The sequence below is a fragment of the Mytilus edulis genome, chromosome 5, assembly GCF_963676685.1.
Source record: "Mytilus edulis chromosome 5, xbMytEdul2.2, whole genome shotgun sequence".
NCBI lineage: Eukaryota > Metazoa > Mollusca > Bivalvia > Mytilida > Mytilidae > Mytilus > Mytilus edulis.
In genome coordinates, this window is record NC_092348.1 from 3,116,290 (window position 1) to 3,188,378 (window position 72,089).

The 72,089-nt window shown below is 31.4% G+C and overlaps 2 protein-coding genes across 10 annotated transcripts in view; one reads left to right on the plus strand and one right to left on the minus strand.

The window, feature by feature from the left end:
- The window catches only part of LOC139522769 (sodium- and chloride-dependent betaine transporter-like), a 22,664-nt gene extending 8,320 nt beyond the window's left edge, over positions 1–14,344 (minus strand). The window contains exons 1-12 of one of the 3 annotated variants that reach the window (XM_071316273.1): positions 10,144–10,266; positions 9,313–9,556; positions 8,894–9,025; positions 8,300–8,478; positions 7,143–7,255; positions 6,217–6,349; positions 5,643–5,761; positions 4,980–4,995; positions 4,102–4,205; positions 1,840–1,964; positions 1,327–1,439; positions 634–765 (exon numbers count right to left, since the gene is read on the minus strand). In XM_071316273.1, coding sequence (XP_071172374.1) covers positions 634–765; positions 1,327–1,439; positions 1,840–1,964; positions 4,102–4,205; positions 4,980–4,995; positions 5,643–5,761; positions 6,217–6,349; positions 7,143–7,255; positions 8,300–8,478; positions 8,894–9,025; positions 9,313–9,556; positions 10,144–10,242 — 1,509 coding nt within the window. In that variant the 5' untranslated portion in view covers positions 10,243–10,266. Of the gene's footprint in view, positions 1–633; positions 766–1,326; positions 1,440–1,839; positions 1,965–4,101; positions 4,206–4,979; positions 4,996–5,626; positions 5,762–6,216; positions 6,350–7,142; positions 7,256–8,299; positions 8,479–8,893; positions 9,026–9,312; positions 9,557–10,143; positions 10,267–14,251 lie in introns of those variants that run through there. The other 2 variants (XM_071316274.1, XM_071316272.1) reach the window with 2 other exon arrangements.
- A 7,338-nt stretch (positions 14,345–21,682) lies between these two features.
- LOC139522770 (WD repeat-containing protein 97-like) lies at positions 21,683–53,817 on the plus strand. 7 transcript variants are annotated; one of them, XM_071316276.1, is made up of 31 exons: positions 21,683–21,802; positions 23,654–23,959; positions 24,910–25,074; positions 25,240–25,356; positions 25,605–25,775; positions 26,892–27,015; positions 27,582–27,747; positions 28,283–28,411; positions 29,255–29,430; positions 30,411–30,512; positions 32,249–32,505; positions 32,848–32,920; positions 33,394–33,579; positions 34,303–34,353; positions 36,204–36,230; positions 37,741–37,879; positions 38,248–38,354; positions 38,804–38,951; positions 39,563–39,791; positions 40,194–40,263; positions 40,864–40,878; positions 42,359–42,633; positions 43,014–43,289; positions 46,134–46,487; positions 46,945–47,273; positions 48,500–48,649; positions 49,204–49,312; positions 49,816–49,864; positions 50,457–50,649; positions 51,119–51,195; positions 52,458–53,817. In XM_071316276.1, exons 2-31 carry the CDS (start codon positions 23,675–23,677, stop codon positions 52,706–52,708), a joined length of 4,800 nt encoding a protein of 1,599 aa, XP_071172377.1. In that variant the 5' UTR covers positions 21,683–21,802; positions 23,654–23,674; the 3' UTR covers positions 52,709–53,817. The 7 variants fall into 7 exon arrangements, with proteins under 7 accessions (XP_071172377.1, XP_071172378.1, XP_071172379.1 ...); XM_071316277.1 differs by lacking the exon at positions 40,864–40,878; XM_071316278.1 differs by lacking the exon at positions 36,204–36,230.
- Positions 53,818–72,089: the final 18,272 nt, after the last annotated feature.

Sequence of the window (72,089 nt, forward strand, 5' to 3'; positions counted from 1 at the left end):
ATTTTTAGCCATGGTAGCCATCTTGGTTGGTTGGCCGGGTCACCGGACACATTTTTTAAACTAGATACCCCAATGATGATTGTGGCCAAGTTTGGTTAACTTTGACCACGTTGTTTCAGAGGAAAAGATTTTTGTAAAAGTTAACTGACGACGACGACAATGGACGACGGACACAAAGTGATGAGAAAAGCTCACTTGGCCCTTCGGGCCAGGTGAGCTAAAAACTTAAACCTGAAACGAGAGAGACAGACAGATGGACGGACAGACAAATGAACAAGCGGACGGACGAACATAAATGGGCATAATAAATGGGGCATACAAACATGAAAAACATAGAGTAAATACAATAAATGATTGATCTTCTGTTGGTGACAGTAAAGAAATATCTGACATATAATACACTTACATTCATTGTAAAAGGTAGTCCTAAGAGAAACAGGAGACATGACAGACAGGCAGTCAGTAGTATCCTTCACACTTACGTTCATTGTAAAGGCAGGCCTAAGAGAAACAGGAGACATGACAGACAGGCAGTCAGTAGTATCCTTCACACTTACGTTCATTGTAAAAGGCAGGCCTAAGAGAAACAGGAGACATGACAGACAGGCAGTCAGTAGTATCCTTCACACTTACGTTCATTGTAAAAGGCAGGCCTAAGAGAAACAGGAGACATGACAGACAGGCAGTTAGTAGTATCCTTCTCTTGCCTAACTTCTGTGGGAATGCATCTACTAGTCCACTGCACACCGTCTCAAATGTGCCAAACTGAAATTATAATTGTCAATTCACAACAGTTAGATACAGCCACAAACTGAGTAGAAGTTGTAAACCATAATTTAAAAATTATCTAGATTAATGTTTTATGATGAAACATATCATGTTATCACACGCAGATGTATATATAACAGTCAATGATGGTTATTAGTATCATTTTAAGGTATTTTTGTTTCTAATACACCTATTACACGGTCTAAGTAGTTCAACTACTTTATCACTAGCCTGTCAATCCTGCATGTGGCAGGTGTATTCAACTCTAATCTTTATTAACTTGGATTGTCAGTTTTCCAACTGAGATTCAGTTGTTCTCTCCCAGTACGCAAGCTTCCTCCATCAATAAAAATTGAGCACAACAAAACAGCTAATAGAGCTCAAAGTGGTGTTAAACAAAAATCAATCAATTAATCTTTATTTGAAATTATTATTTTAAAATGTGTTTAATCATGAAATCAATTTCTTTACAATATAGGACTTTGATAAATGAAAATTCTAACACAAAACTTTGGATAAGTTGAATGTTCTGTTTGTGACTTTTAATCTTATACTGACCTGACTGTCAATACCAAGAAATAACAGCATCAGGAAAAATATCACTGCCCAAACTTGTGGCATAGGTAACTTGTTAATAGCTTCAGGATAGGCCACCAAACCTAATCCAGGACCTATAAATAATAATCAATTATTATACCACGGAACTTATAGTACCTTTTTTTTTGTTAACTTGTTTTAAATTATTCATTTATAGCATACAAATTAATACATGGCCTTTTCCATATAGGCCTGGATATCATCTTCAGCTGGATGATAACAGCAAAATGTTTTGATTAACTGTACTTTGGTAATTGTCCAGTGATGAATATTTCATGCAGACTAGGGTCTTTTTATAGATTACTTTGCCGAATGGGTTTTGCACATTGTTAAAGATATTTGGTCTCTATTTATAGCTAGTGCGGGTTGTCACATTGGCAATACACCACATCTTAGTTTTTACTGGAAAATATGTTTGACATCTCTTATTCAGTTATGCTAATTAATCAATAATAACATTAGTGTTTGTCCCACCTGATGTAGCGACTTCAGTTATTGGTAGGTTAGCCTCGTACGACATGGCTCCCAGGATGGCAAAAATAACAAATCCTCCATAGAAACTTGTCAAGGTGTCTGCTAATGTTCCTATTATAGCATCCCTAGAAAAACAAAATAGAAACTTATCTAGGTGTCTGCTAACGTTCCTATTATAGCATCCCTAGAAAAACAAAATAGAAACTGGTCAAGGTGTCTGCTAACGTTCCTATTATAGCATCCCTAGAAAAACAAAATAGAAACTTGTCAAGGTGTCAGCTAACGTTCCTATTATAGCATCCCTAGAAAAACAAAATAGAAACTTGTCCAGGTGTCTGCTAACGTTCCTATTATAGCATCCCTAGAAAAACAAAATAGAAACTGGTCAAGGTGTCTACTAACGTTCCTATTATAGCATCTCTAGACAAACAAAATAGAAACTTGTCAAGGTGTCTGCTAACGTTCCTATTATAGCATCCCTAGAAAAACAAAATAGAAACTGTTCAAGGTGTCTGCTAACGTTCCTATTATAGCATCTCTAGACAAACAAAATAGAAACTTGTCAAGGTGTCTGCTAACGTTCCTATTATAGCATCCCTAGACAAACAAAATAGAAACTTGTCAAGGTGTAAGAATACAGTAATAGTATTTAACTGAGTAAGCTTACAATTTACTACTCTTTTATTATGTCTAACTTTAGTTATTGCCCTTTGACTTGGCATTTCTGTGGGGAACAAAATACCAGGAAAATAGAAAAAATACAAGAAAGAGCGCTTTGATTTATTAATGAAGACCATCAGAACTCATACAAAACACTCCTGCAGATTTCGAACCTTCCATCGTTAAAAACTCGTAGAATGCACTCAATTGCCTTGGAGACCTTTAAAATAATTAATAAAAAATGTCCTTTATTTATTCAAGATTTAGTTCATATAATTTCAGGTATGTAAACACTGCTGAGGTACCTAGACCTAGAACCTCCAGTTATGATAAAAGATCCTTTAGATTTGAGGCAGCACAAGTATGGAACTCACTTCCTAATGAGGCTAGACTCGTGACTTCTTTTGACCAGTTTAGGAATAATATAAATTCCTGGTGTGGGGGTCAAAAATGTTACTGCAGTTCATGTCGTTTCCACCCAGTGCTGTCTCAAAGCTGAAATTTCTTTCTTTCTTTTTATAATGGCCTTTTGCTCTGCTTTTTATGCATTTTTTTATGCATTTTTTTTAATATATCTGCCATTAAATGCTAGTGCTTATATTTATTTATTTATTGTTTTTATGCTTTTAGTCTGTTATATTTTATGATCCCAAGTGATTTGCTGATTCCCCCGTTTCAATGCACATAGAGGCACTTGCCACATGAACTTTGACTCTGGAGGCTCACAAATCAAATAGATTTGCTTTCATTATATTGCATGTTTTTTTAGTTTTATTTGGTAGTATTTGCATGATGCTGCATGTTTTTTATGTGATAGTCGGTTAAAGAGCTCACCAGAGCTCATGTTTTCTCTGTTATTATGTATATATATGCCGACTCTAAATAAAATTTACTTACTTACTTACTTACTTACTTACTATTTTGATTTTGATGTCAGAGATCACAAACTACTCTTTTTATTTTGATGTCAGAGATCACAAACTACTCTTTTTATTTTGATGTCAGAGATCACAAACTACTCTTTATATTTTGATGTCAGAGATCACAAACTACTCTTTTTATTTTGATGTCAGAGATCACAAACTACTCTTTTTATTTTGATGTCAGAGATCACAAACTACTCTTTTTATTTTGATGTCAGAGATCACAAACTACTCTTTATATTTTGATGTCAGAGATCACAAACTACTCTTTTTATTTTGATGTCAGAGATCACAAACTACTCTTTATATTTTGATGTCAGAGATCACAAACTACTCTTTTTATTTTGATGTCAGAGATCACAAACTACTCTTTATATTTTGATGTCAGAGATCACAAACTACTCTTTATATTTTGATGTCAGAGATCACAAACTACTCTTTTTATTGTGATGCCAGAGATCACAAACTACTCTTTTTATTTAGCCTTATCTCAATTTAAAACATAAATAGAAATCTTGATTGAAAATTTCAATAAAATGATGCACTCTGTCATTTGACTTAGAAACTAACTTGCACTATAAACAGAATAGAAGTGGCCATCTTGGTATTTTAGTTTTATCTACAAAATTTGAAAAATGTAAAAAGTGTCTTGAAGCAAAGTGTTTAGAAATAAATGTACCTTAGACAATTGTTATCAAACTTGTTATAACTAGACATGGTTATCAATCCTCCCCAAGCTGGACCTAGTGAGTAGAAAACCTGTAGTCCTGCCTCTAACCATACCTACAAGATAGTCAAGAAAACTGTCAGGAAATCACATTTGTTCATGTGAGTGTTATCAAAATAATTGTTTTTATTGCATTGTGTTTTATTAAAATATTCGTTATAGTAGGAGTCAATATTCTTCATATCTTGCAAGAAAAGTTTATTTTAAGTTTGCTTGTTGAGAATTTTTTTGATTTCTACAACATAGGCAGCAGTTTAAAGAAAAAACCCCAAGTATTCCATTTTTCATTTTTTCTGTTATATATAAATGTAGTCTTGCAAAATTCCTGAAAAATAACCGTTAAACACAAATTTCTCATCAAGTTTTACAGCAACCAAAAATATATAGTCATTTCTTACCTGAATATCCAACAACCTGGTAAAGTCAGGTTTTAGGTAGAATATGATACCATCCAGAGATCCGGGCATCATTAGTCCTCTTACAGTCAAACCTAAATCATTTCTTACCTGAATATCTAATAACCTGCTGAAGTCAGGTTTTAGGTAGAATATGATGCCATCCAGAGATCCGGGCATCATTAGTCCTCTTACAGTCAAACCTAAATCATTTCTTACCTGAATATCTAATAACCTGCTGAAGTCAGGTTTTAGGTAGAATATGATGCCATCCAGAGATCCTGGCATCATTAGTCCTCTTACAGTCAAACCTAAATCATTTCTTACCTGAATATCTAATAACCTACTGAAGTCAGGTTTTAGGTAGAATATGATACCATCTAGAGATCCTGGCATCATTAGTCCTCTTACAGTCAAACCTAAATCATTTCTTACCTGAATATCTAATAACCTGCTGAAGTCAGGTTTTAGGTAGAATATGATACCATCCAGAGATCCAGGCATCATTAGTCCTCTAACAGTCAAACCTAAATCATTTCTTACCTGAATATCTAATAACCTGCTGAAGTCAGGTTTTAGGTAGAATATGATACCATCTAGAGATCCAGGCATCATTAGTCCTCTAACAGTCAAACCTAAATCATTTCTTACCTGAATATCTAATAACCTGCTGAAGTCAGGTTTTAGGTAGAATATGATACCATCCAGAGATCCAGGCATCATTAGTTCTCTAACAGTCAAACCTAAATCATTTCTTACCTGAATATCTAATAACCTGCTGAAGTCAGGTTTTAGGTAGAATATGATACCATCCAGAAATCCGGGCATCATTAGTCCTCTTACAGTCAAACCTAAATCATTTCTTACCTGAATATCTAATAACCTGCTGAAGTCAGGTTTTAGGTAGAATATGATACCATTCAGAGATCCAGGCATCATTAGTCCTCTTACAGTCAAACCTAAATCATTTCTTACCTGAATATCCAACAACCTGCTGAAGTCAGGTTTTAGGTAGAATATGATACCATCCAGAGATCTGGCATCATTAGTCCTCTTACAGTCAAACCTAAATCATTTCTTACCTGAATATCCAACAACCTGCTGAAGTCAGGTTTTAGGTAGAATATGATACCATCCAGAGATCCAGGCATCATAAGTCCTCTAACAAATACTATAGTCAATAGTACATAAGGTAATATAGCTGTCAAATACACAACCTATAAAAAAAAAAGTAGAAAAATTATTAAAACTAAAAGTTTTTTCATAAGACCAACTCTATTATAGAATGGATCATGAATAAGGGCATAATAATATATATACAACAAATGATTTAAATATTCAGAAGAATTGGTAACATTCTTGTTTGATTGAACCTCATAAACATTGAAGACAAATAGTACACTGTTTAACTATAGGTCTTTTAATTGAAAGTCATGTTGCAATGATAAAAAATTGCATAAATTAAAACATTTTTGTAAAACATGGACATATGTGTGCCTCCGGCAGTAAAAGTTTTAATAGACATTTGTTTTACTAAGCATTTAGCCATTTGAAACCGTACATATTATTATATTTTATTATATAAATGTCATTTATTAAGATTAACTTAATCCAGAATGGGATCACTGATAGCCAGCACAGAAAAAGTATGATGAATAAAAACAAATCTCACCTTCCCTACTGACTTAATTCCCTTCATTAAACAAAGAAACACAAGTATCCAGGCAACCAATAAACAAATAACTAAATGCCATTGCACATTGCCAGATTCTTCTATACCACTGGATATATGTAGCACATTATTTCTGTAAAACAACAAAACACATATAAACAGAATATCTACTGGTATTTAAAATATTTTTATATGAATCAAACAGGATTTTTTTTTTAATATCGCAAAAATTCAAATTACATTTAAGTCTAAAATGACATTATTGCAATAATAAATACATGCAATGATTTCTGAATTTACGGTATTAGATTTATGTGGAATAAACATTATTTTTTGTTTAACCTTCAAATGTGGTAATTTTTACAAAATCAATTACTGTCAATATAAGTATTTGTTTCAGATATATTATACATTTTACATCATTTCAATAATACTGTCATATTGAAAAATATGTTTACACAATTATAAAAATAAAAGCTTTTAACCTCATATTCCAGTGTTTCAAACGTTAATAGATCTTACAGTAGACAAACTTTGATGTCAATTGAAGAAGTGTCCAAAATTAATAGTATACTGCTTTGGTACAGTTTTTTAAATAAATATTCATAAGCAAAGCAAATGCATAAAACAAACTAACTGAACATTCTATATATTACTACTACTAGGGGGGAAATACCTAAAACAACTTAACCTTACTGAACATTCTATATATACTACTAGGGGATGTTTAACAACCTCTCATAATTTTTATTAACTTTGAAATAAAACATTTTTGTTCTCAATGTTAAACTTACTGTTTCTCTAACACTTGTCAGTTTTAAAAATATGTTAAACTATAAAAACAAAAATGCCAAGGACATGCAAATCAAACCAGTTTAAAATAATTCCAGAATAATCTCCCTTGAAAAAAACAATATAATACTTACTGCCAGAACTGTTTAGGAGCTGTCTGTAATTCAATATTTGATACATTACAAGTGTATGATCCATTCTCTTGTATATAGTTATGTCCCATGAAAACTTCAGAACAATTCACCATCTGAAAATTATACAAAATTCTAAGTTTCAAAGTTACCATGGTTCCCAATAGTTCCTTCCAAGTATTTATAAAATATTGAAGATGGATTATGCTTTCATAACCTTTTAATATAAGTATAAATAATGTATTTATTGTCGATTATCATGATTATATGAGCAAAGCATGAATAAGGCAGAATAAAACAAGTGAAAGTGTGAGCTACTGCTCACTGATGATACCCTGCCCAAATATTTTGGTAAAATGGAAATTGTTAAGTCATGAATCTGAAAACGCATCACACCATATAGCTGACTTATATAAACCCTGAAACCAAATTGCAGAAATCTTTGTATTGTAGTTCTTGAGAAAAATGCAATGAAAATTTTCAACTGGGCTATCATGTGTAAAATGATACAAGTGTTCGGCAAACAGAAAGTTGTTGAGTTATGAATCTAAAAACTTATTACACAGTATAGCTAACTTATATAAACCCTGTAACTAAATTTCAGAAATCATTGTATTGTAGTTCCTGAAAAAATGCTACGAAAAATATTCCTGGGACGGAAGGAGAGATGGATGGTCAGAGAGTAAAACAGTATACCCCTAATTTTTTTTTTAAAGAGGGGGTATAATGATCTTGTGTAATTTACAACAAAACTTTTTAATTATAATTAAAATGCAGAATATAAAATTAATGAAAAATTTTAAGGTCAGTTATTGGATTCTGATGATCTTTTCTCTTCATGCTCTTAGGAAATTCAAATTTTGCTCTACAGTTATTAACAGACTTTAAGACTGAATTTACCAGGACAAAGTTTCAAAACTTAATTTCTTTTATTCAGACTTTTTAACTATTTTATATTAGCGTCGTGGATGAATCTTTTGTAGACCAAATGTACATCTAGCTAATAGTTTTAAGCCTAGTATCTACAATGAGTTTATTTTTAAAGACCTCTTTTTTAATATTATTTATTGTTGCTGTGTAATATAATATATGTTATAAAGCAAAGCATATTTTATTTTTTTATGGATTTTAAAGTCAGTACATTTATGACATAGACTTACTGTTGTATTTGTTGAAAGTCTACTCAGAATACAGCCAGCCTCATTCCAGCTCTGATCACACAGTGACCATGGTAACGGATTTTTAAAAGAGTTGATGAAATAATATATGATCCAGCATAACATAGTTATATAATACCAACTCATCAAAGCTGAGACTGTTACCATTAAATATCCCAGACCTGGTCAAAAAAACAAAATTACTTAAAAGTAAATAGAAATAATAATCGTGTTAACAACTCATTAAAGACATGGTGCTGAAACAAAATAACATGCTTAAGGTCAAGGTACAGGAAATGGGATATGTCACATATTTTTTCTAATTTTGCATACAATTTTGGCTCACTGAACATGCTGAACTATAACTGATAACTGATATCAAACACAAATTTAGTTATCAGTAATAAATTAAATTTAAGAAAAATCTATAGATTTCAAATTAGAAATTTCACGACTCCAAAACAAAGAAGAGAAAATTTTCTGCCATTTTTAAGCTTTCTAGATAAAAATGTTCACCTCAATTAAAATTGCAGGTCAGTGCACGTACCTATTGATAGTTAATAAAAATAAATATTTTAAAACTTACTATAGACTTACCTTTGAACAAGGGACACATATTCCAAACAAAAAGGGAACTAACTCCAGAGAACTGTCCAAGACATATTTCCAGATAAAACAATGGAAGCCCACAAAATATGATGAAGAAGAAAAACGGTATCAGGAAAGCACCTACAAAGAAACATAAATGCATGCATTAACATTGTTCTAATATACATAAACATGATTTATATAATAACCAAGATTTTCTTTAAAAAAAAAATGTCTGAATAAGCAAAGTTGTTCCAATAAAAAGAAATCTGAACATCGTTTTATACACAGAAGTCTGCATTAACTTTATTACTTGTCATTTTGGTGTGGTCAGTTTTACTGTCTAAAATCATTAATATTTTCATTCATATTAAAATAAAAATGATCCATTTTATGTATACTTTATTGATAAAAGGGTTCAGACTTACCACCCCCGTTACGGACACACAAGTAAGGAAATCTAAGGATGTTAGAAACTCCTACAGAATAGCCTACAATTGATAAGATGAAATCAGCTTTTCTACTCCATGTCTCTCTCTTGTAACTACTCTCTGATGAGTCTGTTTTTGAGTCTGTTTTAGAGTTTTCATAATCAAGCTCAGATTTATCTGATCTTAGTTCCATGATCTCCTCGTCATCTATGTCACACTCACAGTTCCATTTCTTGTTGAGCTGTAATTATAATGTACAACAATGTTTGTTAACAAAGGCAAGTTGATTTAACTTCTTTAGTTTTTCATTTTATCATTGGAACATCATGAACATGCAATGTATTTACGCTTTTTTTTTTAAACAAAGAAAATGGTAAAACAATTGCAATTAAGGGGAGCTGGAGTCTTGAGTCTCAACATAAACCTTTTCGCTATTTGTCCCCCATTACTAGACATCACAAAGGTTCCCGAAAAGTTTTGATGTCATAATGCAAAATATGTGACGCCAAAATGGAAAAATGATTGTTGTATGACGTCAAAATCTAAAGCGGGGCAGACTCTCAAGTAAACCGGAATGGCAGATTTCCAATTTCAAATAGTGATAAGGTGTATTTAACAACCGTTTTGAAAAGGGGGCCCTGGTAATACTAATACTTTTAAAAGTCAAGTCATTTATCACATATGAAGCTCCATAACTGGGGAGGGGATGATCGCCCATAAATCCAACTCTATGTCGTTGTAAGATTACTTTATTTATAATCAGGCCGGCACGATTTGAGGATAGAGATGAAAACTTTGTGTTTTTTTGTACTCAGCAAAATTTTTTACCTCTGCTGCAGACTTTCTTTTATTTTTTCTATCACGGACACCAGTGGCAGAGATGAAAAATGACTTGGTATTCACGTTTTGAAATTTAAAGCCACCCATGTTCGTTTGTTTATTATTTAATAATGTGTTATCTCCCCTTCTGAAACTATCTACACGAAAACCGACGAAAAGCAAAGCACCATTACAATCAACAATAATGATATTTTGTTTGGCTCCATGTCGTTTTACATTTTAAACACTATAGGTTATTCTACTGGACATTCCTTGTAATATTACTATAAGTTATATTAATATAAGGGAATTTTCCCTTATATTTAAAAAGGTAAAAAAAAGGCACTGGCTACGGTTACATGGAAATGTAACAATAATAAAAATATTATTGTTACATTGGAGACTAATTGCCGGAATGCAAAGTTGGGTGAGGAACCGATTAATTACAAATGTAACAATAATTACTGAGGCTACGGTTACATTACGTTATTGTTACATGAAAAACAGCAATGTACGCTAGATTGATTAAACTTAAATCTTCTATAGTTGTATTGCTTCATTCTTTCATATGTACTAAACAATACTTGTAATTTAATACTGATAAATAATCAAATATTATTGTTCAACAAATGGTGTACAACTTGAATAGTTTTACTACGTATTAATGGTTTTGATGTTCTTAAAGATACTACTCAAGATTAGGAGTGTGACTGTCAAAGGCGAAAAATATATAGTTCAATGGTTTCACTTTTTTAAAGTATTTAACTGCAAACCTACTCTTATTACTGTCATTATACTTTGGACCAATTTTGTTTATGGTGAAAAAAATCAAACTTGTGATGCGTTTTAAACGAAACTGAAACAATATCAAGACGTAACATTTCATACAGCTTTATAACTTGACGCAAATTGATAATCAAAAGCAAAGTTTGCTAACTGTATCTTAAATACTAAATACTATGTACACGTATCCGTGGAGGACGTAATTTCGTTCATAAAAAAAAAACGGACTTTAAAAACAACTTACTGGAATTGTAGAAATTGTCATTGTAAATAAAAAATTACAGCAAATAAATTGTATGTTATGAATGTAAGTAATAAATGTCCTCAACATTTATTATTTAGTACATATTACTAGTCCCATCGTATTCGTACATTGCTTTTTTTCATGTAACAATAACGCAATGTAACCGTAGACTCAATAAGTATTGTTACATTCGTAATTAAACAGGTCCTTACCCAACCATGCATTCCGGCATTTAGTCTCCAATGTAACAATAATATTTTTATTATTGTTACATTTCCATGTAACCGTAGCCAGTGCCTAAAAAAAAATGTAATGACAAAACCACAAAAGAAAAAAAATCGTCTTTTCTTCTGGCAATAGGCTACTAAACCTGGGACTATTGTGACTAGGGGTACAGGCTCCAAAGTTGTGTTTCTCACCTGATATTTTTGTTTACATTTAATTTATGAAATAATGCAAGTTAATTATGCAACCATTTTACTTTTGCTTTAGTTTTATAAGCCAAAAACTGCACTTTACCCCTATGTTCTATTTTAGCCATGTTAGCCATGTTGGTTGGAAGGAGGGATCATCGGACACATTTTTATACGCCCGTCGTCTTTAAGACGGGATGTATTATGGTATACCGTTGTCCGTCCGTCCGTCGTCCACATTTCGGACAATAACTCAAAAACACTTTCATCAATTTCCATGAAACTTAAGTGAATTGTTTATATCTATTGACGTAAGCTCCCTTTCGTTTTTTTTTTAATTTCAGATTTTAAGTTTTGGATTTATGGGGCTTTATTCATAAAAAAAAAGGGGGATTTTCAACACTTCGGACAATAACTCAAAAAGGCTTTCACCAATGTCCATGAAACTTTAGTGAATTGATTATATCTATTGATGTAAGCTCCCTTTCAATTTTTATAAATTTCAGATTTTACATTTCCGTGTTAACTTATGAATTTTTATGCTTAAAAAAGGGGGGATTTTCCAATTTTGGGACAATAACTAACACTTTCACAAAATTTTATGCATTTTTGATAAATTGTTTATATCTATTGACATAAGCTTCCTTTCCATTTTTATAAATTTTAGATTTTACGTTTTCTTAAGTAATGAATTTTTATACTTAAAAAAAGGGGATTTTATGAAACTTTGGTGAATATATTAATGTAACATCCCTTTTGATTTGTATATATATTTCTAGTTGATCATATACATTCATTTAAAGCATAAAATACAAGTTAAAAGAGCAACGGGCGTATCATGCGCTAAAGCGCAGCCATTTATTTGATAGCTACACTAACAATATATGTGGCGAAGTTTGATTGAATTCATCTTCGTAGTTGCAGGGGAGAAATTTTTGGTAAAAGATTACAAAAATTTACTATAAAGGGCAATAACTCCTTGACTACTTTAGTCAGGTTTACATTTTTGCTGTTACAGTTTATCTCTAGTTATAATGATATTCAAGCTAATAACCAAAAAACTGCACAAAATTTCATTAAAATGACTATTTCAGGGGCAACAACCCAACAATGGGTTTTAAATTTCAGGGCAGATAGATCTAAACCTGATGAACATTTTACCCCCCATGTCAGATTTACTCAAAATGTTTTAGTTTCAGAGATATAAGCCAAAAAAAGTATGTTACTCGATCCTATGTTCTATGTTTAGCCATAGCGGCCATGTTGGTTTGTAGGCGGGGTCGTCGGACACAATATTTTAAAAATGAATACCCAAATGATGATTGTGGCCAATATTGGTTAAATTGGCCCAGTAGTTTCAGAGGACTCGGAAGAATTTTGCAATAGTTAACGTACGACGGACGACGGACAAGTGATGAAAACAACTCATTTGGCCTATTGGTCCATTATCGTTATTAAACAAAAAATCACATATTTTTTTCGCTTACATAGAATGACTTACATAATTTGGTTTCATGTCTCAATATTTGTATATTTCATAAATCGAAGCACTGGCTACTGAACTTATAAAATCCTCGGAGACTATTATTCCATCAGCAATGAACTGTATCGACCCAATTTGAAATAGTACTAGCACTAAAGAAACCGTATAGCCGAGAAACCGGCGAAAACTGAACAGATCAAAAATGAGTGTTATACTGAAAAGAATATACAACAAAAAGGGTACTACAAAAACACATTATTTTCTAATCATATTTATTACATTGTATAATAAAAAAAACCACTGCATCCGCCCCTGTGCATTGACACAAATTCTTAAACATTTGATGGATATAATAGACGAAATGATACAATGAAAAGTTACATACTATTATTAACTATTCTTGAAATTTAAAATACTTAACATAAACTGAGACTACTATAACACAATATTAAAACGGTTTCTTTAGTGCTAGTGCTATTAGAAATTGGGTCGATACAGTTCATTGCTGATGGAATAATAGTCTCCGAGGATTTTATAAGTTCATTTATGAAATATACAAATATAACACATGTGTTATAGTAGTCTCAGACATAAAAAAAATATATCTATCTATACCTTATTATTCGTATGTTTGAAAACAGAACGTGAAACTTATTGAATTTGAAAATTATAAGACTATTTGTGGCTTTGGAATATATTTGTACACACCAATACATAAACCCCTTGTCAATGCTCGCTCTTATTGTTTTTAATCCAAAACGTTGATGAGATATGTCACTATGGAATGTATATATATTCCTAAATAATTTAAATGGGCACATTTTGTGTTTTGTGCTTTTTAAAATTTTATAAATAGTTTGATATTTGTCTATCTCGGTGTTTGCATATTCGATAAAAATGGTATTCACTCATGACTATATTTGGTATACACGCATCTAGTTACATACGTGGGAAAATTGTAAGAAAAGGAAGCGGAAGTTCTTAGAATGGAATTTAAATCTGAATTTGGATTGAAATCTCTAAGGAACCGACAGAAAAAACATAAAACAATAAAAACAAAGTAACCCTCTGGCACAGCGATGGTGAAATAAGAGGTTTTCAAAGAAACGTTTAAACATTTCAACCGAAAATGCTCTGATCACAAAACGTCTTGTGTTACCCTAACCCAAAGAAAGCACCATTGAATTAACTAACCTTTTACAGAATTTACTCCTTAATACCAATTCGTTGAGAACATACGTTTGACTTACCAAAGTGCATCAGTGTACTATTACAATCAGTACATGTTTATGCATATGCCGAATCTGTTATTGTTTGGATTATCATAACTGTCATGTATACTCTAAACGGATGGTATAATGTCGTCCATGTACTTACTTGTTAAACGTGATGTCTATGCATATAATTCAGCATAAACTATTCTATGATATTAAGGAACAAGAATGTGTCCAAAGAACACGGATGCCCCATGCACTCGCACTATCATTTTCCATGTTTAGTGGACCGTGAAATTGGGGTAAAAAATATAATTTGGCATTAAAATTAGAAAAATCATATCATTAGGAACATGTGTATTAAGTTTCAAGTTGATTGAACTTCAACTTCATAAAAAAACTACATTGACCAAAAAATTTAACCTGAAACTCGAACTATCATTTTCTATGTTCAGTGGACAGTGAAATTGGGGTCAAAAATCTAATTTTGAATTAAAATTAAAAAGATCATATCATAGGGAACATGTGTACTAAGTTTCAAGTTTGATCGGACTTCAACTTCATCAAAAACTACCTTGACCAAAAACTTAAACCTGAAGCGGGACAAACGGACGAACGGACGGACGGACGAACGAACGAACGAACGAACGAACGAACGAACGAACGGACGAACGAACGGACGGACGGACGGACGGACGAACGAACGAACGAACGAACGAACGAACGAACGAACGAACGAACGAACGAACGAACGAACGAACGAACGAACGAACGAACGAACGAACGAACGAACGAACGAACGAACGAACGAACGAACGAACGAACGAACGAACGAACGAACGAACGAACGAACGAACGAACGAACGAACGAACGAACGAACGAACGAACGACGAACGGACGGACGGACGGACGAACGGACGAACGGACGGACGGACGGACGGACGGACGGACGGACGGACGGACGGACGGACGGACGGACGGACGAACGAACGAACGCACAGACCAGAAAACATAATGACCCTCTACTATCGTATGATGATAAAGTCATTCAGAATAAGTAGATTTATTTCAATAATTGAGCTATGAAAACAATCTTAAAAAATCTAGATTAAACATAAGAAATTTCTTCCTACACAGGTATTATTTTGGTTGTTTCTTCTTAGTTGAGGCTAGGACTGGACCAATCACGACGTTATACAGTTGTGTATACAGAAAGAAAAAGTAAATTCAACTCGCATTTTTGAAGACTTACTTAGCCTTTAGATTTGCTGTTTTTGTGTTGTTCGTTTGTATCTCATTGGCGCGTACCCCACCTTTCATTTCGTTCACTACCACCAAAGATCTAAACATACCGTATCCATTGAGCTCCTCTTCAACGTGGTACAAGATATTAAGTGACCAGTGAAGGTTTGACAAACAATATATACAGTTTAAAGAAAAACTTTGTTTATAAGGGGCATAGGTCAAGACCATTTAACCAATTCTTGTCATAAAAAGTTTAACCACGACGTAGTATCTGCGATAGGACAATATAATAAAGATAAGTACGAGAGTTAAGTATATACTTCTTGACATTTATTTTTTTAGTAACGTACTATTGTTAACACACTGTACTTATACTAAACAAGATGTGACACTGTGTCATACAGTAACGTACAAAAAGTATTTGGTCAAGGTTACACATTACATACTGACTGACATCTGTCAAGTTAGGAAAGAGTGTGATGTTATTACCGTTATCCTTAACTATGTAGCCTACATTTAAACAAAGGTAACATACTGCAAATGTTAAATATAGTTCCAATAGATAGAAGAAGTATGAGTGCCAATGAGACAATTAACTCTCCATACAAGTCACAATTTGTAAAAGTAACCCCTTATAAACCATGACTATATGAATGATGACATCTGTTGATTTGTATGCGACTGTCTAAGTAGTCGGTCATTGCCTGAGACGACTATAGTAGTCTCAGGTCATTGCATGGAACTTCTCACAATTTAACTCGCGAAATGTAAAAGTTTTCAAATCCTACTTGAATTTGAATATTAAAAAATCGATATCATATATACTAATTCTTTATTTTTTGTTTTGTACAATTTATCATCCATGTGGTTTTTTTTTTTACTAAGGCTACCAAATGGTGTTGATTTTACTGGAATCTTGATTTTACATGATCTGCAGCCAATATGATTTAATTTGTACCCGAAAAAGAATGTTTAGCCTCAAATCAAACATCATTTTGGTTTTTGTTAAGAATGTCCTTTACTTTTTCATAAAATAAATATACCCTCATATACTTTTTTTATGAAAACTCAAAATTTGCCAAATATCAGTCCGCATTTAGGAAATGTTAATAATCAGATAACGTGTTAGTAAGTCATATTATAGAAAACAATCAAACGGTATTCTTGTATTAGATATCGGGCTAGACTTTATAATTGTACTAATATATGAGTATAAGATGATGTGGTATGGTTGTCTATGCGACAACTCTACACAAGAAACCAAAATGACACAGAAATTAAAAACTATAGGTCACCGTACAGTACGGCCTTTCGAATTGAACTTGACGAGCAAATCCCACACCCAGGGCCGTAACTACATTGAGGCAAATGAGGCATTAAATGAGGCAAATGCCTCATGTAAAAAAAAAAAAAAAAAAAATGACACAAAAGGTTGTTTTCATATCAAATTCACGGAAAGTGTCTTGCAAGAAGCAAGACGTTCTCTTCACTCTCTGGTGTATCCTCTGGATTTTAATCGTTATTCATGTTTCTAGTTTCATTTTAGTTTTCAGAGTTTATTTCAAAGAATACAAAACAGTTTGTTTTATTGTAAATAAAACTAGATAGCTGACATGGTTTGAATTAAAGTAAGGTCACATATTTCCCGGTATCAAATAATTTGAAGAAAAAAACAAGGTATTGCCATATATGACCTTTTACGTTGAAAGGTTAAACTTGCATTAAGTCGTGTTGAGAACCTTTAACAGATAATAAAGGAGTATGGGAACATAATCGCACACAAAGTCAATGCATAGAAAAAATACAAATGATCAATGGTCAAAGTTTGTGTTCTGCTCTTCATCTTGATAGTTGCCGGATGGTCTTCAACAATACTTTTAAAGAATCATTAATACCGTAAAAGATCGTAAAACAAGGTGAAGATGATCCCTAGTGTGGACTTAAAGTACTTAAAGTATAATACTGCAATGTCACTATATTTTTAAAATCTAGTCATAAAAAAATCTCCAAAGTCCAATTACAATACAAGACAAGAACAAACAGACAGATACGGTATTAATAATTATGAGAATTACGATTTTTGCTTTATCCTACATATCGGTCTTTTAAATTACAATAAATCTTTCTTTTTGCTTTGGGACCTGATTGTCGAAAAAATATCTAAAAATTAATGCAAGAAAGAGTCTGGGAAACGCTCAGAATGCACGATTTTGCTTTTATTTTCTCAGAGCTTCTGGGGGCCCCAGACCCCTCGCCCAAAATTTTTCGCCTCGCTCCGCTCGGCGAATAAATTTTGCCTCACTATTAAAAGAGGCTAGTTACGGCCCTGACACCGCATAGTAACTCGTTCTTCGTGCGACATCAAATTCAACGTCCCCAATGTTATCGGATATTGTTGCGAATTTATACATCATGCGCAGCCAAACAGACACTAAACCAAATCTACCGCAAATAGAGTAACTAAATAAAACTGGTCTTACCTAAAATTGTAAACAGTGATCTATATAATAGATTTCATTTTTGCTTACACAGTCATTTCTTTCAACTTCAAACTTCAACAAACAAACAGACAGCAAAATAAAGTGATTGAACCCGAAATAATTCTGGTCACGAAAGAATTTTTTTTTGTAGTAGTAGTCTCAGTGCGTACATAGGGGTCTCACTAATTAGCGACAACAAGCGTCAACAAGCGACAAGAAGCGACAACAAAAATTATTTTAGCGACAACAAGCGACAAGAAGACTATTTAGCGACAAGAAAACATTTTTTTTTATTAGATATAAAGAAATTTGTATTTAATGTTTTTTTTTTTAAATATACGAGCAGATATGATTAATTAAAATGTTTTATTATATAGATAGACGAAGAAATGAAACATTTGTGAGAAAGAAAGAGATTGTAAAGTTTATATTAGTTTATTGGTAGATGAAGAAATTTAACATTTGTGAAAAAGAAAGAGATTGAGCTTCTTTTTTTTAATTTTTAAATATGAAAAATATGTATAAGATAATGTATGTATCTGTTTTCATCAAAGTCAAAGAATGAATAAACGAATGGAGATATATATGGAGCAGGCATAATGGAATATAATATTTTGATTCATTTGCATAATACTATGCTCTAAGTGTACTCTTGTTATGTCAATTCGATGCTTTATTTGTAGAACTCTCAGCCACGCTTTGCCATCTTTATTATTAAAGCGTGTTTCCAGACCCCACGACGACTGGACGTGGTTCTACCTTGGGGTCCATATACAGATCACGTACTTTTGCGGAAAAAACCCCCCAAAAAAGGTCAACTTTCCTTTGAAGGATTTATTGAAACAAAAACATGAAATATTATTTCCTTTCTAACAGTATAATTCATTGTTCTTGATAGGAACAACATTATATGTGGCTTCACCCTAAGATTGTATGCATATAGAGAGCCTTATTGAAAATTGGTTTAATCCAAATGAGTAACTCTCTTTAAATAAAGATATTATTATTATTATTATTATTATTATTATAAGATAATAACAGTACACACAATGTGGAACATCAAATGAGATTAACGAGTCGCGTGTCCCCTGTTTTATTGCTACAATAACATCCAATTAACACCTTCAACTTTGTACACGCGTCAGACTATACGGGTCATTTTCAAAAAATGTCGAATTTTGAAATTGAAAAAATTATTAAAAGTTACTTATTCAAACAACCCTCTACATAAGCAAATCATAACAAACAGTACTTTAAGAACAACATATTAAAAGATGCAATCTTAATGATGTCATACAAGAATATGTTATAACATTTTTTGATCGGTGGTACATTATTTTGTCTATCCTGTTACCATTTTCAAAAGAAATTTTGGGTTATTAAGAAAAGGTTAAGATAAAATGTTAAGCTTGTTTTACGTAGACAATTAGATGGTTTTCAAGAGAATAAACTTCTATATATATTCATTCTGTAATATAATAGATAATTTGCCAATTTTCCAGGTTGTACTGAAAAATGCCTCTAAAAATTGGTTTTCAAAGGTTGTAAAAATTAGCACCAGTAATGCAAGTCTAAGATAGCAATTTATATTGTTCGGCATTTTTTCACCCTTTCAAATAAACCCAACATCAAGTAAATCCCTCATAAGTTAGTTTACTTTTCTCTATATTTCATTGGTAACAGGAACGTACGTTTCTGATATATTACTATATAAAAGTCTATCCTGTTACCTTTTTGTCTATCCTGTTACCGATATCAGTATTGCACCTGCGAATGCTTAATTGGGAAGATTAAGACGTTATAACCTGTAGATGACTTCAAACAACGAAATATTTCATTCGTTTTGCACCTATATGTTAAGATAAAAAAAATTAACGACGTGTTTGTCTACAATTGTCTATGCTGTTACTGTAACCATAGCAACCATAGTAACAGGATAGACATAACAGGATAGACAAATTTCTTCGTTTTTGATTGCTGTTGTGAAATAACTACTCCCTTTGGAGAAGTGATTATGTTTTTCTATTGTGAATTTGGTTTCCAACACGTTATTGCACTTTTTACAAATATACTGTTGGTGTATTTAATCAAAATTGGTGGTAACAGCATAGACATAAAAAAAAGTACGCTATATTTTTTTCACTAAATGTCTTGAAATTTCTTTTCTCTACACTGTCGTTCAAGAAACGAGGCGTTTTAAATGTAAAGATTACTTTGCACTTTTGAAATCAACACTGACTGATTCAATATTCATAGGGAGATTAATTTCACGGCTGATATAAGTAGCGGTAACAGGAAAGACATGAACCTCCTGTACGCAGATTCAATTTAGTTTGTAGATAATATGTTACATACAGTGATATAGAAGCTACGAATTTTCGTTAGAATAATATTTAACGTTCTTAAAAAGTCCCTTTTGTAGATATCAAGGCGATCAGAAAATCGCAAAAAAATCATTTGAAATGTGTTTTTCTGACACTGTACGCAGACAAATACCCCAAAAATGGGTCTTAAATGCAGTTTAATCTTATCAAAATAGATGTAAGGTGTGTTTATTATTAATGTTCTGAATCACAAATCCGACAAGCTTTCATTTAAACCATTACAACTGAAATTTCCATTAGAAATAAAAAAGTTAGCATGGGTGTACTGAAAATTCGACATTTTTTGAAAACGACCCATACAATTACACGTGCCAGAATATACAATCATCAGTTGTAAATAGTGAACACCTGTTGAAAACTCAAGATTCAGTGTCATTAATTTCCTTTCATCTTCAATCAATATGCATAAACATGATAAATATCGTTTAATGAGGTAATAAACAAATAAAAAGATGAAAACATTCACATTTCAATTTTCTTTTCCTCCTGTTTGGTTTCAGTTCTTTGTATTTCACAACTTGTGTCAATATTTTCAGGACAATGATGCACACATAATTCATTTTGCGAGCTTAATACATATTGCACGAAAAGAGTTTTAAAAAACAAATTATAAGATAAATAATATGTTCTAAAACACAAGGAAAAGTAATCTTATAATACAATAATTGCTGTTATTCATAATAGATGATAAAATATTATGTAAATAATATTTCATTTTTTTCTATCAATTTTAACTTTCTTTTGCATATTCTTTTAATATTTATTGCAATAATTAATTTTAATAAAAAAAAAAAGGTTTTCTTGTCGCTAAATAGTTTCTTGTCGCTTGTTGTCGCTAATTAGTGAGACCGCGTACATAGTATTTCTAAAGCAGAATAATTTCGAGTTTTAATAAGTATTTCGATAAAAATTAGTAATCTTTAAAAAACAGTACTACGGTATTACACATTTGTTTAGAATGGTAATTGATTCAAAACCTTCATTGCAGAGTAAGCACAAGATTTTTTATAAAAAATATTGTTTGGTCTAGGTACAAACTGGGACATACTATAATATTATCCGTCTTATAGTCCCAGACACAAAATTAAAATGAACCGTTAAAAAAAACAAAAAACAAAGCAATTCTTATTAAGATAAAAAATATTTTTAATTGTAGCACTTTTAGGTGAGATTAATATAGCACTGTGTTAAAGTCGCAAGTTTTAACAAATGTTGTATTATGGGTCATTGTTATGTTACATATCTTAGCGGTTTTTATACTATTTTTCAGATAGTATTTCTCGCCTTGTACGAGACTACAACGAGAATTCGTCCTTAGTGATAAAATGGCGGATAAACAACATTTTTACACTTTCACCAAATTAGGTTTCACTGAAGTCTTTACACATGCAACAATGTTTCATTGATTAACATTCTAAACAGTAGGTCTTTTGTAAAAGAAACTAATTGAAATACTCTTATGTTTTGGTACAGTTTGTGTGCATAATAAATGGAAGATTGAAGAGCATTAAATTAATTTTTTTATTTAAAAGAAGGACCACAATATTTACCATTCTTTTAGTTTTGACACGCATATGACTTGTAATTTATGAAAAAAGGCTCAGTTACTCTAAAACTAACCCTATCCCTCAAACCTAATCCTAGCCTAGAACATCATCTAACATAACCATAGCCATAGTTGAACCCTAAAATGAACCATATTGCCCTATTTTAAGAAAAACAGAAGACACAGACACAACTGTAATAGAAAAAATTAGATTACTAGACTAGTGAAAAAGAACCTTAGGAGTCCTATACTGTAAATCAACTATATAATAAGTAACCATATAAATAAAGAAAACCCTGCTCCTTTATGATGTTTTACAAAAGATTGGGAAATGGAACAAAACACGGGTTTTAGGTATACACCTTATCGCTATTCCTGGCTGACCTGAGAATTTGGCATGCTTGAACTTTTTGACATCATACAACAATCATTTTTCCATTGTGGCATCAGATATTTTGTATTATATATATATATATGACCTCCCTCGGAGCGAAGCCAGTTGAATTGGTACGGGATGGCCAATGGGGTGTTGTCCAATTTGGAGATGAACTGACATTTTATGAGCTACTTCCATCATTTCTACATTATTACCACTAGAAACTTCTATGAGGACCACTACACAGACGTGCAAGAATAGGAGATAACCACATCGTTAATAACTTTATTGACTAACTTTCTCTTTGAACTATACTAGATTCTTATTTTACTTTCACTTTCACTTTCTATTTATATCTATAACGTCGTCATAACAACCTCTATTGTTAAGGCAAACCGCACAACCGCAAAATTTGTACTTCACTGTTTGATTTCATGTATAATATTGTCCTGAAGACGCCACGCTTGTTGGCGAAACATGTCGACCACAATAAATTAATCACCATGCGGTAATTGATGGGTGTTGTTGTCTTTAATTACGTTTATTTGCTTTTATAGTGAAAGACAACTGTGAATACCGCGTGGTATCCACCCGCTATTACCCAACCGCACGATAACCCCTTCAGGTGTTGGTTCACCATTTTTCAAGTTGAAATATATATATGATGTCAAAATTTGACTGGAACCTGTGTGATGTCCAGTAATGGCGGACAAATAGCGATAAGGTGTATTAGCTGTAATGTTCATCATGTTGATGTCTCACACTTCTTATTGGGTATTACCAAAATTAACACAATGTAGCCCTTTAATTTATTAAGGCTTATGGTTCAGTTTATGTTGAGAGATTGGTATGGGTTAGGGTTAATCTAGTATGGCCATGTATATGTGTTGGGTGTACTTAAGTAAACGAAGTAAACCCTATATCAGTTGGGTTTTTATTAAAGTATATATATGCATTTTATTTCATCATTATGGCCATACAAATATAAATTTTCCTTATTTGTTACTATAGCACTGATAGAATTGTTTACAAACTCTTCCCTGTATTGTAATCTCTGTCTCTCTGTCCTATCATTAATAACTTTGATCAATAATTTCTATTAGATAGTGATACTTATCTATACTAGCTACCTATATCATATTAAAAAAATAGATTTTTTTTATAACTTAAAATGTTCCTTTAATTACTTGCCAGTGTTACATGCACATGTTGAACATTTTTAATATTATATTTTGAAGAAAGAACAGCCCTATGAAGAGTTGAAAGAGACTTCAGAATGAAATCTTTAGCTTTTATCATTGAATCATCTTTATTATACATATACTTAACAATCTCATTTATATCTTACAGGTTAAAGTACAACAGGCCAACATGACATCCTCTTTAACTCGTTTCATTAACAACTTCTCTGAAGAGGTTGAGAGTGAAGGAAACCTCAGCAAGAACATCCTCCTCCTCAGAGAACGAGCCAGAACAGAGGAGAAACAAAAGGCTGTTAATTACTGGAAACTTTTACGTAACACCATTCGTAAGGCAACACAAGCTGCTGTGGAATCAGATATCAAACAAGTCAATATTTCACATGGAATGCACCACCATAGAAAAATTAATCACCAGACAAAATTGAAATGTGTCATCTTCATAAAAGAAAGAAAAGTATGTTTAAAGCATAGGTACAAAGTGTAGGATAATTCATTATTAGTAGGTGTGAATTACAACTGTATCTCCCAACTTTTCCATATCAGACCACCATTTTTTTTTTTAGCTTTTTAGCTATTAAAGGGAATAAATTAAAACATAGTCCAGCTTTTGCATTTCAAATATCTTTTGTAATGTAAGAAAACTAACTTTGACATACTCACTTATCATCTTCTTTACTGGAACTATTAATGTGTGACAAATAAGACCATTACCGGTAAACATTTCAATAATACATGTACATGTGTAGTACAAAACATATAGATTAGACCATTGGTTTTCCCTTTTGAATGGTTTTACACAAGTAATTTTTGGGGCCCTTTATAGCTTGCTGTTCGGTGTGAGCCTAGGCTCCGTGTTGAAGGCGGTATTGACCTACAATGGTTTACTTTTATAAATTGTGACTTGGATGGAGAGTTGTCTCATTGGCACTCATACCACATCTTCCTATCTATGAAAAATTAAATTGCCAAACTACCAAAATGTAAGTTACACCAAAATAATTGCTGTGAATTACATTTCTTTTGATATGAACTACTATGTTTGATGTTTACATTATAAGTTTCATGATTCATCAAATTATTCTCTCTATGAACTTATTGAATTTTCATACCAATTCAGTTCAATTTCAATTTAAAGTTTTATTAAAAGTCACTATTAAATAATACATTATAATTTCAGAGAAATAGTGCCATAACTATTTTGATATCCCAAGGTGCTACTTGAAAATACTGTGGAGAAAACTGGCATAATAATTAAACTTTATATTTCATACCATAATAATTTAGTAACATTTTCCAAAATATACGCTTACATTTCACACTGATTATATCTTTATCATAGATATCAGTGGTACAATATCATTAAAAATGCTATTTAATATAAAACTATTTATTCTTCCTTTATAGGAGTACTTGACTACTGATGGTAAAGTGGTAGAGATGTTTTTAGAGGATGGACGTCGTAAACCAGAAAAGAGTATGTTTGCTCCAGAGGAACCAATGGATAACATAATGTACTGTAGAGAGACGAAACAGTTTGTTGGATGGAAGAAAGGAGAAGATGAACTATTTGTAAGTGTTTATTCTGTAGTACAAGAATTGATTAAACGTCTAAAAAAAACACAAACATGGACAATATGTTTTTACACAGTTTATACTCCTTACATCACAACAAGTTTTCATTTACATTTTTTTTTAATACAGGGGAGATAATGACATTTATATTTTATTTTTCAGTTGATGAATGATGAGTTTGAGATTATTTCACAAGCCAGAGTTCCCTCTAAGATAGATTTAGCCACCTACAACAACAGCACAGGGGAGATAATGACATTTAGTCCAGGATTTTGTGTGGTAACTATTAAATTATAATAAGTATAAGTTTTATCTACTTTTCTTTTTCCATTTATATTCTGAACCAGAATCTAGTCATTTTCAGAACCAATAAAAAATAAAAACGAAAACCTGTCAGCTCAATATGTGAAGAAAATTGTTCAATAACTCAGGTTTAAGTTTCAGTGCTGTGATACCTCGGTATTGTATTTGAATAATTTTTTTTTTGTTAAACTGGAAATTTTAATTGTATTGATTTGTTATTTTAGAGTTGGGCATTCAGGTATGGAGCCAGACATCTTATACCGAGGAAAATGACTAAGACAAGATTTAAAGAAGACAAAGAAACTAGAAAATATATTCCCTTCAAACATATGATACTTGAAGAAACAGCCAGTAGAGCACAGAAGTGTTATGTCTCGTATGTTAATAGTGTTGTGGTAAGTTATTATCCCTAGAGCACAGAAGTGTTATGTCTCGTATGTTAATAGTGTTGTGGTAAGTTATTTGCCAGTAGAGCACGGAAGTGTTATGTCTCATATGTTAATAGTGTTGTGGTAAGTTATTTGCCAGTAGAGCACAGAAGTGTTATGTCTCATATGTTAAAAGTGTTGTGGTAAATTTTTTGCCAGTAGAGCACAGAAGTGTTATGTCTCGTATGTTAAGAGTGTTGTGGTAAGTTATTTGCCAGTAGAGCACAGAAATGTTATGTCTCGTATGTTAATAGTGTTGTGGTAAGTTATTTGCCAGTAGAGCACAGAAGTGTTATGTCTCGTATGTTAATAGTGCTGTGGTGAGTTATTTGCCAGTAGAGCACAGAAGTGTTATGTCTCATATGTTAAAAGTGTTGTGGTAAGTTATTTGCCAGTAGAGCACAGAAGTGTTATGTCTCGTATGTTAAGAGTGTTGTGGTAAGTGTATGTTTATAGTGTTGTGGTAAGTTATTTGCCAGTAGAGCACAGAAGTGTTATGTCTCGTATGTTAATAGTGTTGTGGTAAGTTATTTGCCAGTAGAGCACAGAAGTGTTATGTCTCATATGTTAATAGTGTTGTGGTAAGTAATTTTCCCTAGAGTATAGAATATCAATATACACAACAAGAATCTCATTGCTTGGACGTCAGCTATACTCATTTCTTTTATTCAACGTAATATAAGCATATAAAAAAAGCTGTAATAACTAGCTCACCAGTAAGACGAAAATAATTATTTGCACGACCCATTACTTGCATTGTATTCTTTGAAATTAATATAACACTAAATAGGGTTTCAATAATATAGTCTCATATGAAATTTATTAACTTTTTACTCAAAAACTTCAATAAGTCTCCCACCTTACATTTGTTTTTAGTACCTAGGCTAAATATGTATATCATATGAATAAAAGGATATATGGACTATATCTATGTCAATAAGATAGCTACGCATTGTCAGTAAAATAGCATTTGTGACTGCCAAATTACCACTTAACAGCAACAACTCTTTAACTACAGAACTGTTATACCTTAATTACTACTTATTAATTATTAAACCTATAAAACTTTTATTTTCTTTTCAGATATTTAATGTGTTTGAAGGTAAAGAAGTTGATCATAGACTCCACCTTCATGAAAGAGAAATATCAGCTTTAACATACTTCAATCCTCTAAAATATCTCATAACAGCTGCTATTGATGGGTCAAGTAAGTTTATTTTACTCTTAAATTGAGAATGGAAATACGGAATGTGTCAAAGAGACAACAAACCCACCAAAGAGCAGACAACAGCCGAAGGCCACCAATGGGTTTTCAATGCAGCAAGAAACTCCTGCACCCTAAGGTGTGCTTCAACTGGCCCATAAACAAAAATGTATACTAGTTCAGTGAAAATGGACATCATACTAAACTACGAAATATACACAAGAAACTAAAATCATACAAGACTAACAAAGGCCAGAGGCTCCTGACTCTTCAGACAGGTGAAAAAATGCGACAGGTTAAACATGTTTGTTTTTTTTAGATCTATCAAACTCTTGAAGAATTATTGTATTCTTAAATCCAATAATCCAAGTAAAAAACACACATTTTTAAAATACTGTAAATTCTGAAATTGCAACAGAAACTGAAATTTATTTATACCCTATTAGGGAAATACTTAACTAACCTCAACGACAATATACTAAAAAAATACCGTATTAAACACATGAAAATTAGATATTTCTCTGGTGAAGAATCTGTTAATGTTATACAAAGTCTTTTATTTGTTACAGTAAAAGTATGGGACAGTAAAGAATGGTTTCTACAGATGGTATTTGTAGGTCATACTCAGTCAGTCACATCATTAGCAGTTTACCCAGAAGGCCCTGCAATCATGTCTTCCAGTAAAGATAAGACTGTACGTGTCTGGAACTTAGATTCCTGTGATGAAATGGACAGGTAATTTATAATTTTCAGTAATAAATCTATAAAAAAATGATATTAAGATTTCCACTTATGAATGACAGCTCTGATTCAAAGATTCACATGCACAAGTTTAAATCATAAAACACGAAAGTAAAACAACTATAAGTACAATAATGTGGATTCATTTATTTTCCTCAGTACCATTTTTTCATGGATTCAGGAAATTTTATATTAGATTTTCTGGTTTTTCCAAAGTTTGCATACATGTACATTCTTATTGAAAATTTGTAATTTGTTTGACAGTAAAATTCATGGTTCTCAGGTGACCATGAAATCCACGGAAAAAATATTGGTATCCCATGAATAATTATATGACCACAGTATTAAAATTTGGTATCCCATGAATAATTATATGACCACAGTATTAGAATTTGAAAAAAAAGAAGGTCTTAGCTCTGCAGGAAAATAATTTATATGAATAATGATTTAAAAAAAAAAAGTTTTATGAAGAAATAGAAATAGTATGAAGGAAATTATGATAAATAATGATTGATTTCTTTGTCCTCAGAGCCAAGGTGGATGAGACACCGGAGGGTATGGCTACAGAACTGAACTATGATAAGTTTCTAACCTGGTCTGGGACACATGTAGATATGTGGAAAATACAACATCTATTTAACATACACACTGCTATAGGGTGAGTAAAACATCTATTTAACATACACACTGCCATAGGTCGAGTAAAACATCTATTTAACATACACACTGCTATAGGGTGAGTAAAACTGAAAGACCATTTCTCTAGGAAAAGTACAAAATATTTTCACATAAATACCAAAGGTCTGATGAATGCAACAATCTGTATAACATTCACTCTAATAGAGAGTATGAAAACAGAGTGACAGTCTGTCTGATATCTATGTTTGGAAATATTGTAAGAAAGTTGTACTCTTAAAACATGATACTGGAATTGGAGTGACCCTACAAACCAACATTAATATTAGTTAACATTGAATTTAATTAACAGTGTTTCTTCATCAATAACTGATTAACTCATGTTGTTTATTGGGGGTCTCATTGGGGGGTTCCGATTCCCGGATCCCGATTATTGTTTTGTCAGATTCCTGTATCACGCTTACACTATATACGTAAGTAATTCTCATTTTTTTGTCATTTCCCCGGTCCCGCTAGACCTCATTTCCCGTTTTCACGACACAATAATTTGACTTTCATGTGTCATGCTTACAGAAAATCAGCAATCCCGTGTCACGCTTAGACCCCAATGAGACCCACTTTATTGATGAAATGTTGCTTTACTTATTTTTACATTGTAGAAAGGGTTTGAAGGATAAGACTTTAAGAGATACAGTATCACTAAATTCTTTGCCACTTTTTCAGTGAAGGAGAATAATATTGTCAAATTTCACATCTTACATTTATTTTGTCTGATGGTATACATGTTAGTGTGTCACATGGTATTGATTCTATGCATGTCTTGTCATACAGATTTATATTTTGTTTATGTTTTTATTTATTTCAGACAAAGGGTGGTGGGGATCAAACACACATCCCATCCCTTTCATCCCGTCAGATCTGTAATAGTCAGCCATGACTGCAGTATTAGGATTGTGTCGCCACCTACTGGAGATGTCATTACTACTTTGTTACTGGACTCTAAAGTTGGAGTAGTGGATGCTGCCTATTCTATAGAATATGGTACGGTATATTGCCTGTACTGTGCCTGTAGATGGTACGGTATATTGCCTGTACTGTGCCTGTAGATGGTACGGTATATTGCCTGTACTGTGCCTGTAGATGGTACGGTATATTGCCTGTACTGTGCCTGTAGATGAAATTAATAATCATCCAATTAATGAATTATCCTTATCTTAATAAATAAATGTCACAAAGCAAATATCTTCATGTCCCAATGTTTTATAACATTTTTTCCTCAAATGACACCAGGTCAACTGGGCAATTCGTTCAAAAAACTATAAATAGAAAAACATCAATAAGAAAAAATATTTACAAAACTGTATTTGTAGAAATTAAATCAAAATAGGCATCTAGAAGTCAACATACAGTTTTCAAGGTATCTGAATCTCCCATAGAATTGACAAATTATAAAGAACTTTAAAAAGACTAAATAAGATTTCAGATTTCACAAGTTCAAAATTCATTCAAAGAAAAAGACCTTATGATAGGCCATGTTCCAGAATAAGAAACTGAATTTTTATACTTCGTAGAAGAATTGGTGATCTTGCCTTTAAATTTAATCATGTTGTACTGTATTCTTTCAAGAGAGCTGATGATACCATTCTTGGTATATATATATATATATACAAGTATTACATTAACTTCTTTCCCATAAACCATAGGGTTAGATAAAACAAAACAATATATTCATATTGCCCATAACCCAGACAGCTAGAAAACTTGACACTTTGACTGTTTGGTAAAAAGTGAAGGCTTTCAAAATATTTTTTCGCACATGAAAATTTTTCATGTGACTAAATTAGAAAATTCTTACGCATTATTAATACAAATGTTTCCCGCTATTCTTGAAACGCGAGAAAATGTAATTTTATTATGAAAAACATCTAATGTATTTGACATAAAAAAAAACACCACAATAATATGTTATTATTAAGTATCAAAAAGAATTATTGAATATGATTTACATATATATTTTACAGATGATTTGTTTGTTGTAACAAACAATGGAGACATTATAAAGAGTAAAACAGATACAAATCCTTGTAGAATTATAAACACATGGAAATGTCAGAATCCAAAAGGTTAGTACAAAGTTTTATCTTCATAAGTTTGAGAGCTGTTTTGTTTTGGCTGTAGAGCATGTCTCAATATGATGATCCTGAAACAGCAATCAGTCTGTTTACCATTCCTTACATAGAAACAGCAATCAGTCTGTTTACCATTCCTTACATAGAAACAGCAATCAGTCTGTTTACCATTCCTTACATAGAAACAGCAATCAGTCTGTTTACCATTCCTTACATAGAAACAGCAATCAGTCTGTTTACCATTCCTTAGATAGAAACAGCAATCAGTCTGTTTACCATTCCTTACATAGAAACAGCAATCAGTCTGTTTACCATTCCGTACATAGAAACAGCAATCAGTCTGTTTACCATTCCTTACATAGAAATGGAAGGATGAAATACTTTAGATCAAACCACACTGTAAACTTGGGTTTTATCATGGTAAAAGTTCCTCCATCGTTAAATTTTCATACATGGAGATCCCTGAATATAGTAACAGGAATCTACCATGCAGACTAAATCTTGACATGAATCGGGCAGATTTGTACTAGCATGAAATATGCTGTGGTTGGGTAGTTTCTATGCGTGGAGTAAAACTTTCTGCCTGTGTATTCAACGATGTAGTTTTGACTAAGATAAATTTGTTGACTTGACGAATTTTACCTTCTAAGTTAAATACATACTCATTTGCTTCAACGATCTCTGTTTCAATATCTCCGTCGTCCAGTTCCTGTACTATGTCCTCATCTAACTTGCGTAATATTTCTTGCTTCCGTTTCAGACTATCCAATATAAAATTGAGAATGGAAATGGGGAATGTGTCAAAGAGACAACAACCCGCCCAAATAAAAAAAAAAAACAACAGCAGAGGGTCACCAACAGGTCTTCAATGTAGCGAGAAATTCCCGCAACCGGAGGCGTCCTTCAGCTGGCCCCTAAACAAATATATAATATGTTTGACAAATCCTCCGTGTCCACGGTTCCATCTTCTTCTTGTTGAACGTCTTCAAATTTCTTTATCAGTCTGGAAACTGCACTTCTATGTCCTGCTCGTATCGAACGTAGCTTCAGATTCATCCTGGTCACGGCACCAATATCGTAGAGTGGTTGTATCGGACACAAATTAAGGGTTAGTAAATAAGAACGTCTGCTTGCAATGATACTTGTATTGAACTCTGAAAAGCTAACGTCACCACAACGGTGACGTCCTGTACATAGAGAGCGGTAGTGGGAACACCTCATGTGCAATTCTTAACATCATATTAATATTGATATTAACAAAGATTTCATCAGCTTTAAACATTAAAGGCATCCATCTTTCTGCACCAGATGTGCATTTCAACAATATCTTCAATGATGGTCACGGTCAAAATATGAAACAATATTTTGTATATTTGATTGATTTTGAAATTTCCTTAAAGGTAGATGGTTCACTATTTAAACAAAACTTTTCGATACTCTGTACAATGAAGTTGCGAATGGTAAAAAAAAGTTAACTTCTCTGTCCAGTGGCGGATCCAGGGGGAGGGCCCCCCCCCTTTTTGTCCTGGGTTGGGAACCCCCCCTTTTTCAAATGACTGGATCCGCCACTGCTGTCGCCACAATAGAAACTTTCAAGTTTTGTAAGATCCTCTTCATTTTTAAAGGGCAGAAAGAATGTGCTTTCCTTCGATTATTCAATTGTATGAGTATGATACTTATGATATTGTTTTAAACTTGCTTTTAATGTATTTAATATGTAATTTTTTCAGAGGCCTGTAACTATTTACTAGTGTATGAATATGTACCTGACTTTGATACTGATGTATGGGCTGCATTTAAACGCGGTCTGGCAACAAAAAGCATCAAGAAAGATGCTAGTGATGATGAGGATGAGGAAGAAGAAGAAGAAAAAGAAAAGAAAAAGTCCAAGAAAAGTCATAATAAAACTCTCCTGCTTGGAGGAAGGAAAGATGGATCTATTTGTGTATTTGATTGGATTACAGGAAAAGTGACTTTTAAAGTTGATGTAAGAATTTTTAATTAATTGTACGATCAGGTTTCACAATGGCTGGCATCCAGATCTGTATAATTGTACGATTAGGTTCCATAATGGCTGGTATCCAGATCTGTATTGATATTGCAAGATTTTGATATCATTTGGCACCTGTAACACTAATCACTTTCCATTCAATTTGAAAAAAAGTACCTTGTGACACAGGTCCATCCACAGTATTGGTTTATTTGAAGATAGCAGGATAGGTATTATGCAAATAACATTTTAGAAAGTGTGAAAAATCATGTCCTCTTATTGATATATATTAATGCCATACTTCCTTCAATTCAAAAGCTAATTACTTTTTTCTTTTAGGCTCATGGATCTAAAGGTGTATTGAGTATGATTGCCAACTCTAAACAGGATCTGGTTATTTCTGCTGGCATGGGTGAGAATATTGAACTAGGGAATTATTTGTAGGAGTAACCTTTACAAACCAATCAAAATTATAGATTATATAACTATGGAATAATTTGTAGGAGTAACCTTTACAAACCAATTATATAATTATAAATAAAAGATAAGCTATGCAAAATAAGTTTAGTTTTATTAAAAGTTAGGGTAAAAAAACTTAAAGATAAAACGATCAGAGTTCTTCTTGAATTTGAATGATTTAAACTTATCTGATGAATTTATGTTCATCACTGTGATTATATTTATTGCAATATGAAAGACTGCTTTGTTCATCAAGATAAAACAAGTAAAATTGGAATTATTTGAAGCAGTATGAATAAAATCTTGTAAAGGAGAACTAAACCTCCAACAATACGAAAATAAATAGGAGTATAATGAAACTGTTTGAATTATTTTCTTTTCCTCCCAATGTTATGGCATCATTGCAAATATGAATTTATTTTACAGATAACTTCATTAAAGTTTGGAGGTTATATCCATTTGCTGAAGAGGCATTAGCTCCCTTAATGGAGCCTCTGTTTTGTGCTCAGACCCCTATACACATGACCATGCTGAAGACCAATCTGTGTGTAGCATTACAACAGCAGACCACAGCTACGTACTGTATAGTTATATACAACCTGAAAGACAGAAGTAAGTCTTATAGTTATAGTAAAAGTAACTTTTCCCAAGGGACAGAAATTCATGTTTCTGAGGAAGAAAATCAAGAGATTCAGTACATTTTAGAAAATAGAAAGTGTACTTTCAAATAAACTTCTTCCAGTATGATTTGGAAAGATTCTTTTTGTAAAAAATTTGTGTCCTCCAATTTTCTTTGTGGATTGAGAAAAGGGTACTTGTTTGGAATTTTAAAATTTGGTGTGCAAGTTTAAAAAAAGAAAAAGCACAGCCAGTAATGAAATTTAGCAAAAAATGTTATCCATATTGGGCATATATGATTACCACTGTATTGCATGCATTTAACATTTAAAGCGTCATATATTAAACGTAACAATTGTTAACCATCTTCATAATATTGAGAAGTTTAGATAGATGTTTAAAGCTAGTAGAATTGATATTAATACTTTTCATGATTGACTTAAACCTTGAAATGACATTTCTCTGCAAAATACTCCTTTTCAAGGACATGTATTATTATACAAGAAATTAAAGAGCCCATAAACTGGGTTATATTAAACAAACCCCCTTCATTATTGACGCTCTTTAATTTTAAAAGTTTTTTCTTAGTATTTTAATAACATATGAAGTTGGTTAGCATTAAATGATTTTCCCCAATTCTAAAATTATCTCATATATATATATATACAATGTATAGTGAACCAACCTAAAATTAAATATACTGTAATGTAAATTTAGCTCACCAGCAAGGGAAAGCTGATTTAAAAGCAACCGCTGAGGTTATAAATAGTAAGTCAGAAAGGGGAGTTAACTTTGTTTCATCATGGTTTTCAAAAGTTGAATAAAATATGACCTTATCTGTTGTAAATATTCTGAATAATTATTTGCTGAATTGCTTTGAGAAACTTTCAAATTTTTATTTTATTGAAGCATTCTTTTGAGTGGTCAGCAGAATTGACTAATCTTCCCAATATAATTCTAGATCTTTCATATTCGACTTTTAAAAACCAGTCTGCATATGTTGGAGAGTACTTACTTGAAAAATAAAAACTTAGCATCATTCATCTGTATACAGAAAATTAGCAGATTTAATGTGTAATTTATAACCAGAACACTCTTAGAATATGTTAAACTGTATATTGCATGTGAAAAATCCTTGTTTAATTAGAACCAATATATTCAGGAGAAATTTTAAAATCTTTTTGCGACTTTTAAAAAAAACCCAACATAATGGAGATTTTTTTTAATCTTTACATTTTCTTATAATGACAGAAAGAACAATTACACTGTCTTATGATACTGTGTTACATTGTTTTAAGATTTTACTTTTCAAGCATTTACCACAGAAGAATGTTACACATTTGTTTTATGACAGGAATGCATTGTTTTGTTTTCAAAAGAATTGTTTTACACTTTTTATTGGTCCCTTACACAAAAATATACACATACACTTAATCCTCGTGTCATTGCAATACACATATACTGGATTATATACAAACAAAAGCATAGTCTGAACTGTCTAATATTTAATGACCTAGTAATGTTCTGTCAGAAAAACTGAGAATTGAATGTTTTTGTTTGTAATTGGTCCAGTATATGTTAATTACACATATTTACATGTCCATTGAATATAATATATTTTATTCCACTTTTCAGTTTTTAACATGCCCAAAGATCAAACAGGTTACCTTTTTGCACTTGCCAAATTTATTTTACCTCAAAGTTCTATATGTCGTAAACATTCAAAGGATAATAACTTGTAGAACATTGAAATTGTAGGTCTTTAGAAGGCTGTATAAAATTTATATGGTTTTACTAAAAAATAATTCTAACGTAACAGAAGTCTTGTTGGACCATTGAATTATTTTAAACTGATCATTCATGACATTGGAAAAGTATGATAGATAGTCATGCATTTTTTATCAGAAACCATTAAAAAAATTCTACTTCCAAAATGTTATTCTTTGAATGTTTACTTCTCTGTGTTCTGCCTTTATTCTTTCTGAACCTCTGTAGATATATAAATTTTATTTAGTATTATCATATTGATGACTCGGTTTCAGCAAGTTGTTTTATAAAATCAGACTTGTGTGGCTTAAGTGTTCCAAAAATAGAAGTTTATATTTTACTTGTGTGGTAGTAATTTGTGGCAGATATATTGCTTGCTTAAATTATTTTAAGTTACAATGTGAATTTGCACCTTTTATTATACAAGGTAGAATTTACTGTAGGATTTTAAGCCTGGGAAATCACACATGCACTACTTTCTTAGTGATATAATTTCAAGCAAACACCAGTGTATTTATTGATCATGCTATGTACAGTAAAAATAGACTAATTTAAAAATGAAGGAGAAAGATCAATGATTTAATCTGAATATTTGGTAGTATCAATGATAAGTTTTACAATCAACCAAAATAAATTTTAGAATAAGGTGAAAATTTCAATCAAATAAAGGATAAAAACATTGTATATAAGATGCTTAGTAATGTTCATGGATTAAGATTACTACTATGTTTTTCATATGGTAAGATTTGATTAATACAGATATCATATTTCCATTCTGTATAACATAAAGACTCTGTCTTATTTCTAACTTTAATATTCTATGTCTTATTTCTAACTTTAATATCCTATAGAAACTCTCCTATCTGAGAAAGAAGACAGTAAGTATCTATATAGGCCACATCAAATTCATTTCTCATTCTTTGGGTTTTATAGCTTTGTAAAAAATACAATTTATTTCCTGTATCAGTTTTGAAAATTCTGAAATACAACTACATTTCAACTGCTGTTGAATTCTAGTGAGAGAGACAACATTGACAGAAATTGAACCAAAAATAAGAAGCTGTCTTTTAAAAATTTAATTGTGACGCTTTTTGATAGTTTATTAGAAAAGACTAAAATTGAGGAAATGCTATGTCAAACTCAATTTGTAATGATAAAATCAAAAGAAACTAAAAATGAAATTGATGTGGCCTAAGGTATAGGTTGGATAACACTGTTTTGGGAGCATGGAATATGTTATATGAGTGTTTCCAATCTTTTCATTGGAAGTTCTGACTTTGCATTAAAACAGCAGGAATTTAATTATGCAACTAAATGATTAACATAGCAAGGAACATGATATGAATACTTATAATTTATAATAAAATCTCTATCAAATCTTATTAAACCATTTTGAAGTGTCTCAATATAATGGAACAAAGCAAATCAGTATGTTTTCATTCTTAGAAAATTGTGTTGCCTGTGGTTGGTATATTTTCATGTGCTCTCAAAAATCTCAAAACCCCCAAAACAAGAATAAAATTGATTTAGAACTTTTTACTAGGCAAGATAAGTTTTGACAGGAACAGTGTGGCAAGCTACCTGTTCATTTCCTCAAGTGATAAACGTCAGGATTGTGAACTGGTCAAGATCTTAGCTGGTCATCATTTATTTTAACTTCAGCATCAATTTTCTGTTAGTGTGCTTCCATTTGTTCTACTCTATCATGTTGTTATGCACTTTATGGTTTCATTGTGAACACAGCAAAATATTATTGGGATATATAACCCAGACAATGATCAAGATTGTGGAGGAGTTTAGTTATCACTGTTAAATCATGTTTTCGGAAAACGGAAGTATTTTATTTTTAATAAGTGCATACTGTTTGTAAATAATGCTTCTATATATATAAAATGATTGATTTTGAAAATTAACCTGTTCTGATATATATATGTATATTTTTGTTGTAATATGTGTTTTGCTTAACTATTAAATTATATGTGTTTTGCTTAACTATTAAATTATATGTGTTTTGTAATTGTTTCAGTAATTATGTTTTCTGTTTAGATTTGAAAGATTAATTCTTTAAATAATCAAACATTTTTTTTAAGAATGATAAACATTTATAAGAAAGAAACATTGGCGTTATTTGTATTTTTGTGTTCTAGATTATTAAATTGAAATGATATTGATTTGCTATCAAAAATGGAAAGACAATCTGTGACAGAAAAAAATCATCCAGAAATGTTTAGATGTTTTCCTGTTATGATTTGAAATTACATGGGAATACATTCTATTGAACAGACTATGATCATTGACAGAACCATTACTTAAAGATGTATAATTTTCAGGTGAATATATTATTGTATGATGAGGCATTTTTTAACAGAGCTGAATTGTTATTTGTAGATCGATTTGACCATTCTCCAGATGAGGACCACAATGATTCTATAACAGGCCTAACAAGTTGTCCCAGGCTTAAGTTATATGCCTCTGGTGGAATGGATGGAACCATACGGATCTGGAATGATGAAAATCAACTAATAAGGTTAGTAATATCCCTGTAACCTCAGACTAAAGCCTTTTGTGATATGTTCTGAACCTTTCATATCTTTAATGAAGAAAACCATCTAACCTGGTACTGGTTGTGTGTCTTAAGGAAGAAGCCATTTATGATATGAATGGAACTGTAACTATCTGAAAGTATTAAAATCAACTGAGCAAGATGATAGTGTAAATATTGTCCTCAGACTGAAGCCTTTTTTGTTATGGATGTTTCAATTTGTATCAGGAAGAACCCATATCAGGTTAATATTGTTATTGTGTCTCAAGTCTGTAAAATGATCTATCACATAGACAATAGCTCATCATTTATGTACATGCGTTAAGCTCATAATTGTATTTATCTATTTATAGGTTACTGAAATTGAAGACCATGCCATACAGTCTAGGGTTCTGTAGTGAGAAGGGAGATTTATTGGTCGGCATTGGAAACCACTTGTACCTTATCCCTCATCAACATTGTAAGTTTGGATTGTTAAATTTGCTTTTTTCAAGTGAAGTGAATCTTAATAATGGATTTTCTCAAAGTTTAATGTAAAGAAGTTAAAGAAGTAATATTAGGTGTATTACTCAATAATTATTCATGATTGGTCTGCTATTTTTATTATAAAAAGCAAATGATTGCCAAATACTACAATGCATGGCCTCTATTAAAACCACTAGATCTGATGAACAAGATATTGTGTAAATGCACTTAAATGTATTTGTATAGGAATAAACCCAACAACCTATTTCTCCAGAAGGTAAGAAGATGAACAATAACAAGTGAGAAACAGAAAATGATAGTGCGGATGGGGCATCGGTGTACTGGGGACACAATCTTGTTGACCTTTGAATTCATGTCTCAATTATATTCACAGTCATTGTCACTGGGGCTATAAAAAATATACAGAAATATTGCTACTTTTAGACCTACCAAAGGGATACAGATTAAAGATGGTTTCTATGAAGTTTGCCCAACCAAAGAAAGAACAACCTTTACCATTTGATGCATTGAAACTAAAAACATTGTCGAAGAGAGACTTTACTAGAATCAAAAAATCACATTCATCATTCAAGTAAGTATCAAATTATAAACTGAATATTTATAAACTTTATTAATTTCAAATGTCAAATGCTTTTAGGAATTTACCTTCATCAGAAATGGTCAAACCCAGAAATTTGAAAGCTGGGGATTATATAGAAGTACTTGAAGGACCTTAAAGAATCCAGATATTGATTATACATGTATTAGTGAAAGAATATTTCCATTAGATTGACAAAAACTGACAATAAAAAAAATATATTTTTGCCATGACAATGCCTTTCTTAGAAAGTATTTGTTGGTTGTGCATTTATTCACTGGAGTTACCTCTATATGATATGTTGTATATTAAGGGGTGGTATATGTTTGTGTCTACTTGAATGCCCCCCTCCCAATTTGAATCTACAATTTGTTTACTGGTTCCTTGTGAAATGAAGGATACTTTGAGTTAACAGTGGGTGTATGCTAAGCAAGCAATATGTATATTCTTGTTTTAATTGAATTTACAAATTGTTTAATGTTTTGGCAAACCAGTCCGATATATTGATTATTTTCTCTCTATATATGATAATTTTTAGGACAAACTTACGCCACAGGAGGAGGGAGTGGTAACATAAAATTACATATTAATTATTTTCTCTGTAGATATGATCATTTTGAGGACAAACTCACTCCCGAGGAGGAGGAAGAGGTAACTAGAGAAAAGAAAATAAAACAAGCAGCTTTTGCTGTGTTATCAAAGAGAGATTCTGAACTACAGAAAATTAGGGAAGGTGAATTTGCTGCTAAGAAACCCAAGCTGATGACGCAGGAAGAACAAGATAGAGCATTTAAGAACTACATGAAGATGTTTTATGATAAACCTAGGTTAACAGTAAGTTATAACTTTCATGCAAAACCTATTAGAACTTTTAGATGTATGATATTTTAAGTCAATAAGGATATAGATCAATTTATCATTTTAGAAAATAGAAGCTTTATAAAAAAAAGAAGATGTGGTATGATTGCCAATGAGACAACTCTCCACAAGAGACCAAAATGACACAAAAATTAACAAATACATAGATTTTTTTATGTCACAGGGACAGATGACATTTAGTGAATAATAGTTTGTGTACTTTAGGGATTTTTTGGTTTTCAAATTTTAATGCTCTTCAGCTTTGCAAATGATTTGACCTTTGAACCCCTTGTTTCAATTAAGTATGGTATCTTCGAAAAGTTTTGTAAGTTAGTTATTTAGAAACAGCATATTGTATATTTGTCTCTATATTTACAGATTCCTCCAGACGACCCGTTTCCATCTGATACTGCTAGTGATTATCTGAGGAGAGGTGAAATTGATGAAGGTAAATGTATATATTGATAATAATATTACAATCTTCATTAGTTATATATTATAATTATTATTATGCTAATTCTATTTCTGTCCTACAAATGCATCAGATTAAAATTTGTAAAAGTGTAAGCATTATGATGTCATAGAAATTATCATTGCTTTCTTGATTCTCTATAAAATTTATTTAATACTCTGGATTCATTAATATTTGTTGGATGCCAATTTTATGGAAAAAAGTAAAATCACAAAAATTCTGAACTTAGAGGAAATTCTAATCAGAAAGTCCATAATCACATAGCAAAATCAAATAACAAATAATAAAATAAATTATGGGTAGAGGGAAACCTTAACTTTGAAAAGATATTGAAATCAAATTAGTAATAACTTTGATTGGAGCTATTGATGAACACCATGAAATTATAGAATATTGAATATATCAAATTCTGATTTTCGCTTATTAAATTTCATCATCAAAGTAAGCCAATCTCAAATTAAACTATTTGAAGTTGGCCAATTTGTATAAGGGCTTAACACATTAAAAAATACTATCTGTTATTTGAACAAAATTTTTAAAACTTATCATATTAACAAATAATTTCAATTTCTCTAGCTGCATTACAGATCAGTAAGTAATAACATACGTTTATGTATGTACTCACACATATATATATACATCTATATATTCCTAGCTTTTAGATAAATCCTATTTCTATCCGACTTTTTACTACTCAGAGAGGCTTATGTCTCTTTAGTTCTACCTTTACATAACTATGCTGTATGGATATTGTTTTGTATTTTCTTATATTATTTATATATTTAGTATTGGTACTTTATTATAACTGCAAAATTTTTTTGCAGTAAATTGGTTGTATTTCTTGAGGTCTGTACTGAAATTTCCTGTCTGTCTTTTCTCATTTAACAAAGCCCTCACAAAATCTGAGATGCAGGTGGTTCAATAGACTTTATGAAAGAGAATCAAAATTATAAACATTTCTTAGATTTAGACAAATTTTATGAAGTTTCGTATGACATTTGATGAAGATCTGGTAGGGTCTATGTATATTGGTCACCTTCATGTACATTCCTTTATTAAAAGGAGAAAAAATAGCAGAAGATCCATAAAAGTTATAAGTTGACAGAAAAACAGAAAAAACTCCATGGAATAAAGAAAGCAAAAAAACACAATAAAGAAAACTAAAAATTGAGCAACACAAACCCCACTATAAACTGTTGTTGAACTCAAGTGACCTGAAAGGATAATAATTTCCCTTTCCACTATATATAAGTGGTACCCATTGTGTTACTCAGCAAGTAAATTCAATGATCATTGTTCGGTCAACTATGACCTAAGTATTCAAATAAGTTCCATATCATGAAAGCTACCATAAAACTTTCATACTTTTCCAATATCAACATTCTGATTTGTCATGCTTTCTTGAATTTAGCCCTTTATTATTTATGTGAAATAGTGTTACATTTCTTTTAGTAATTCTTATTTTGCTTTATCAGAAACTATTTAAATGTTTTATTAATGAAAAGAATAAAAAGTGAGATATTACAAATATTAATAGAAACTGACATATATTTTTTATTTACTGTGGATTCATTATTATTCGTTGGAAACCAATTTTCGTCAATTTCGTGGGTACAGGTAAACCACGAATTAAAATGTTCAACGAATGTCATATTTTCAATAGGCTCTGTATACAGTGATTTGCAAAACCATGAAAACAAATATCCATGAAAATGCAAGTTGTCAGCAAACCACGAAAATTGATAGCCACGAAAAATAAATGAATCCACAGTTTTTGGAATAGACTGAACATTTTGAAACTGTGTATGCATTTATTTTAAAAATAGCCAATCCCTAGTTACTATCCTAATTTCCAGAATAATAATTACAATTTAAATATCTTTCTAATGAAGATAAAGTGTAGGTTGTTAAATAAACAGTTTGCAGTGTGACCCTGAACAATGTGTTACAGGTACTCTTTACTCTGTATAATGTGAGTAGTTAATACTGACAAGACACTGATTCTAAGGTTGTTTGTTGTTATAAGGAGAAATACTATTCTTATCTTTATCATATGACCATTATTTTGTAGAAGATGAACCGTGGAAGCCAGAGAGAGAACCATCAGGTTTCTTTCCACCATTATCAAGATCCAGCACATTCAGAAAATCCCAGGGCACACCACCAGAGCCACTGCAGGCTGCCTATGAGAGTGCTACAAGTAGTGCCGCCAAGAGTGGGCTGGTACCTAACTCTGTATTAACCAAGATACTCTGGCCCCCACCACCTCCCCCACCTCCCAAGGATACATGGAAGCTTCCTACGTTTGAGGACGGCAAGATGGTGGTTCCTGAACCTGAGGAAGAGGTATGGTAGTCAGAAAGTAGAAATCTTTTATTTACTTAACTTCAAACTGATAGGATCAGGAAGTTAATGTGACCTTTATAGTATCAATTCTCAAAATTAAGTTTGAATTGTCTTATTATTTGTCCTCAACAAGAAATATATATTCCAAGCCTTTATTTACTCCAAATGGGTAGCAGATAATTTGTGCAATCGTCTATTTAAATTGTCAAGTATGTAACAATTTTTTAAAGAATATCCAGTTGTTTCTGGTGTTTCATGGTAAAATAACATAAAAAATCCTCTTTTCCTTAAAAAGCACTTAACTTTATGTGGTTTATACTTATTATTATTAATACTTAGCCTCAATAATATACTTATTCTATTCTATCTTCGTCAAACAGGAAGTAGAAGAACCACCTGCTGAAGAGGAGGAAACAGAAGACCAGCATTTAGAATTCGTAATAGACGACTGGGGAGAGAAAGAAAGTATTAAATCAGAAAGTTCTGTCACTTCACCGAAATCTCCTAACAAACGTGAAGTGACATTTAGTAAGAAGGACACAGTCCATGAGTTTGATAAAGACAAGGAATTAGCCACACCTACTACTGGCAGCCGTCAATCATCTGGATTGATGTCAAAGTTCAAGGACATTATGGCTAAACCACCATCTCAACAGGTATTTTTAGTACTTTCTTGATTCAGTTTGTTTAAGAGTCTCATATAAACTTAACTTTTCAAGTATTTTATACTATACTTTTGTGAAGCAGGATCCATGTGAATTCCTTTCTTTTTCATGCATTCAATACTCCTACAGATACTTTTGAAAAGAGATTAGCTAGATTGAAATAAATATGAATTTGGTTTAAAGTTTAGCTTTACACATTAAGTTATTTAAAAGATTTAGAAAAAAGTGAAAGGGTTAATTACAGTGAGTTGACTATGGGTGTTACTGTAAACTTTACCTATAGCTCAACCTATTTTTAAAATTGACAATACAATAGGGACATTTAAATTGACCAGTTGGTATTGTTAGATTTAAATCTACCTTGATGCTACCTGTAGTTTTTTTATTCACATTTTTACATAATAAATGCTTCTTTAAAATTTTAACCCTTATACATAGTATTGTCCAGCTGCCAGTGAAACAAGAAATAGGTGTTCAGGTGTTTACAGTTTAAATTTTCAGATGGATATGTTGTTCATTTCTTCACATGACCCTTCAAGATTTCTATTTTGGATTATAATTTGCAATGTTTGAATCTATTGGTATCATTGTGCATACAATATTGGATTTATTTTATTTGAATTCACTGCTCAGACTTTTTATAGAAAGTTTGCTTCTTAAAATGTGACTTGTTTTTACCAAGAGTTTATTGTCATGAAGGTATCATGGAGGAAAAAAATCACTCAAACTGGTTTATGCATAAAATGCTGTGTTCACTCAAGGAAATTCAATTTTATAAGATGGGATTTAGGAGATAACTGTATTGTATTTTAAGCTCCGACGGCATCAATTGGGGATTTGATGGTCGCAAATTAAGTTTACTGGCGACGCGTTAGCGGAGACAGTAAACGGGTATTTGCGACCATCAAATCCCAAATTGATGCCGTCGGAGCTTAAAATACAATATTGTTATCTCCATTCTAATGAAACTGACAGAAAACAACGTTAAAACATGTATTTAAAATCTGTCATATGGCGTACGTCCCATAGCATCAATTGTCAATTGATGCCATGTAAGAAAGTGACGTTATCCAATCAAAATGAACGTTACAAACGTTGTTGCATTAGAATTAGTTATGTTAAAGATTAAAATATTTCAAAACTGGAATTCAAGTAGGAGATATAGTGCAAGTTCATCCAACATGTTTCTGTGGCTTTAAATGTGATTTTAAAAACATTCATTATTAATTTTGGGATCTATTACAAACTTAAGATGATTCATCATTTAAATGGGATCTTGGAAATGAAATAAAATGTTGAATTAATGTAGTGGATATAGTCTAATCTAGTGATAAAGTGAAAAATGAAAGTATAATATTATAATATATTCCTAATGTGAGGATATGTTTTAAGTGAATGTGAAATTGGAAATAGCAATTATAAAATTCTGGATCAAGTATTGTTTAATTTGGAAATTTATCTTAGGAAATATAATAAAAATGTGGATATAGTAAAATCAAGTGATATAGCAAAAATATAAATAAAATATTACAAAATATTTGTAAAGTGAGAATAACTATTTGGAATATAGTAATTGAAATGATAAAAAAAATTACAAGATTCTGAATTAATTTATGTACAGATTCTGCACCTATTTAATTGGGATGTATATCATGGGAAGTTAATCAGAATATATACTAAGGATTTAGAAAAAAATCTAGTGACGTAGTGAAAAATGAATAAATGAATTATTTGAATTCTTTGATATCTGGATGAGATGTTAAATATCAGTGTCAATAAATAAATAAAATTGTTTATTCAACTATGATTTTGATATTTCAATATGCATAAACAATTTGTACAAGGAACATGTCAATAAGTCTTTATCAAATTATGAAAATAATAAATTTATTAAAATTTCCACAAGAGCAAAAGCAAATTATATTGAGTTATCTCCCATTAGAAAAGGCCAAAGAGATAAAACAAAAAAAAAGAAGAAGGTTTTTTTTCAACAATACAAATGAAATAATGTAGCAATTAAAGTGATATTACGACCGGATTATTCGGGGTATCAAACACTACTAGTATCTGGCTATGAAAACTTAAGATGAAATGTAGTGCATTTTAGGCCATGTAATTTTAAATACACTGCAAGAAAATAACATATAGACATTCTTGTTTGGCTTGATCACTCCTAATATTTTAAATGACAGTAAAATAAAAATCTCTCTATTTCCCCTCTGAATATTGTTTCTTTGGCAATTGTAAGTCCAATTACTTCTAGGAATACACTCATTTCAATGATAAAAAGATTGTAATTGCAAGGTTTATTTTCTTTACTTGTTTAAGGATTCTCAAACGAAAAACATGGAAAGTAATTTTTTTTTTAAATCAGAAGTTTTCAACAAATATTTATTAAATCTTTTACTGATTTAGAATTTTAGGTAAAAAATAGATAAATCATATATATTGGGGATTTAAAACAATGAAAACCAAAACTATTTTCTTCCCTATCAATTTTAAAAAAGAAAAATCTTAGGTAAAGAAAAATTTCAGGAAAAAAGCATGCTGTAAGGTTGGGATAGGTAAATAAAAAACTACAGGTAAAATCAAGGTAGATTTAAATCTAACAATACCAACTGGTCAATTTAAATGTCCCTATTGTATTGTCAATTTTAAAAACAGGATTTAGCTATAGGTAAAGTTTTACAGTAACACCCATAGTCAACTCACTGTAAATTGTTCTCTGAAAAGAAAAAAGAAAATACAAAATATATTAAGATGAATAAAGAGATTTTGGAGTTAGAATGATATAAATATGCGCAACCATAATGTGTGTTATCTTTTGATTGACAGGACGATGATGATGCCTCTACAATCACGCTTACACCAAGATCTCCGACAGAAATGGCGGAGGCTATCAGATCTAAAGAATCATCCTTTAATAAACCGCCATCACCACCAAAAGATCCTAAACCAGTTGTTAAACCACCGTCAAGAAGGGAAGTTAAACCACTCAAACCATTGACGCTACCACCACCACAACCAAAGGTTGAAAGGGCAAAATCTCCAGCACCATTGGTCAAACCATCCGCTCCCCGACAACGCACACCTACACCACCTAGACCAGAAACACCGCTGCCGAATTATGTCACTCAATTCCAGGGTGCTGATTGGTTTGATAAATACTTCCCTAATTGTAATGAAAATGTAAGTTTCATTTGTTTATACTATTTCATTGCAATCATTATTTTGATAAAAGGGAAATGTCAGAACCATGTCATGACAGGGACAGAAAGTGTCTGAAGACCAGCCCTCAATACAAATTAATTTGTTTGATAAATATTCTTCAAAACCAGTCATTCAAATCTATTTTATTTCTTTGCTCCATATTGCAGGTGTACTTTGATCTATATTTCTATAATGGTTTACTTTTACAAGTTGTGACTTGGATGAAGAGTTGTTACATTGGCACTCATACCACATCTTATAATATCTATTAAAAAAATTTACTTCATAAGATTGAGTATAGTTAAAACTCCTTGCTTCTTGTTATTAGTTAGCATATATTATATTATTATTAAGATATTGTTTCAAACATTATATTAATTATTGAGTTGGATATAACAAACAATAAAGGTAACATAAGATGTATTTTACTTTACAGACTTTCCCTAAACCTTGGAATGCAGACACCTTCATGACAATGTTAAGTAGACTATTACGTGTGGCAGAGTATGTATTCAAAACCAAGATCACGGATTCTCTGTCCATGTTATATACACAGGAGAACATTTCTGATCCGACGGCACATTCTGTTAGTAAGACACTTATCTCCGTGTTAAATAGTCCTAAGGATCCACCAACGTGTCTTGTAGAGGATCAGAAGTCGTTTATAGTGGCAGCTTTACAAGCTCTCAGTAAACTTGGTATCAGGGATATGGATTTTATCACAGAAATGATGGTGCAATTCCTGGATGGAGATAAAGAAGTCAGGTATTGTCATATTTATACATTATTTCATAAAGTATCTGTTTATTTGGTCGACATGTTTCACCTATAGATAGGCGTCATCAGGACAATATTACTTATAAAATTTATAGTGAGGTGCATTTCTTGCGGTTGAGCGGTTAACCAAAAGTGAAAGTATAATTACGGTAGTTATGGTGACATTATATATATAGAAAATAAAAGTGAAAGTGAAATGACATAGGATTATAAATAGAAAGAAAAGTAAATGTTGTTTAAGTGAATTAACAAAAGTTTATAAGAGTAAGGTCTTCCTTGTAGTCTTATAGTATAGTATATAGTCTTATTGGAGGTTCCTAGTGGTATCTTGTAGTCTTATAGTATAGTATATAGTCTTATTGGAGGTTCCTAGTGATATCGTTTGATAGTAAAATGTTCAAATGGACACCACCTCATGGAAATTCCTTACCAATTCAACTGGCTTCACTCTAGGAGGTACTGCTTCCAGTGTCCATTTGGGAAATTAAACCAAACATTTTACCATCAAACGATACTATCTATAGGTGAAACATGTCGACCAAATAAACAAATACTTTGCAGTAAAAACTTGAGTGTTGTTGTTTTTATCGTCGACATATTTATTTTTTTCAAGATGACTGAGAATACCTAGCGGTATCCACTTGTTTTTACCCTACCACACATTCACCACTTCAGGTGTTGGTTCACTTATATTTTTACAGTTTATTTTATATTGATTAAAGTGTTAAATTGTGACTTTCATAATGATACTAAGCCTTTGAATTAGATGTTATAACAGGCACATATAGAAAAAGTTTGCCTTCCTAAATGTTTAATATATTTAAGGAATGACTGTTATATTTTTTCTGTCTATGAAGAATAACATAAAATTTGTGGTACACACTGAATAACCTTTGTAGCATAAAATTAAGAATGGAAATGGGGAATGTGTCAAAGAGACAACAACCCACCCAACCAAGCAGGTTATTTAAAAGTGTACACTACATTTTGTAGGTTAATTTGAATAGACAAAAAATATATAAAATTATTGGTAAATTCCATTTTTAAAAAGTAAATCATGAAAAAAAGTTGATGAAGTCATCTAAATCAACAAAAAGATGATTTGGGTTAACATCGATGACACTGCAGCAAAAAAATCACAATATATATCTAGAGGTCAATGTTTCTTGTTTCATAACAATAGAATAATGCCACATTCATTTTTTGGTTTCCAGGGCTACAACAATGGACATGTTAAATTCTTGTGGCTTACAGGATCAACAGAAATATTTTATCAAGGAATTAGATTCCTGGGATATATGGAATGTGGAAGAGGCTGACCGGAAAGCAGACTTACGGAAAATGGTGCATTCTTGGCTAGACAGGTTAGTGCATATACATTAGAAGTGAATTTATATTTGTATTATACCGTAAATCATGACAGGAAAATCCATACAGAAAAGACAAAATAATTATGAAGTTTAAGAATCAGTACAAACTATATAAGTATTTATCTAAACTAACCATGTTTAAGCAAAGAAATGATTTTTTACGTAAATCCAGAATCTGTTAACTCTTTCATCCATTGATTTTTCTTTTTGCATACTTGATTCACATAAGGATTTTTCAATAAAATGCTAGAAAAATGCTTTAAAGTATTAATGCATTGCGAAAAACAAATATTTCATCAAATAAATTAAAGTCAGATATTCCTACGATATTCCTTTTCATATTGGATACAAATTGTATTAAGTCAACTGCAGACACTTTGTAGTCAAAGCGTTTCAACTGAGGTACTACACAGGCGCCAAAAGGCGTCATTATGGAGTAAAGGGGTGGCGTCAAAAGGCGTCACTATGTAGGAAAGGGATAAGTAGTCATTGTTTGTTTGTTTTTTTTTGTTTTTGTTTTTCCTTATATAAAATAATTAATATTCTAGGTGGATGACGTCATATAAACTTCACTTAGAGGATACAATAGAAAGAATGAAGAAAGGACAAAATATTCATGGAAAGTTAAATCGTGGTAGCAAAGGTATTCTCAGAAAGGTAAGTCTGCTTAGCATACTGCAAAAGGTACTTTATAGTTTATATACATCTGTTTTAACATAGAAAAATAGATGGAAGCAATAAAGATGGACTAAATAGATTTAAACACCCCTTTGAAAAAATGAACGATAAGTTCAAAAATTCTGACCTTTCACGCTTTGAATAAATGCAAAAATTATTTCTGGCATTTATAAAAGTGAGTAATTAGTTAAGATAATCTCAGTGATTCAGCTGCGATAAGAAACTTACCATTGAAGTTAGAATTGTTCAATTTAACTGTCTTTTACTACAATTGAAAGCAAGATTAAAGTATATAAAGGGAGATAACTCAAGGAACTGCGGTGCTTGTCTTTGTTCCATGAATATGAAGTAATGAAATGGACCATTCCCCATTTCAAGATGACTACCCAACAGTCAAATAACAAAATAAAAAGAATGTAAGATTCATTCATTCAAATCACTGATATGATTGTTATAAATACTAATACTTCAACGTCTTACAGGGTAGCACAGATACAGTCACCACTATACCAGACAGGGCAAGCATAACTGGTAAGTCATTAACTCCAAGTTTTTTGCAATATTTTGGTTGTTTATGATCTTAAAACAATGTTTATTTCTGGCTCATATAAATTTCACTCTGTGTCTTGATACTTAGTTTCAGTATGAAGGTCATCAGCATGTGTACTTCACCATGACTTATCTGCATGCCAATGAAACTTTGTCAGATTTCACATCACAGTGTGCTTTCATTTCTGCTGTTCTCTTCTTAATATCTGGATACATCAGTAAACCTCACTTTAAATCTTATGAAATGAAATCTTTTTGAACAGCATTTCAAAGTTTTTCAAAGTTTAATTTAACCTGCTTAATAGTAAAATGGTAATTTTTAGTAAATTAATAGCAATTATGTAATTACAGTAAAACCTGTTATAAAGGTCACTTCAATTCCAGGAAAAACCTGTCTTGTCCCATTATAGTAAAATTTATGCATTTTGAACCACAGTTCGAAGATTTTCCATGTTTCTTTACAATCACAAGGTTGTCTGAATCAAACAAAAGATTAATCAGTTTTGTTATTACACTTGGTTCACATTGGACATTTTATACAGCATATCTAACACACAATCTTATTTCATTTCAGTTACATTTGATCAGCCCCCTGATCAGTCCATAGTAGATAGTGCTACCTATATAGATTGTATTAACTACTTTGTTGAGATGATGATGGACAAGGCTTTAGATGGAGTCAGAAAAGGAGGAAAGAGGCCCCCTGGTGCTCAAGAAAATGTTGTACAGGCTAAGAATACAGTACTGGTGCTACCTAAATTACCACAGTATGTACTGTTATGTATCACAATTTATGTTTCAAAAGATGGGAAAAGAATTCTTACTCTAAAAACACAACCAGGCGATAGCAGAAGTAATATGTCAAATATATATTTCGCAAATTTAATCTAAATGTTTGAAGGCAGTCCAAATTTTCTAAACCTGCAACCCTGTTGACCTTTATTACGGGACCAACCTATTGAATTTATTATTAATTTAGTCTAATCCTGAACATACATGAAATATTTGCTACAGGACACTAAGCAACCAATAATCAATCAATCAATGTTTGAATGTATGTTTGTTTATACATAAAACTTTCAGCAAAAATTGACCAGTTATTCCTTTATTGAAAAAAAAGTACTAAAAATTACATCAGAACAACTTTAGAACTGAAGGAACAAGATTTGAATGAAAATGAATCTAATTTCAAGTGTCTAATTAAGTAATATGTTTTATTGAATTTAATTTTTGCAGCAAACCAGCTTTAGTAAGACTTGGTGAAACACATACAAGTCAGTGCAGACCACACAGGGAAACCAATTTACATATAGGTATGTTTAATCTACCTATACAGAATCAGGTTATTGTATAGAGTATAGTGGTGTTAACCAGGGATGGGCACGATTACTGACAAATGTAATCGATTATTAATCGATTACATGAAGGTATTTTATGCAATCGAATAATAATCAATTACTCAGATGTTTGTATGTAATCGATTGCAATCGATTATTTTATCAAAAGTAATCACGTTACTTTTCGATTACTGTCAAATACATACTTCAAAATTAAAAAAAAAAATAAACAAAGTAAAACACAATTATTTTGATCAATATTTATATATTGGAAATTTAGAACTTTACTACCAAAAACAGCATTTAAAGCATTGTTTCGAAATTATAAGTTGACAGTTGTTATCTAGATGGAATTCTTAATGAGGATCAGAATTACTAAAGAAGTCTTGGAATTTTGACTTTCAACATGAATTAGAGATGACATCGCATTCCATCAATCACTTATATATGTTTAAGGTTTTTTCAATAATTATGCGTTCCTACTGACTTAAGAAAGCTTTTTTGTTTTTATTCATTATAAAAGAGGTATATTTTAGCATAGCTATTTACAATGTCATAAGTTTTCTGTGAAGAAAATATAAACAGTACAATTATAAATTAGTTCAGCTAAAAATTTATAATTATAATTTCTCATTTTAAATCTATTTTCTTATTTCAAATCTATTTTCTTATTTTAATATGTATATAATAGGTGTTAACTTATTGACAAGCACATAAATCCATTTGTTTCCAAAGCTAGATATCAAGAAAATGATGGTAGGGGATCTGGTTGATAATAGTGCAGCTTGAGACAATTGATAGAAATATAAAGGCAGTTGATAAACTCTTAAGTCATATCGGTACTTCAAAGTGATGAATACATACATGTTTTCATTTAAAATAAGTTATATTTCATCAAACTATTTTACTAATAAAAGTAATCGAAATGTAATCGAAAGTAATCGCTGATTGTTAACCTAGCTTATATCATTGATTGTAGTTAAACTACTGAGTCTTCAACTTATTATTAACATTTGACTTTGTAAAAGTCAAGATGATAATTCACTGAGTGTTTCTAAATAGTAGAAAAGGTTCTATATGTTTGAACAGCAGTATACTACTGTTGCCTTTATTTATAAAAGAAAAAATATACACATTTACCCTTGCATCTTAAACCCATCATGAAATGAAATCTTGGGTAAATGAAACAGTTATTTCTCTTTCAACATTTGTTTATAAAAATGATTTTTCTTCCTTAGACTATCGATATCCTTCAACAACAAATAGAGGTTATCAGCCACCACCTGGATCCTTGTCAGGATTTGCACCCAGCATAAACTTACCAATGAAACCAGTTTACATTAACCCATTCCCTTGTGAGGTAGATATGTATGACACTCGATTCCAGGAACCAATACTCATTACACTAAAATCTGCACAGAAATACTTTGTACCAGCACAGTCAATCGTGGCGGACATGTTTGAGACAGCAATCCCTCCAGCACGATGATTGTTTGATAGATGGCGCTGCATGATGATCACCTGACTTGGGTTTTTCCGTCAGTCACCAGTGTGCATTGTTTCTCACAGAGACAAGTTATTGGTTATACTTCTGTAAATAGCCATTACGGATTCAAAATATTGGGGATGCAAGTACTGATCCAACACATGCCTAGGAAGATATTTCCTCTTAGTGATTTGGGAATTGAAATAATTTGAAAAATTTATGTGAAGCCAAGCTGTAGTAATTCGAGGTCATATCTAAATGTTCTGCATGCCGATAAATCTTGTAGAAACAAAAATCCATTATAGATATATGTATGGGTACTTTTGTGTTTTCTTTGAAAAATAGCAGTAACTTCCCAAATGTTGCTACCTGCAACTTCTTCAAAAAGTGAAATTAAAATCATGGTTAACTATGGCTAGCTATGATTTATTTCTCAGAAATTATAACATAATGTTACCTTTTTGCAAAAGAAACAAACCAATTATTATAAATATCACATGTTTTCAATGCAACTTGCATTTAATAAGCCAATGTTCAACTGATCATAGTTAATTACTGCAACTTGAGCTTGAACATGAGGAAGTGGTAGAACTGCTGAAGACCAGAATTATATGTCGACATTCAACTTAAGAAGCAAATCTGTGATACTGATTTTTATTGAACTATATTTTTAAGATTGTTTATGCAAATATGAATTTTTAGATTGTATATGCAAATATGATTTTTTTACCATAAATGTCCTTTAGTTTAATAGAAAAAAAACTGTGATAGTGTTGTGATTTTTTATACATGAACATAGTTTGAACACAGTGTTCATCCTTATAAAAAGGGTTTGTATTGATTTATGGGGAATTAAGGTTGATACAGATTTTGTTATATGTAATCGTTATTGCTACATTCCTTTTTCATTTTGAAAGCATTAAAGATGTGTATTACTTTAGCAACAAAATCAATTATAACAATTATGCTTTTAATTATTCCTGTTACATTTTTAATAAAAAGTATTTTCAAAGACAGAAAAAACAATCTGTGGTCAGATATATTTTAATTTTTGTTCAGAATAAATTGTACTATTTTATGTTTTATATGATAAAATACTGGAGTTTATTAAATAGAGACATTGAACTGAAATGTATTTTATATATTATGTAAAGAGATAATGAGGAAAACCTTCGTGAATAAATTCAGTAAATTCAGCTATTAGACCGAAATAAAGATCTGGTAATTGACTTGTAATAGTCACATCCTGGAATTTGCTGTATAAGTAAGATGTGGTATGATTGCCAATGAGACAACTCACCACCAGAGATGAAATGATAGAGGAAATGACTTTTATTAGTTTAAGATTGTATACTGTAACATCTAGATAAAAGAAATAGAATATTATTAACTACAAAAAAAAGGTTGATATTAAACCCTGAGAGGACACACTCCTCTTTTCCTTTGTTCAGTTAATTTTTTTTGGAATTTGAAAACATTGACATGCCAGTCAGTATTTAATTAATTTACTTGTATTCTGTTACATAACCATTAAATCATTGGACGCAGCTGTATGTTTATTTTTATGATGTTTGATTAGAAAGACTGGAAATGAAAAGAAGGCACTGCTTGTCGACAATATATCAGTTGGTTTGATAGCAACAAAGTTACAGTTCAGACATAATAATCATAAATTGCATTTAAAAAGTATTTGATGAATAAGAATTGAGTTAGAACCATTATTAAGGTTTTAAACCTTTTATATTATATGTAATATTTTATGTTGCGAACATTTTGTTAAGGAATCATTCTGTTTACATTGATTGAAATAAAATTGTTGAATGTGTTTTTCTCTGAAGAATTTCTATTTTTATGCCCCACCTACGATAGTAACAAAGGGTAAATAAAGAACAAAGTTGAAGAGCATCCAGAACCCGACATATTTAATAGTTTTTGGAAATACAGCTAATGTACCCTATTCCTTGGGTAGAAAATCCGTAGAAATGAAAATATTGACAGTTTAGTAAAGGGTTAATTTTTAATTATAACCGTATCAATGATAAATAAGAATGTTCATAGTTGAAGATTTAGCTGCTATATGATCAAAAAAGAATAAAATATGATAGTCAAATCCATCTATTATAAACTTATAAATGGACATTTAAAGAGCGGTTTATTATAAATCGTGTCAGCGGTTATGTTGTCTCTGCAGATAAATCCCCATAGGTGATGTAAATCACATTAGATGAGCTGCTTGATAAACGAATAAGTCATTGCCTATTTACTTGTAAATTCAATATATACCCTTTATGACACTTACCAAATAGGTTAATCCTGGATAATCATACAGTCGGAAATCCAATTGAAATAGAACAAAAGACTTGAAGCTCTTTGTTAGAGAAGGCGATAAATTGCTTACTGTAATGTTTACTACAGTGACAAAAAAAGTTAATAGTTAATACAAAACAAAATTACAATTGTCTTCTCAATAACAAAATGTTTTATTTTAAAAACACCATTTGCATAAGTTTTCAATTTATCTAGTACATAGTTAAGCAGAACAATTAGATATCAAGTCGTCGACGACATGGGTATCTTTGAAGTTGGATGTAGAAAATGCATAACCTCAGATTTAAAATAAAAATTACCACGGACGGAAAACATATAATCTATTATACTTTTTTTTGGATTCGAGCGTCACTGATGAATCTTTTGTAGACGAAACCCGCGTCTGGCGTATATAAAAAATTTAGTCCTGGTATCTATGATGAGTTTATTTAGTTCAGTAATTTTCGTGTCTGCCCTTCCATTATGTGACTCAAGAAAAAATTCAAAAAAATGGGTTACAATGGTATCGAAAAGAGAAAATTGAGTGCACCTTTTTAGCTCACCTGGCCTAAAAGGCCATGTGAGCTTTTCTCATCACTTGGCGTCCGTCGTCGTCGTCGTCTCATCGTTAACAATTTTTCAAACATCTTCTCCTCTGAAACTACTGAATGGATTTGAATGAAACTTAGCATGATTGTTCCTTAGAGTATCCTGCACAAAGTGTGTGCTTCGATTTTTGATCCGTCAAAAAACATGGCCGCCGTTACTTAAAATAGAACATAGGGGTCAAATGCAGTTTTTGGCTTATATCTCAAAAACGAAAGCATTTAGAGCAAATCTGACAGGGGCAAAAATGTTAAGCAAAGTAAGATCTACAAATAAGTCAATTTGACCAAAATTGTCAATTGACCTCTTAAGGAGTTATTGCCCTTTAAAGACTTTTTTCACAATTTGTTCATCATGTTGACTTACTTTAAAAAATCTTCTCCTTTGAAACTGCTGTATCAATTTCAGCCAAACTTAGGCTAAATGAGTTGAGTTTCAGAGTATCTAGTATAAATTTTATATTTCATTTCCTTGTATGTCAAGAAACATAGCTCCTATGGCTAAAATAGAACATAGGAGAAAATGATTTTTTTTTTGCTTTTGAAGAAAATAGGACGATTCAAAGAACATTTAAATAAATTGAAAAGCCAAAATAATCATTGATATGAGATTAAACCAAAAAATTCAGGTGAGCGATTCAGGCTCTTGAGAGCCTCTTGTTAGTTTATTACCCCGATTTTGTTTTTTGTCCATAGATTTATGAGTTTTGAACAGCGGTATACTACTGTTGCCTTTATTTATGGAAGGGCGTGTTTGAGTTGAATACTTTGTCTTGATATCGTACAAAGCAGGAATATTTCATACATTGTCTCGCTTCAGTTTCTATCATTTTTATATATCAAAGCTACAGGTTGACTTTATAACATAAAAAAATCACAGTACTAAAAGATGAAAATGTATGGCGCAAGTGAAATACCTATCTAATGAATTACAAAAACAGAGTAGGTGTGTTCGAATAGCTATTTATTTTAACTAAAAGTACTTGACTACAGTCTTTCAAGTTGGATGATGAAAATGCATATCTTCGAAAAATTATAATGTGTGTGATAACTAGGGTTTATAGTCTTCAACCACTAAAAAACACCTAGTTTCCGAGAAATTTTTAATAATAATTTTTTGTATGCCCCACCTACGATAGTAGAGGGGCATTATGTTTTCTGGTCTGTGCGTCCGTTCATCCGTCCGTCTGTCTGTCTGTCTGTCTGTTCGTTCGTTCGTCCGTCTGTCCCGCTTCAGGTTAAAGTTTTTGGTCAAGGTAGTTTTTGATGAAGTTGAAGTCCAATCAACTTGAAACTTAGTATACATGTGCCCTATGATATGATCTTTCTAATTTAAATGCCAAATTATAGTTTTGACCCCAATTTTACGGTTCACTGAACATAGAAAATGATAGTGCAAATTTCAGGTTAAAGTTTTTGGTCAAGGTAGTTTTTGATGAAGTAGAAGTCCAATCAACTTGAAACTTAGTATACATGTTCCCTTTGATAAGATCATTCTAATCTTAATGCCAAATTAGAGAATTTATTCCAATTTCACGGTCCACTAAACATAGAAAATGATAGTGCGAGTGGGGCGTCCGTGTACTGTGGACACATTCTTGTTAAATATTTATGAATTTTCGAAAATTCTACCTGACAATCGCTCAGACAATAGTTTTAAGTTGAATCAATGCAGACAAGATCATTAACTGACGCTCATTAGCTAGTTGATATATTTGTCTTTTAAAATACAACTGACATTTAAGGATCGTAATAGTGCAATGTGGATAAATTTATCGCTTTCCAATAGCAAAATTGGTAGCGCGTCATCCCTACAATGGCTTCCACTTCTTCGATTGTGAAAATGAACTGGCGTAATGGGGAGATAATTTTGACGAAGTAGAATCATGACTGCATAGGTCTGTTTATATATTTGCAAACAAATGAAATTGTCCCGTCTTTTTTTCGAATGTGACCTGGCGAAAAAGACATAACTAGATTTCTCCCTACATCAGCAACACAACGGGATATACGCGTAGAGCAGGATCTGCTTCCTCTGATGGATCGCCTGAGATTACCATTAGGTTTTGTTAAAGAGTTGCTCAGTTTTTTTCTCCGAAAATACGAAACAGTGATAAGAGCTGAACATTTCGACAAAATTATCATTGTGTATCTTTCTAGGTGATTCAAATTGATATGTGATCAGTCCTTCGTTGAATGGGATGCAATAATTGAATTCTTGGATGAAAGAGAGTAAGTAAGTAAGTAAGTAATGACTTTATTTACAGAGGGTGACTCAATTAGCTTTCGCTAATCTACCTTGAGGCCCTCACAAAAAACAAACAGTACAAATATTACAAAGCTTACAGTTTCTAACATATTATGTAAATGCACTATTCATACTAACTTTAAACTGTCTGTAGAACAAGAGAAAAATAAATTCATTGATATATATATACATAACATTCAAATCATTAGAATATTTGAGTAAGTTGTTTTAAATCATTTATAGACAAGAAATCAACACATTTTTGTTTAAAAGTGTCCAGGTTTTCACAACATTTTATTTCATTTGGTAGTTTATTCCAAAGAATAGATGAACTTTATGCAAAAGATTTCTTCATTGAATTTGTGTTCGGTCGTACAACAGCTAAATTATTATTTGCAGATGACCTTAGATTTCTACTATGTCGGTTAACAATTGGACAACAGAGTTCCTTTAAGTAATCAGGTGCTTTATCGTTTAGAATTTTATGAACAAGAATAAGTTTATGATATGAAATTCGAGATTTGAAATTCAACCACTTTAGCTCTTTAAATAAATTTATACTAGGTGTTAGTATTGGTGCATCAAGTATAATCCTTGCAGCTCTTTTCTGCATTTTAAGGATTTTTTTTATATCCATCCTCATAGCAATTTCCCCATATTGAGCAACAAAAATCAAATATGGGCAGAATATAAGCATTATAAAACAGCTTTCTACTACTTATATCCAAAAATTTCTTAATTCTAGATAGCAGTGCGATACGAGAACTTAAGTTTTTACATACATAGTCAATTTGAAATTTCCAGTCCAAATTTTTGTCAATATATACACCCAAAAGTTTCTGTATTTCAACGGGTGTGATTGGGCTATCTTGTATAACATATATTCATATCATTTCCTAGCAAAGTCCGTTTCTTATTTGTTCCAATCAACATAGAAGTAGTTTTTAAGGGATTTATAACCATCCTATTGTTCAGACACCAATTATTTATGGTGTTGGCATCATAATTTAGTTACTTTCTATCTCTTCCTTATTTTTTCCATATGTATGAAGTGTTGTATCATCAGCATACATATCAATGGCTGTATGAGTGGCTTCTAAAGTCATGTCATTAAGAGTCGAGAGATAATAAAGGGATATTCAAACTCGTAAGTCGAACATAAACTCAAAACGGCATTGCAAAAAAAAAAAAAAAAGAAGAAAAAAACAAAACCAACAAAAACACAAACAATGTTATACAAACCAACATAAAAATACTATAGAATAAGAAATCTTGTAAGTTATTTCATAATTATCAATTAGTTATATTTGATTTTATATAAACATATTGTTTTAACCTGTTACCTTTTGATGGCTATTATTTGTTTGTTTCTCTGTCCTATATTTTCTCCCATTTATCTGTTTATTAATGGTAACCCTGTCGTGTAATGTCATTTTAATGTTATAACTAACACTGCCATTAAAGCGGGAGGTTTGGCATGCCACAAAACCAGGTTCAACCCACCTTTTTTTCCCATTAAATGCCCTGTACCAAGTCAGGAAAATGGCCATTGTTACATTATAGTTCGTTCTGTGTGTGTTACATTTCGGTGTTGTGTCTCTGTTGTGTCGTAGTTCTCGCAGTTTTAGTTTGTAACCCGGATTTGTTTTGCTCTATCCATTTATGAATTTTGAACAGCGGTATACTACTGTTGCCTTTATTTATATATGATTGTATGATCCAATTTTTTTATCTTGGTATTGCATTACATAATAAGATTTATTCCTATGAAGAATACATCCGGTTATCGGAGGAAAGTGGGCTTACGTTTTGGGAGTTGTCCCGCTTTGCACACGTGGTGGAACTTGTTATGTATTATGAGTCACGTTAATTATTTGAACCTTGATAACTGTGACGTCATCATTCTTTCTTTACCACGTACGATACAGCAGAGGAAAGACGCAAAAAAATGGGTTTCGTATGAATTAACTCATGTTTGTTTCAAAAGTTAATAATATTTCTTTGATTTGGTATATGAAATGGATGTCTTTCAAAAAATCTTATTTTACTGAAAAGGTTCGGAAAGTTTGAAAGATAGAAAAAGCACATAGTTTTGATCCAGTATAAAATAGTGTTAAAGATTTTATATCTTTTGTTGTTTGCTCTGTGCCTGATTCATAATATTTCATTGTAAATTTTTAATTGTTGGTTTAATTCAGTGGAAATCATGAATTATATTTCCAAAAATAGAAATTTTAACAGACCCGTAATTTCAGATAAAAACTGCGCACATGGTTTTAAAGACACGTGTCGAATGGACGTCTGCGATTTTAAAACTATCGTTATATGAAATGTTTCATCTGCTACACAGCAAGCAATTTAAAGAGAAACCAATAATGAATAAATGTATGAAGTTTATAAAATATATATATATTAAAGGAGTAGGTCCGGTAAGGACCGATTTTGGCCTCAAATTTCAAGTTTATCTTACGAAAGATTTTGACCACTTTTTAAACACTTTTAGTGTCTATTTCATTTGAATCAATTAATTTATGTGAAAGATTTTAACTGATAAAGTCATTAAAAACAACCCGATTCAAGCTCAAATATGAAAAATCTACCAAATATGCCGAAAAATGTCACTTTTCAGATGATTTTTGTCAAAAATGAAAGTGGCCGCATCCGTGTTCATCCTCAACCTTTATATATGTTATGTATTATCATAAAATACAACTTACATTTCAATATTAAGGATGAACACGAATGCGGCCACTTTCGTTTCACACGAAAACTGTCTAAAATTTAACTAAAATGCTAGAATTGTGAAGATTTCAGTAATTTAGCATGACTTAATGGTGCTAGTACCCGATATATGTGCATTGTATTGTCAAAAACAGCCCATATTTATGTAGCAGAAGCATTCTACTGTCCAATAAATAACTAAAAGTTTACCTTTTAACAATTTTGTAAAACTGCTATATTTTGGGGCCAAAAAGGGGTCTTACTGAACCTACTCCTTTGCGAAAGCAAATTTACAGATCTAATATTGTTGGGTTGATGTTTAGACGAGTTGTATATATATTATAACTTTTCAACGGTCGTTTCACTAGTATTATTGTAGTAATTTTTCAGTTTTAAAAACCAAACATCTTATGGAAATGGGGAAAGCAGGGGTTACACTAATGTCCTGACAATGTCCTGACAATGTCCTGACAAAGTCCTGACAGAAATGTAAATGCTTAATACTTTTTTGTTATTGGAAGGATTTACTTGAAATTTGGAATCAAGCAAGATGAGAACTTATATTTAATAAATAAAATAAAAAAATAAAAAAATAAATAATTTAAGACTTAGAAAACTTGACCTGACCAACTTGACTTCGAAAATACTATTGTCCTGACCGATATGAAACGGCTAAAAAATAATTTATTATTGACAGGATAGACTTCAAATTCGATATTAAGGAAGATTAAATCATTTATTACAAAAATATAAGAAGAAAAAAATTAAAAAAATAATTTTAAGAGTTAGAAAACTTGACCTGACCAACCACGTCCAACCGTGACTAATGTCCTGACCGATATAAAACTGGTAATTTATTTCTTAAATTCCGTCGGATTGACTTCATATTTGACACAAGACAAGAAAGTAACATTGAGTAAATACTTATTTGAAAAGAATTGGGGGAAAAATACTTAAAGGGTAAGAAAACTTGACCTGACGAACATCGACTTTGTTGTGAGTATAAATGTCCTGACCGATATGAAAGTGCTAATACTTGCAACATTGTTGGTATGATTGAGTGCTTAATTGAAACTAAGTCAAATTGTAACATTTTTATTTTTATACTTGTTCCAATAAATTGGAAATAAAATATTTCAATGGAAATAAATACTTTAAAAAGACTGAACCCCTTAAACTTAATACACAAACAACAACATTATTAGTTCTTACCTTATATTGTTATTGAATTTATTTATTTCCTATCCATAAAATACAACATCCAAAGCAAATAAATTTTGTTAAATGAAAAGATAGGGGAAATATGAGTTGCTGAGTGACTGTGAGTATTGTTTACCCCTTTGTTTCACAAATCTACTTCTTAATTTGATTAATAACTCAGAGTGAATAATGAAACTAATTATTGAATTAATAAACTCAATTAAAAATTATAAAAATGTATAGTGATTAGCTTCCTATTGATTTTAATAAATAAGTAAATTGAAAGTTTTTTTTTCTTTCTTGGTGCAATAACTCAGTTAAAAAAAATGTATTAAAATAAAGGCAAAGGAAGGTGACAATAATCAATAGAATTAAAACACACCTAGTATATTAATTACTATAATCACAATTTGAAATGTTTTCTTTACAATCAATAAGTTATTTTTTGTTTTATCTAGTTATTGAGTGATTATACATGTCATATAAAAGCAGGAAATGGGCTTCGTTTTGTTTGAAAAGGATGTGTATACAAGCATATACATTAATATTATATTGGAATCACAAAGAAATACAATAAATTAACACACAAGTTCAAGTTCATAATTAATTAATTGGATTAACAAAACTAATTTATGGTAAGAGGTTAACATGTTAGAAAATTTATCAAGTCCTACAGTGGTCAGGTCAATATTATTTACCCTTGCAATAATTGTTAACTTTTTTCTTTTAGTCGTTTAAAAATTTAATAAGATAATGATAGTGTTCAAACTTAAAGACATTTATTTAAGTAATTAACATAGTCATTCTATTTTTTAAAGATACATGCCTTTTTTCGGTGAATAGCCTATGTTGGTCAGGTCAAGTTTTTTGGTCTTTTCAACATTTTTTTCTTTTTATTTCTTTTGATTTCTTTGTTAAATGTTGCAAACTTCTTAACTACTCAATTTGAATTCATTCATTACAATAACAAAATAGATAGAATCATTTTTATATCGATCCGGACATGAGTCACGGCAAAGGTGTAGTTGGTCAGGTCAAGTTTTCTAACTCTTAAAATTATTTTTTTTCTTTTTTTTTCTGATATTTTTGTAATAAATGATTTAATCTTCCTTGGTATCGAATTTGAAGTTTATCCTGTCAATAATAAATTATTTTTTAGCCGTTTCATATCGGTCAGGACAATAGTATTTTCTAAGTCAAGTTGGTCAGGTCAAGTTTTCTAAGTCTTAAATTATTTTTTTTTTATTTTTTTAATTTTATTTATTAAATACAAGTTCTCATCTTGCTTGATTCCAAATTTCAAGTAAATCCTTCTAATAACAAAAAAGTATTAAGCATTTACATTTCTGTCAGGACATTGTCAGGACATTGTCAGGACATTAGTGTAACCCGGAAAGCAGTGCGTATGTCACAAAGGCCCTCTAAAAGTCCTTATAAATGCAGCCAAAGGGTACAGCAGAGGGACGTACCGACACCGTTGGGAAACAGATCTAGCAATGTCGTTGGACAGCATACTTCCACGCAAGTTTTAGCTACATGTATGATGACTCCAGAACTTAGGAATGAAGTTGTTCAGATTGTCAATGCCCTTATTCACTCTCCAGCTACTGTTAGTGTTACATCTCCTGACTCAATAGTGCAAATGATAATCTATGTTTAAATGTTTCACAAAAACTCGGAACAAAATAATTAATGGTGAATATGTAGATTTAGGTATATTGCTTTAATACAAATTCAGGCACAGAGCAATCAAATTCTCTAACTGTAGATACAAATGGACAGCTGATTATCTAAACTAAACTAAGTAAAAAGATTACTTTACATAAGTATTTATGTTGGTGTACATTTAGAAGATACACAAAATATTTTAACATGTATGTATTCGGTTAAGTTGGGTGCAAGTCGTTCAATATTGGGCCAGGTTCGAAGGACTATAATCAACAGTTTCGTCTAAAGAAAGCTAGAAATCCAGCTATGTCATGGGCTACTGTTGACCAAGAACTTTGGCTGTTATATATTCATACAGTGCAGCCAAATGCACCTAGTAATGTGGTTAATATGGTTAACACTAACAGGAAATGTTTACGAGTTCCATAACATAAGTGCATGTATGTTACCACAATGTCGATACATTCACAAATGTTTGAGATGCAATTGTCCCCATCCTGCCATAAATTGTAGGGTCCCTCAATATGAGAATGGGTAATTTATGAAAGATATGATATTTTTGTTTGTTTTTAGAACTTGTTCCAATACTATTGGCCATAGTTATATTATTTAAGTTCAAATTGAGGGACAAACAAGTTATGTTTCACATAGATAACTGTTCTTTGGTTGCTATTTAAAATAAACAGTCGTCAAACTTGACACAAGTTATGCAGTTGGCTCGACTGCTCGTATTGCAAACAATGGTGTATAATATTCAATTTAATAGCATGCATTATCGAAAGACGGCTCAACTCTGATATAATCTTTCCTAACAGTAGGAAAGACATTACATTATAAACTGATATTGATACCTAAACCTATACAGCATTAATTTATTATTCTAAATTTTCATAAATTTACTTAAAACACACAATCACCTATATAAGATATAAAAAATTATGTGTATATGCACGAACTACTGTAAAAGATTATTATCTGATTCTAAATTTTCATAAATTTACTTAAAACACACAATCACCTATATAAGATATAAAAAATTATGTGTATATGCACGAACTACTGTAAAAGATTATTATCTGATGAAACGGTACGGTGGTCTCTCAAATCAAGAGCTTCTTCAATATACATACAAATAGATTTTTATCCTTTTTCAGACATAGGATTTAACATTTTGAAAATCTTTTCATCCAAATTATTTTGATTAATATCATTAATTTTATATTTAGACCTATTTTTGTTATATTGCGGACATTCAATCAAGAAATGAATCACATTTTCAATTTTTCCAGTGCAAAATTTACAAAATCTCTCATTAGAGAGTATTGTTGGTCTTGCATACCTAACAGTTTCTACTGCTAATGAGTGTGCACTTATTCTTAATTTAGTGATAAATAAAAAAGTTAACCACAGTTTCCATCTATTATCTTAGATAGTTCAAATTTAATTTTATTTTTGTAGAAATCTTCTAGTTTCTGTTTGAAATTACTATTACAATGCTTGATGATGATGTTGTATGGGTGTTTAGAGTCCGACTATCCTGTCTGGATATCGCGGAATGTAGTTACCTATTCTATAGACTGGTGTCTGTCGGTCTTTTTGCCTTCATTTTACTCCGACTGCGTTGGTCTTGCTGGTACGGAGTATCAGGACGTGCTGCTTGTATGGCTGATTGTATTGCCTCTTTGGATTGTTCATTGTAGACGGGCGATGTGTGCGGTGGTGTGCGCAGTAGGTCTGGGTGGTCGATGTCAACCCATCTTCATAGTCTATCCTACTGCGCTTGCCTCTGTCATTGGTGGAGGTGTAAAATACAAGGCGGTGGCAGGCCTTGTTGGGGTTGTAGGGACTGGTGACAATATCCCTATTGACTACAACCCCAACTGGTTCCCCTTTGTACTTAGTTGGTGTTAGTACATGTCCAACTACGCTGTCTCTTGCCTCTGTTTGTGTGGTGGTAGTTTGTTGGACTTGCTCAGCAGGTATCACGGCTGTTTTTGTTGCCTTCCACTGGCCAAAGCTTGTTAAAGGGTATTCCAATATATTTCATTAATTCAGATAATTTATTAGACCACAAATTTTCTCTGTACTAAGTAGATATTTTAATAGGATTGATTGATTGTTGGTTGCTTAATGTCCAGTGGCAAATATTTGAGGCATATCTATCATGACAAATATTTACACAGTGTCTGTAAATTGTGTCATTTTAGGATAATTTAGTTTGTATCAAGCGGATACATTGTTATGACACAGTGTCTGTAAATTATGTCTTTTTAGAATAATTTAGTTTGTATCAAGTAGATATTTTGGTAGGACACAGTGTCTGTAAATTATGTCTTTTTAGGATAATCTAGTTTGTATCAATTAGATCCATTGTTAGGACATATTGTTTGTAAATTGTGTCTTTTTAGGATAATTTAGTTTGTATCAAGTAGATATTTTGATAGGACACGGTGTCTGTAAATTGTGTCTTATTAGTATATTTTTATATGTATCAAGTAGATACATTATTAGGACACAGTGTCTGTAAATTGTGTATTTTAAGGATAATTTAGTTTGTATCAAGTAGATATGTTGATAGGACACAGTGTCTGTAAATTATATCTTTTAAGGATAATTTAGTTTGTATCAAGTAGATACATTGATATGACACAGTGTCTGTAAATTATGTCTTTTAAGGATAATTTAGTTTGTATCAAGTAGATGCATTGATATGACACAGTGTCTGTAAATTATGGCTTTTAAGGATAATTACGTTTGTATCAAGTAGATACATTGATAGGACACAGTGTCTGTAAATTGTGTATTGTAAGGATAATTTAGTTTGTATCAAGTAGATACATTGTTAGGAAACAGTGTCTGTAAATTGTGTCCTTTAAGGATAATTTAGTTTGTATCAAGTAGATACATTGATATGACACAGTGTCTGTAAATTATGTCTTTTAAGGATAATTAAGTTTGTATCAAGTAGATACATTGATAAGACACAATGTCTGTAAATTGTGTCTTTTAAGGATAATTTAGTTTGTATCAAGAAGATAAATTGATAGGACACAGTGTCTGTAAATTATGTCTTTTAAGGATAATTTAGTTTGTATCAAGTAGATACATTGATAGGACACAGTGTCTGTAAATTGTGTATTTTAAGGATAATTTAGTTTGTATCAAGTAGTTACATTGATAGGACACAGTGTCTGTAAATTGTGTATTTTAAGGATGATTTAGTTTGTATCAAGTAGATACATTGATAGGACACAGTGTCTGTAAATTGTGGCTTTTAAGGATAATTTAGTTTGTATGAAGTAGATACATTGATAGGACACAGTGTCTGCAAATTGTGTCTTTTAAGGATAATTTAGTTTGTATCAAGTAGATACATTAATATGACACAGTGTCTGTAAATTGTGGCTTTTAAGGATAATTTAGTTTGTATCAAGTAGATACATTGATAGGACATAGTGTGTGTAAATTGTGTCTTTTTAATTAAGTATATTTTGATTTGTATCAAGTAGATACATCGATAGGACACAGTGTCTGTAAATTGTTCCTTTTTAGTATTTTTGATTTGTATCAAGTAGATACATCAGAAACATAGTGTACAGGTCTAGTGGCTTCCGAAGCGTTCCGTAAATTGTATAATTATGATATCATTTGGCCACCACTTTTAGAATCACTTAAGGCACCTTTATTGCATGTAACTATATTTATTGCTTATATGTCACTTGAAACAAATTAAAAGGGTTTATAGGACAGCTAACTGTTATCCGTAAAGAAAGATTACGTTGCAAAATTTTGCTAATATTGTTATCCCATTCTCAAAAACGGATCAATGTTGTCATGGTACATGTATAGAAATAACAGAAACTAAACTAAAATATTGGCTTATTTATTGGTTAAAAATATGAAATGCAAAGACCAAAGGTTAAAGTCCTCTTATTCTCTGACTTTGGTGACAAGTACCAGTGTTCATGTGTTCTAAGTTTTAAAGGTTTGAATACATGTAGGAATAATGGATTCAGTTTCATTTTGAATCGGAGATATGGTAAAAACCAATATATATAAGCATGAATAAAGCAGCCACAAGAATGTACACCTTTGCCGCTTAACTATATATACAATTGGGAGGTTGTTACATAAAATAGCCTGAAATATATAATAAGCCCGGTATGTTCACATCTGACGGCGTTACTTTATCTCATGTGGGCAATTGTTTTTTCTTATTTCATTACAGGGTAATTTAAATATAAATGTGTGTGTGTGGTCATTTAAAAGTACGGTCACGGCGGTTGTGTTGTGTCGCTACCGCATTTGTGGCGGTGGTCGAACTCAGTGTCCAATAACTCTTGGCATAGCCACTGAATTCGACCATGTGGCGAAAATAGCGACACAACATCTACAAATATATTATGTTTCTTATAATGGAATTATGTATCCGCTGAGCTTCTGTTTCCCAGGGCCAGCATCCGATATATTTTGGAAGCAATAATGTTAATAAGGATATTATATTGATATATAAGGAATAACAATAAGGTGGAAATAAGGAATAAGAATAATGTGGAAATAAGGAATAAAGAATGGACAATAATGTGGAAATAAGAAATGGACAATAATGTGGAAATAAGGAATAAGGAATGGACAATAATGTGGAAATAAGGAATAAGGAATGGACTATAAGGTTTAATTATATATACCAGGGACTTGCCAATTATGTTTCGCGGCAGTCCCATTCTTTGTCAAGCCGTGGCCGTACAATTTTGTACTTTTGCCAAATAAAATATTTCTTACTTTAGATTTGTATGTCATTTGGCCCCACGTTGTCTCAGATAACTGATATGATTTACGTGGAGACGGCTTTATTTCAGATTCTTACATCAGATATTCTACATGTCAAGTTACAATAAAACACGAATTAAAAACTTTTGTTTACAATAACTAAGATTAGAGACAACAGTAGTATCGATAATCAAGCATCGTTGTCAATATAATGGAGTTTGATGGGACTGTCATACAAGTGAGAGGTTTACCTAGCTATAAAACCAGGTTCAATCCACTATTGTCTACATTTGAAAATGCCTGTACCAAGTCAGGAATATGACAGTTGTTATACATTCGTTTCATGTGTTTGATCATTTGATTTTGCCGTTTGATTAAGGACTTCCCGTTTTGAATTTTTATCGGAGTTCAATATTTTTTTGTGATTTTGCTTTTCATTGATTCAATTAGAAGATCAAGGTTAATTTATTATTTATAACTGTTGATGTATATGTCCTTTGGTTTTTTGAGTCTTTGTTTACTCCCTGGTTTTGATTGTAATTGTCTTTCAACAAATCAAAAGGAGAGTGATTGAGTGCGTCGTCAGTATAAGCGCCTACTGCTATGCATATACTCAAGTCACGTCAAAATGATTTTTATTTATTTTTATCATCTCAAATAAATGAAAGTTAAATTTTGTAATTATATATTTGAAAAACTAAGGATTTTTAACCTCAGGAGTAAGATTACCATATATGTATTTGGCAAAACAGTAAGAAATATTTGATTCTCAATACTCTTCAACTTTGTACTTTGTCCTTTTCAACTTTTTTTATTCGAGCGTCACTGATGAGTCTTTTGTAGACGAAAGGCCGGTCTGGTACTAATACAAAATTTCAATCCTGGTATCGATGATGAGTTTATTTGAATAATCAAAAATACAGTTTTCTCATTTTGTACATAAAACGCTAAATTACTCGTATTTCATTGCAAATGAATAAATAAATAAAAATGGATATTCACCTAAGTTGAAATTAAAAGATTTCTACATCTTGTTACAATACAAACACCATAGATACAAATTTAATTTCAACTTATTAAGATACATCACCATGGGCAGTGCTTAAATAAAAATAAAAATGCACCATTATTCTTTTTAATCTACGAAATCGTCTGTTTATCAAAAAACAAATCCTTATTTTGTTAGTTTTAGTAAAACATTAATTCTTGAATATTAACGACAGCTTGTATTTCGTTTTCCTTGAATAATACTGTTTCATTCAATCAATGATTTGATTATATGTCGCTGACTGACTATCTTTAACCTTCTTTAACCGCCATATAAAAAATAATTTAACAAGCGATACAATTTCCTTAGATATATTATCACTTTTCTCATCACTGAATATTATTTCACTAAAGAATACACAGGATCTGAAATGATTGAAAACATACCATCAGACAATCTGTGATCAACTGATAACGTGCCTTGCTATAATTTGCGTGTAAATTTGAATTTATTTATTTATTTTATTTTCAATAATGATACACAATGTACAGTGCATCATAAGCCTATTTGGCTGGTTGAAAATAACTTGTATATATGAATGTAATTGTTTGTTATAATTCAGGTTGCACTTTAATATCAAAATATTAATTCATTCATATAGGTATATAGTAATATCAGTTAGTTTGGGTTTACTTTATTAGTAAAAACAACATGTATACTAAACTATTATATCCAAAGGTCTAATTAAAGTATTGACAAACATTATCTCCATATGATATATATTAGTATGTGCTATCCAATTTGTGAGTCAAAGTCAAGATCAAAGATTTCATTAATATCAAATCCAAAATCTGGATTGTCAGCAACACACAAACAACGAACAAACATTAATCATTACAATCAATTATATAACAATACAGATCATAAAAAGAAGAAGAAAGAGTATTTTTATTTTCTCCTTCTATCTATTTGACTGAGGCATAGAATAACTTAAGTAAGTGAACGTCTGAACTAGCACATCTCATTAATACCTTTAATGCAACATTTACTGACATCATAATCATTACTTAGAGATATGAATATAATTTTTCAATGTCTGAAAGAATATTGAAAGGTGGTATATCAGAAATATTTTGAAAATAATTATTCCTCAAATCATTAAGTTTGGTAATTTTTATGGTAAAGTGTATTTCATGTTCAACTCCAAATTTACATAGGGGGCATACTCTATTTTCTAAATCAATCTTTTTATGTCCGACTTTTTCAAACATAAAGATTCTATAAAAGAGGGACGAAAGATACCAAAGGGACAGTCAAACTCATAAATCTAAAACAAACTGACAACGCCATGGCTTAAAATGAAAAGGACAAACAAACAACAGCACACACTACACAACATAGAAAACTAAAGAATAAACAACACGAACCCCACCAAAAAACTAGGGGTGATCTCATGTTCTCCGGATGGGTAAGCAGATCCTGCTCCACATGTGACACCCGTCGTGTTGCTTATGTGATAACAAATCCGGTAAAAAGTCTAATTCGGTAGGTCACATTCATGAAAGGGAAGGGGATTGTAGTTACGACGTAAGGAACATATCCGATATCATTTGTGAACCGGTTATTCCATAACGGTCAACCAACTCGTGATGGCGTCCGTAAAATTTACGAAGGGATGATTTCAACTTCACCATTTGGAACTCTTGGTTTAATAGCTTCCTTGTGAGCAACAACCCTCTATCAAGAAAATCATGATAGGAATTGCAAGCACGGGAATATCGTATCAATTGGGAGATATATACCCCGTATGCAGGTGCTGCTGGAATGTTGCTACTTAGAAATGGAAAGTTCACAATTGGAAAGCTGACATCATCTCTTTTGTCGTAAAGTTTTGTTTTCAACCGACCCTCATTGTCAATTTCTAGATGTAAGTCAAGATATGAGGCCGACTTAACTGTATCTGTAGTATCCTTTATCTCTAGCTCGATTGGATAGATGCGTTCCACATAGTCTGACAACTTATATAAACTCTCTTAATACAAAAATAACAATATTCCTTTACTTGGAAATAACCAATACACACATTTACAACAGGCTTTATTACTATTTTGATATGAGCGTCACTGATGAGTCTTATGTAGACGAAACGCGCGTCTGACGTACTAAATTATAATCCTGGTACCTTTGATAACTATTATCCGTATTCTTACAAAGTTTGAAATATCAGCATCTTCAAATCCTTGTAGGTTCTTAATGTGGTATCTTTTATCATTAAGGTAGATAGATTCATGATATACCGCCGTCTTTAATTGTACTATAGCAGTACACAATCGGTCAATTTGTAGACATTTGTTGCAGTTTTATTGGTGAGACTGTTTATTTATAAGAAGAAAACTTGCTGATTTATTGCATTATCCAAAATATTAAAACAAATACCAAACATTTGTGTTTGAGAATCGATTTCTACAACTAAACCATTTAAGGATATAAACTCTTATAGAAAAAAAAATATACTGGACTGACAGGGATTTTTTTTATCTTTACTTGTAGTTCGGTGACACAATTTTTTTTATTATTATTTTCTTAAAACATGTTATATAACCTATCTTCTCACAATTTATTTCAAAATTCTATCTCATAAATTTATTTTTATGCACAAAAATGTGTTTTTTTCATGATCATTCTAAGCAAATTAAGGCAATTTTCAACGACTCATAGCTTGAAAAATAGCACGGTGATACATCATTTTTATATCTAAACTATTAAACGAGGAGACCTCATTTTGTGTGTCGGTTCTCTTCCTTCCACAAAAAATTAATCATCATACCTCTATGTCCTTTAGGTACCATACACGGTCGCATTTGTCATCCATTCTTA

Excerpts from the sequence above, each read along its gene's own strand:
- LOC139522770 (XM_071316276.1), top strand. The coding sequence starts at position 23,675 with ATGACATCCTCTTTAACTCGTTTCATTAACAACTTCTCTGAAGAGGTT. Across the intron at positions 36,231-37,740 it reads CCTATCTGAGAAAGAAGACA|ATCGATTTGACCATTCTCCA; the intron begins GTAAGTATCTAT and ends TGTTATTTGTAG. Across the intron at positions 51,196-52,457 it reads GGAAACCAATTTACATATAG|ACTATCGATATCCTTCAACA; the intron begins GTATGTTTAATC and ends TTTCTTCCTTAG.